Source organism: Ixodes scapularis, unplaced genomic scaffold (genome assembly GCF_016920785.2).
Source record: "Ixodes scapularis isolate PalLabHiFi unplaced genomic scaffold, ASM1692078v2 PGA_scaffold8__174_contigs__length_109621045, whole genome shotgun sequence".
In the NCBI taxonomy this organism is placed as follows: domain Eukaryota; kingdom Metazoa; phylum Arthropoda; class Arachnida; order Ixodida; family Ixodidae; genus Ixodes; species Ixodes scapularis.
Genome location: NW_024609883.1, coordinates 11037386 through 11098270, shown reverse-complemented (window position 1 = coordinate 11098270; position 60885 = coordinate 11037386). Strand labels below are relative to the sequence as shown.

General features: G+C 47.9%; 1 protein-coding gene across 2 annotated transcripts; it reads right to left on the bottom strand.

Moving 5' to 3' along the window:
* Positions 1 to 5187: 5187 nt before the first annotated feature.
* LOC115326317 (nuclear receptor subfamily 2 group C member 2) lies at positions 5188 to 55792 on the bottom strand. 2 transcript variants are annotated; one of them, XM_029987150.3, is made up of 10 exons: positions 55286 to 55744; positions 51861 to 51940; positions 45448 to 45558; positions 39736 to 40110; positions 27660 to 27817; positions 23318 to 23429; positions 17471 to 17666; positions 15547 to 15827; positions 10180 to 10434; positions 5188 to 5368 (listed from the first exon to the last, which is right to left on the bottom strand). In XM_029987150.3, exons 3-10 carry the CDS (start codon positions 45512 to 45514, stop codon positions 5343 to 5345), a joined length of 1470 nt encoding a protein of 489 aa, XP_029843010.2. In that variant the 5' UTR covers positions 45515 to 45558; positions 51861 to 51940; positions 55286 to 55744; the 3' UTR covers positions 5188 to 5342. The 2 variants fall into 2 exon arrangements, with proteins under 2 accessions (XP_029843010.2, XP_029843009.2); XM_029987149.4 differs by lacking the exon at positions 51861 to 51940 and having other exon boundaries at positions 55286 to 55792.
* Positions 55793 to 60885: the final 5093 nt, after the last annotated feature.

Sequence of the window (60885 nt, the reverse complement as noted above, 5' to 3'; positions counted from 1 at the left end):
TGCAGGAAGTTTGCATGCATATGTGCTGCCAGGAGGGGAACACTATGCATAGCGCAGAAATAAGATGGGTGCCGTATCACTGTCAGGGGGCCTATTCATTGAGGTACAGAGCTTGCCAAATTTGCCCAGTACATGCAGACGGTATTTTAAATTATGGGAGCACTATCCTGGTGGCTGCAGAGAAACTACTCTATGACCACGGTGCAAGACACTTTTTAGGTGAGGGTGCAGCATGGTGAACGCTGCGACGCAATCGACCAGTTAAAGTCCTACTGGTGCACGCCCAAGTAGCCTATGCTGACAGCGTCTCCACCAGCCAGACGGCACAATGGAGAAAAGAAATGCTGTCATGGCACTTGGGCGCACAAACTTGGCGCTTGGTGCATCTGTTCCGACCTCGACAAATGCCGAGTTAAACAGCACGCCGGATATTTCTCCGATTCAATGCGTTCAAAAAACCGTTATTGCTGCCGTTGAGGCACGAAACTTGTGTCAATGACGAAGCTGTGTCTAAGCAATATGTTTAGCACCAGTGCCAAGCTTTACACAATGTGCCACGTCCAGAAAACAACTTTAAAAAAGTGAAAGCCGTTTACAACTCCCTGTAACGCCGAATTTGAGCGCAGCTCTTGAGGAGGAGGGAAGGGTACTGGGGGGGGGGGGTCACGTGACGATGCTGATGACGTCATCAGTAATGATGACGATGCGGATGCCGGTGACGTCATCAGTGACGACGACGTCATCGCATTGTCATCAGTGATGATGACGATGATGATGCGGTTGATGGTGACGTCATCAGTGACGATGACGTCATCGGGTGGTCACGTGACCTCGGGGGGGGGGGGGGGGGGGGGGGGGGTCACGTGACCTCGGGGAGTCACGTGACCTTGGGGGTCATGTGACCTTGGTGGTCACGTGACCTTGGTTACGCCGACGGCGACGCCGCTCAAGCCGGGCACACGGGCCCCTAAGAGCTGCGCTCTAAAACAAGCATGTCTCCCATAAAGAAGCGTAAAAAACTGGGCCACCAATGGCCAGCTACCACCAGGCTATCAATAGACAATAGGGAGGGGGGGGGGTAGACGCCCCCCTTCCCCCCCATCCCCTCCCTAAATCCAGCCCTGGCCTAAAAGGTGCAATGGCAGGGAGGACTTGTTTGTCGCAAGATGTTTTGACGCAAAGTTAAGATTGTCTGGTGTGTCGGTTTTCTGTATAGATCGCAAGTCAATCGACTCGACCTCACAGTGCCGACGTCCAGAAATGGCAGACAGCCATCCCACTCAAACATTCAGGTGTTCTATACCACGCAACAGCTATCATCCACACACCGCAAGAACAAAGCAGGTCTCGGGTAGATTGTGTTTGAGCTTTTCTGTCCGTCTGTAAAAATGACCAGTGAAAGAAAAGTAAGTAACGGTTAAACAGAGGTCCAGGAGGCGGCAAATCTCGTCCACTCTAACCAGCGATCAAGGGTACGAGCTGGCCTTGAAACGTTGGGTACTCAGATTTCCGATGGCGAGTTTTTTTTGTCCCATTTTAATAATTCCTAACCAGGTTGTTGTCTATTGAAAGGTTCTTTGAGGTACAATTAAGGCCACAATACAGAAACTTAGATCCATTTGTCTTTTACTATGTAACAGGATATCCTGGAGACACGCAAAAATGGCAAAAAAAAGTATTCCAGACATAGGGAAATCCATTATTTTCCAAAATGGTGGAAGGTGGGAAGGCTGCAGTTCGTGGCAAACGCCATCAGCAGGGCTCGTGTTCCTCTCTGTACGTGTTAGTTCATACACCTTCCTTACCTCACACTCTTCGTCCACTCGCAACTACCGCACCTATGCAGCTAAAAAAAAAAGTGAAAGCCGTTTACAACTCCCTGTAATGCCGAATTAGAGCACAGCTCTTGAGAAGGAGGGAAGGGTGCTGAGGGGGGGGGAGTCGCATGACCTCGGGGAGGGGGGGGTCACCAAAGGCACCCAAGGTCCTCCCAAAGGAACCCGAGGTCCTCAGAGGGGGGGCTTGCAGTTACGTCGACGTCGCTCAAGCCGGAAACGTGCGCCTAAGAGCTGCGCTCTAAAATGTTATCGTCCCCAGCGACCTGCATAGGTACTGGAGGCCAACGATTGCCGGCCACACTTGACAAAAGCCATCCGCCATAATGAACCCAGTTTTGCCGTGAGGGTCCGTCTCAAACGGTCGTCTAAGTACTTTCGATCGTCGTCCAGGGGCTGAACAGGGCCAAATCTGTCTGCGGTCTACACGAAACCACCCTAGTCTGCACGGAACCTGTTGCAACTTAAGAAGAAAACAAGTGCTTACAAGTTCTCTACTGTCCATGATTGTGGTTTCTTCCTCTCCACCCATGTTTTCAGCATTTGCTATGCTAATGTAGAGAGTGCAGGGCTTTGTAAGAACTTATCCCCAAACCACTTTTTGTTACATGTTTTTACATTTAGGCTACCCAGACGGGGTTATGCAGCAGGTTTACTAAAAAGGTCGTTTACAGTTTATTGTAAAAGCCAGGGGTAACTGTCCCCAGCAAATTTATTGATACCTAAGCCCGACAGAGTATTGCAATACAATGATACACGGTAAATGTATTTCACTACCAAGATACAAATACATTGTTCAAATGTATCTCAATGCAGATACAGATACTCCAGAGTATTTCCACGATGTCATTTCTGGTTCGACAATAGCAGCCAGTTTGCGATTATTCCCCGTAAGGCTTGCGACACAGTTTTGGTGGAAATGGGTAGGTTGAGGTGCATGATCACATTCGCAGACCTTGGCAGCTGTAGTTTTATGTCAGGCAGCTTCCTCTTGCTCTATTCTGCTCCATGTTTGCTTATGCTGATGCCATGACACAGTAGGGGGCTGTGTTTTTTTGCAAGACTTTGTTTTTTAGATATTTTTGCACATATTGTAGTGCAAGAACATCGGAAAGGCGTAGTAACAAACTCAAGAACAATACCAATGCTAATAGTGCTGCAAAATGCAAATATCTTGTTTTATGCGCAGCCCGTCTCGTCTCGAGAGCCCGCGTCCGAGATTACCGCGGGGGCTAGGAGTTCTGACAATGGTCCATTTTGTGTGGTTCGTCCCTCCTTGTAGTACGTATGCTACGCAGACAATCTTTTGATACTGTGGCTCTCGATACACCCCAAAAGATACAAATGCACCGGCAAGGTGGGCGCCAATAGTTTGCCCTATTTTGCTCTGCGATAGGTCTTCTATTATGTTGTGTAAATTGAAACATTTGATGTACAACCATAGTTATGCTCATCTATTGCAAAGTTACATTGTCTTTCATAAATCAAGGTTTATCACCAGATAATATACACATTGGTCAAAAATCTGTTCCGCTCCAGCCACCAGCGTTTTAGACCCGTCCAACTACGAATCAATTTCCAAAACAAATTCTCGCAACGAAACTTGTTTGGCAACGTTGACCTTTCAAATTTTCATCCGATAAATTCATGATGTAAAGACGCCTAGGTAGAACACTAGAGACTGATCGTATTGTTGATTAATGTTTTTAATGCTATCCTCGCCCCCCTGATATGTCCTGCTAGGGTCAGTAATCAATTGAATGCTGCTACAGTGGAATATTTTCGGACCACACAATAGACTGCCCTACCATTAAAAACAAATATAACTGGCAGGGTTACTGCAGAAGACTCGCAGGAAAGCAAACAAGGCCACACAAACATAAAAACAACAGCACCAGAGCCAACTCTGGCCATCTAGGCATACACTGCCATGATTGTGGGTGTGACGTTCACCTGCCATCCTGTACAATTTTAGGTAGGAATAGTAACCAATTAACTAGAGAAATTATCGAAGCTGAACATATCGCCAGGAATTATAAAAGCTGTATTAGTACACCATCTTTACATCCGACAGAAAAAGAGAAAAAAATTTTAGGCGTCTAGGGGATCGATGCGCGTGATTCGGGAAATTCGGTAGTGCAAGAGGTAGAAGAGGACGAAGTATATATAAAAATGAGTTGTTAGTCAGCGCGGTTTGTTTGAATTTTGCTTTATTTTTTGTGTGTAAGGAGCGAGTGTTATTTTCTATAGTGCGCTGTAGTGTGTAAAAAGGCCACACACCTGCCTTGTAATTATCGTCGGGCCACAGTCAGAAAATATATTGCGAGAAAAGTCTCTAATGTCCACGCTTGATCCAGTTTCATCGCACCAATCCTTCGCAAGTTTTCGCCAATCCCCGAAAAAAGGGTACGACAGTCGGCGATTTTATACAATCCCCGTTGAAACTCGACACCACCAAAAACTGACTCGCATATCTAGGGACAAAACCAGGTGAAATGCAGATTCCTTGGAAACTAATGCAAGCTGCTCTGCAAGATCAAGGGAGACACGGTTTTAGCCTCAAAATTGCTTTTCCAATTTCTCGGTTTCAAGTGAGCAGGCAAGTTCCACTGGGCACTAGACACAGACCACTGTTCTGTCCCACCGTCATTGCAATGTAGAGCTGCATCGGGTGTCTGTAAAAAAATGTTATAACTGTTTGTTTTCACCACAAAAATAAAACTATGCATAGCCGAATGTTCGGTCTGCGCCAAAAACCTAGCGCTCACGGTCCCGACCAGATGCTGGTTTAAGAACTATCATTATCTGACTAAAAAGTTCTGAGCAATGCCAACAAGTTTTCAAGGAGAAAATGGTGGCCCACAAAGCCCGCCAGCACGTGGAGACGAATGGCGTCTGCTACTAAGAACGAGCTCCCATTTCGTTGTTGAAAATTAGACTATCATTTACAACTTTTGAATTGGATAATGGCAAGCTGTAAAACTTTGGTATCTAATCTGGATCCCTAGCACTACATTAAGGCAGAGCCCGAGCATTCGGTGACACATGGTTTATTTTTGTGGTAAAAAACTTGGCAACCCTTTCTTTCAAACACCCAATATAATCTTAAATCCACCTTAGGCCCTCTACTTGGCACAACATCGTTTTCTGGAGAACACTCGGTGCTGCATCGGAACTGCTTTCATCACCGACTGAGCACAGAGTTCATGCTGTGTCGTGTGCACAGGCAAGAAATGGTGTGATCCCCTGGATCGGAGTGCCGATGCAGCACTGACAGAGCACAAAGTGAGTGCTTCGTCTATAGCGATTAGTTGGCGCTCTGGTGTACGTGTGAACAGGCCTGAGACCGACGGAGAAAGACAATGACAAGCGACTGTTTCCTTTTATTTAAAAGAAAAAATAATGTAGTGCTCTCGGCGTGGTGGGGGGCGACGACAGCCCTCCCCCACATTAAAGCTCGCAAAGGCACCTGTGGCCAACTGGAACGTGCCCGGCAGAAGTTCCTCCTCAGCTGGCTGCCTCTTGCAATGCACCTGCAGGGAGCAACCACCGTCCAGGTCAGAGCCCCTCAAGAAAATGCCACGGTCCTTAGGTTACTGGTCGGGAACCTTTTCCTGTCGCTATGGGCAAGTGTTCTTTAGGGACAAACTAAAGCGCCGAAGGCAGGCTGCCAATGTTAGGAGTCAACCCACCGGATCGCTCCGAGGGCCCGACGGATGCAAGGGGGGGTAAAGGGGAGGGAGGGGCATGCGCCATGAAGCACCGCGCTTAGCGACGCACCTTGACCCCTATCCCCCCCCCCTTGAGGATGCGCAGCAAAACAAACTCGTGGCATTGCTCGCATCTCTGTATTTAGTCTTTTGTTACTATGCCTGTCTCCACCTTCTTTTGTTTCTTCTTGTCGCCATTTTGCAACGGTATATGTGAGGTGTTGCGAGCATGTCGACGAAGCTGACCAGGCTTCCGGCAAAGATGAAATGTCTAGAAGTTCTAACGATGATTAAGTTTTGGGCAACGAGCTGTGATATAGGTGAGAGCGGTGTAAATCAAAATTTGTTTCTTTCGCCCAAACTTTCCTCCGTTTTTTAAAAAAAATATTGAGATCCCTTGCACCTTGTGAAGAGGAAAGTCTAGCAAAGCTGGCGCTGATTTGTTATGTCGGGCTGGGAGCAGCGGAATGGCAGTTTCACGTTGGCGGCGTGCCGATTCTCACTTTTGGGCTGTTTGGCTTCGGAGCGTACAACACGGGTATGACCCATGTGAAGTCTGAAGTCCAACCGATAAGGACGGTGGCGCGATCTTCGGCAGGTGGCCGCCAAAGAGCACGCAACATTGCATAATGTCGGGGAGAGAGACGCTGTGCGTAGGGAAGGCGCACGTGTGCGGCACTGGCGTCTGCAGCATTAACTGCTCTAAAGCAAAAGCCTAAAACAAATGGCATTTGCACACGTGTTCGTCAATGCTTTAGTTTGGTTATTTCCTTCAAATTTTTTATACGGTCAAGGCATGTGCGCGTGGCACCGGCGTCTGCAGCATTAACTGTACAAAATTGTTGGTCTACGCTCGGTCTGACCCCGGAGACGATCTGCCAGAACCTAGCCATAAACAGCTTCGCTGTAAAAACAGGTCGAGCTATATTCGAATTATTTATTTTATTCTCGGCGCGTGTAATATGAAGGCATCGACCTTCATTTGTGGTCGACCTGTATTCGAGCAAATATGGCACATGCCTTTCATCTCGTTTCTATGAACGACTCGCACCATGCAGGACTTTTTTGAGGGGATGGAAGTGTTAACATCACTGAGACACGGCTGTACCCAGTTCGTTTCCAAACTACTGTCTGTAGTCTGGACTGTGGACTTGTACCCTAAAATACCAAGCGTGTGCCCACGTCATAAAAAGTGGCTACCCCACACTTTTCAAATATCCGAGACGCAGGCAAAGGACGCATCAGGCGCCCACCCCAGCAAACTTCTAAGCCTACCGAGCTGACTGAGGTGCTCCTCCACGTCAGATGCTTCTCTGAGAAACAGGTGCAAAGCGGTAAAGCTTGACGTGACAATGCCGAGGCAAAGCGAGCCTGACGAGAGCAACGCGCCCATTTTAAAAATTAAAGGGACCATGAAATGATTTTAAAATCGAGTTTCATCCACCGCACGTCGTAAAAGGTGTGAAAAGAAACACAAAAACACAAAAATAGGGAGCCAAAAAAAATTATTTGCTATAGAACTTTTAAAAGAAAACTGGACTCTTTTGCGCCTTCCTTCCTTCGCCTGTTCACTACGATGCATCCGCGGAAATGGAGCACGTCAGCCAAATCCAGGTCGCCTATTGGGTAAGAGCCTACCTCACCAGCACCGCGATCGTAAACAATAAATAGCCGGCGAATGTTTCCTCAAAGTTTTGTTAAATAATATTCAGATCCACTTTTTGTAGCATAATTAGAGATGTGTGGCGAAAATTGCCAAATTTGATAATGCTGAGAGCCAGGCGCCATCTATCGTGTGGTAAACGAAGCAACTACTGCGCGTGCGCAGTAGGGCAGGGCCGACAGTTACTTGGGTGGCGGCGGCCGACGAACGTTTATTTTCTTTGTTTTCCTTCCTCTCAAAACTCTGACTGACTGAACGTTTATTTTTCTACGTGTTCTTCCCGCGCGTGCCGACTTCAAGCAGCAAGAAAACAGCACTTAAAACAGACCACGACGAACAAGAACGCTGGATCCACCGACTCCGACGAAGCGTATAGGCCTAGCAGGCATTCCGACTCGGCGCTGCGTTGCTTCGTTGCAAGACCGTCTGCCTACGATCGGCTGGCGTGCTAAATGGAATATGCCCGCGCGACCCTTGTGGACCCTTCCAGTATTATAGTTTGATCACTGACCTCAATTCTAGATTAAGAAGTGAGGTCAATCTCTTCCCCTTGTTTTCCGAGGCAGTGTTGACGAACACTCGTCGAAAAGGGACTCTCGTCGATTCTATCTTCTTGTTTTGTGTGATATAGAGCTGAAATAAACGCCATATGGATTACCTTCGTAACACGGTATGTACACTTTGTTATTGGTATGCCATTTTTATTCTGACAGACTGCACGTCACTGTCGAGCTATAACAGTTCGTGGGAGGTATACATACAACCCCGGTCCAACCTTTCTTTGCCGAGTGTCGCGTCAGTATCGAGTTGCAATCGTAAAAGAACGGTCCCGAAGCGCTTACAAACAGCGCGAATACAAGACTTCCATCAAGCGCGCGCGTCCGCTCCGAGTGTAAACAGGTATTTACGTGGCTTTTGCTGAAACTCGTAGTTCAAACGTATCTTTTTTAACGTCGGCTCGCTCCTGCATTTCCGAGGCCGCGAAAAACGCCATCTACGTCGCTTTGCAAACGACTGACACGGGCCGGCCTTTCTGCCAACAATGACGGGGTGGTTGACTTCTGGAGTCTTCACCGGAAGACTCGCTGCACTTCCGAACAGGCATACCGGCGTATGGGACTAGTCCCATGCTGTCGCTGTAGCGCAACATATCTCATTGAATTTCGCTCAGCTGCGATGCGGCGATGAGAGGCGCCGATTCAGGAAATACGTCTGTGACATCAGCGCAGCAAAACCTACCGGCGCACCCCAACTCGTTGCCGCTAACACTCCCATTCTCCTACTGCCGAGAGAACTTCCGGTTCCGGAAACGGCCTACGTCACGGCTTCTTTTGCGGTCAGTTGGAGAGAATGAAAAAGTCAATATTTCAATATTTTTTGTGTAAAAGTTAATAAACCGAGACGAAAACGGATGCCTGTTCGGCATTCAGTGAACATTGACGGTTTAATGTAAAAGTTACCTGGAAAAAGTAAAAAGGTCATTTCATGGTCCCTTTAAGGTCATCTGGCCAGTCCCCTTTCTGTACTGCTCCTATTCCGTTCTGTCGGATCAAACATGGGCCTTTTTTATCATGTGCCCTTTTGCTTTTCTGCTCTCACAGCTAATGAGTGCCCATCCCTCATTTTGTCGTGACTATCTCAAACTTCTGCCTGGTTGCCTGCTTGGTGCCTTACGGTATATTAACGAGGCAGAATTGTAGGACGGATCTATCCCCGAAAATTTGGTCTGTACGTCGGAATGTTTCCACGGTCGTAACATTGTGGCTCCGGGTTCAAAGTTTGCCTGACCAACATTTTCTCTTTCCGTTCGTTCTGCTACACCACACCGCCGTTCGTTTCCCGAGGCCTGCACCTGCAACGAATGACTGGCAACGAGGCAGGTGTAATTGGGGAGGCTAAAGGTTCAATGTGGCTAACTTGTGCCTACAACTTGCGGGAATTCCCTCGCTGCCACCCGTCTTAGAGAATGACACAGCACGCTGGTTCAACAGGAGAGCCGTTGCACGTACGCAGCGATGGTCTGTTATCGGCAGCGGAGTGCCGCTTGCGTGGCCAATGGCACTTGGACCCCTCACGGTGCGATTGGTCATAGATGATCTGGCGTGCGGGCCACCCGGTGCAGCGCTTTGCCCACAAACTAAAATAAAAGATACGCCACGCGTCCTGCGTCGACGGTAAAAAAGTTTGACGCTGCGTGCTGCGATTGCTTTTATGCAAGCTCTATGTTCAAGGAATTTCTAAGCCAGAACGCATGGTAACTATCGAGAACGAGCTGGAAATTTACAAAAAGGCCAACAGCCGGTAAAAAAAAAAAAAGCTAGGCAGGCGAGGTTCAAACCCAGTGCTTCTGCGAGATGGCCGCCTGCGTTGCAGGCTTACTCGCACGTGCAATTTCAACTACTCCGAAACACGGCCGTATCAGCTCTCACTCACAACTCCGACCCAGATGGTATGCCTCAATTTCAGAATGCTTCCAACTGCTCGATTGGGACGACGTGGTTAATGGGCCGAACTTGCGATACAAGCGGGTGAAAGTGCCGTTCATTTGCGAGAGTCTCCAACCTTTGCTAGGCATCTCTGCCAGCCACCTCAATGGCTCTGAAGCCGCAAGCCCCAGGTGGTGGGTTCGAACCTCGTCCAAGGTGCTCGCAATCCAGACGGAGGCCCATTGCCGAGAAGGCACAAAGTAACAGAGATTTCGGTCACATGTCCAAAGATCCCCGAGGGATCGAATTGAATCCTCGGTCCTTTGCCGGGGCCGCCAGATGTCCCTTGTTGGTTTGCCGTGCAAAACCGCCAAATTTTGTTTGATTGCCCCCCCCCCCCACCTGCTGTTCTCCTCGGCACGCGGCAACATGTGCGCGCGCGCGTGCAACCAATCTGCGCTACGGGCATCCGCATTAAATTGCACACGCCTCCCCGTGGTTCGAGCTGCTACCTGCGTTAAATGGGACCTCTCCGGAGCGCTCACCGGGCTCCATCTGGTGGGGCTCCATGCGCAGGATGTAGGGCAGGATGCTGTCGATGCGCACGCTGCCGATGAGGCCCGCAAAGAAGAGCTCCTCGGTGAGGGCCGGCCGCAGGGAGCGCACCGCCGACAGCCGCAGCAGCAGCCGGGGCAGCCGCTGCTCCCAGTCCGGCCCCGAGCGGGCTCTCAGCTCCTGGCACGCCCGCTCCTGGAGCTGCTCCAGCCGGCCGCACCAGCTGCGCTCCACCCCCGGCCGGTCTGCACAACATGGTCGCACTCATCACTGCATTGCTACTTAGTAAGAGAACAACTTTGCTCGGCTACGGTATTGACACATCTTTACTATAGAGAGTCATAGTACTGCGTAGCGATGTAACTACTTCAAAGTGGGAATGATTCTGAAATCATTCCCTACTTCTGCAACCTACAAATGGAATGGCAACAGGGACGGAAGGAATAAAACGGGAATAAAATAAGATACCTTTCGCCCAGAATGAAGTGGGAACGAAAAAGATCAGTTCTTATGCGACCTGCATCGATTTTCAGCTAAGACCTGCAAGATGCGACAAGGCGACTGCTGTGACCATGCACAGTTACAGCATTAGAGCTGGCACCGTAGCAATTGCACTTTGTTGGCGGTTTTCTGTTCTTGTCAGTGTACAAAGGCTTGGAGCAGGTATAAGTGACGTTTCTTCGAATAGTGTACAGCGGTGCTATTGTACAGGTACCTGAAGCAGACAGCAAGATTGCTCCACTTTGGGCCACGCACGAACTAGACATTTCTAAGGTCTTGTTAATAAACAAGCTGGCCATGTATCTCCTATAACAGGAGGGCATGCAAACTACCGTTCATGAAGAGAAGGGGCGTTTTTAATTTTTGCCATATGCTGAGAGCTTTTTTCGCTTGACTGCGCGACTGATGTCTGCGGTGCCACCAGGCGCACCAAGTGTTTTGTGTGACCACTGCTCAGCTTAGTAAAGTCAGTGCTTAAGGAATGCGCCTTGCATATTTTTGCAGACGTCTATGCATTTGACAATGTCAGCTTTACATTGCATTTGCCATTTTTCGAGTTTAGAAATTAAAAGAACAAAAAGGAACCGTTTAGCCATTTCAGGAGTTGGAATGGGCCCAGTGTCTCCGTTCCTAGAAATTGAAATGGATGGATGGATGGATCGATAAATTTGAATGGCTATACCCTTTGTAACGGGCGGTAGCTCGCGCCACCTAACCTAGTCTGAAAAGACAAACATATGATTCCTCCCCCTCTCCCCCTTCTAAGACCAATTTTTTCCTCCTAACTTCACCAGGCAATGTGGGACATCGCCAGGATGACCTTTGGGGGATCGGTCAAAAAAAAAAAACTATAAACATCACCCCCTGCCTCTTCCCCCCGGCGAGGGAGTCGCCAATCTTCCTCTGGTCAAACCTTGTCGGTGTTACCCCAGCACCGGACCCACTGGGGGACAGGGTTGAGACTTTGGGCCGGAGCCACGCAGGAGGGAGTCCCAATTTTTCTCTGTCCCGCCTGTCCCCAGCTGTGCTAGTCAGTTGTGCATCATTCAATTTTTCCTAGATAATTTTGACCTACCTTCTAACCGCCTCTTTGTTACTGTGATCCCCTTCTATCGTCGCCCGCAAAAACAAAAGCTCCGAACAAATTTGTATTCCTTTCAGGGAGGGCAGAGCAAAGTCCCGTGCGCCTCAAAACGAAGTGATCTAGTGTCTCGCTCTCATGGCGGCACACAATGTGTCAGTCTCCTGAAAATCGGCCCTATACGTCCTCGTCCTCAAAACTCCCATTCTGGCCTCGAACAGTAAAGAACTTCCCACTGAATTGTCAAATGCATTTTCCTTCCTTATGTCCTGTTTTTGTGACCTGGACATTGTTAGAGCCGATTGCTCCCACATTCTTCATTTTCCTTTCTGCCTCCTTCACTCCCTTCTCCACTGACGTAGTCTGCTCAGCCTCTTCACTAGTGAGTAGGTATTTAAATGTAAGCTTTCGGGTTCGGTTTGTCCATTCGTGTTTAAACTTTTCACGTATAAATACTTGTACACCTTCCGTGCCCACCGCGTGTCATCCATTTCAGTCAACCTTTGTTCAAATTTCAGCTCACTAATTGCCTCCCTACTCTCAAAAGACGACCAGCCCATGTCCCTCTGTACACCCTCATTTGGTGTCTTTCCATTTTCTCCCAGTGCCAATCTGCCTACGCTTCTTTGCCGAATTTCTAATCCTGACTGAATATCTGATTTCATGCACAGTGCTGCATTGCCAAAAGAGAGTCCTGATACCATCACTCTTTTCCATATACCTCTGTCCACTTCATATCGATTATAGTTCCATAATGCCTTGAGCTTCATAATAGATGAATTTCTTTTCCCTTTTCTGATTATATTCTCCTCGTCTTCCTCTAGATATTTCCTTCCCTCATTGAGCCAGACTCCCAGATATTTGTATTTCCCTACTTGGTCTATTTCAATGTCTTGTATCCTCAGGGGTTCCCTCTTTTCGTCGTTAAACACCATTACTGCAGACATGTCGCAACTAAAGCTCATGCCCAATGTGTCCCCTTCCTCTCCACATATTCCAGCTAGTTCTTGTAATGTATCCCGGTTTTCTGCCATGAGTACTGTGTCATCCGCATACTTCGGTCCTGGTATTACTTGCAATACATTTCTCCCCTCCTTCCATATAACTCGCATCAAAACCTAAGTTGCTCTGCTCCAATTTCTTTTCCACTTCACTGAAATATATCACGAAGAGCAGAGGTGACAGTGGACAGCCCTGCCTGAATCCTCTTTTTATTGCTGCGGGTTGTGTAGTTTCTGCTTCCCATGTTATCACTACCGTATTGTCTGTGTACACCTGCTGAAGAAACCCAACCAAGTTTGCATCTAAGTTATATTTAAGGTTCCGCATTTTCGGTTTTTATTTTTTCAAAATTCAAAGCACTTTTTTCTGTGTTTATTTTAAGATTCAATTTTCTGTTTCTTTCGGTGTATATTTATGTCCACAAAAGTTTACCAGTATTTTTCGTTGAATATGAAAGAAACACCATCGGACACCGGATCAGATGATCCTTGAAACATTGATACTTGTAATCCCTCAAAGAATAACGACACAGATACATGAAAAAAAAAAAAAAAAAGAACATTGACACTTTATTTGGCAAATGTGTACAACTAAAAAAAAACAAGAAAAAAAAAATGCAGAAGTACGAATAAGTCAGTGCCCAAAAACATGGAACTTCACCTTCTGTACATCAGGATTATGTGATCTTATTATGTAAACACACATGTACTTTCCCAGGTTCTTCTTTCCTGTTAATGACCCTGGTCTTCGAGAATACCCTTTCAACATTAACACTGGACACTGGTACGCTGAGGAGATGAAGCGCTGCCTGATCCAAAATCGGCCAATCAACCAAATGTGACCACCAAAAGAGACATGGCGCAACCGTTTTGAAGCACAACATATTTCATGCACTCCCTAAACTCTGGCTGCAGATCTTGCATGAAGCTAAAAACTTTCAACTAGCCAACACCCAAACTTCTTTTTTTTAGGACCAGGAATTTGACACATTAAGCCCGATCACAGAAAGGACACAGATGTCCCGTGAAGGCCAGTCCAAGATCTCTTTTGTTGCATGTTGAACCTTGGGAGAGGGCAATCACAAAGACGTCACACAATGTCAAACCTTGCAAAGCCCTCTCTCCCCCCATCCCCCCCCCCCCCCCCCCCCACCCATCTCGACACGACCCTAAAAAGCTGGCCATATTAGGTTAAAACAGTATTTCAGAGAATGAATTTGGCTGACTTTTATTGCTTTAAACCGAAAACGCCAAACCTAAAAACTGACCTTTTGCGGTTAACACTGAATTTGCGAAAATGGATTCGGCATACTTTTAACGGTTTAAACCGAAAACTCTGAACCCTAGATATAATCCTTCAGCTAACCCCAGAAGTTTTCCTGGCTCACATTATCATATGCTCCCTTGATGTCCAGATAAGTTAACCATAAAGGGGTTTGGTTCTTCATTGCTATTTCTATACACCAACTCATGTTTACAAACAATCCGGAGTGCCCCTAGCGGACGCCACCGGCGCTGTGCATGCGCGATGGGGGTTGTGGGCAAGAAGCTCGCCGTCGCCCATAAACAAACCATTGAAATGCGATGTTGTCGACGTCGGAGAAGTGTCCCCCTGCCCTTTTTCGCACTCGAATTGTTGATTCTACATCTTCCTGGCGATGTCTGACTACTTGAGCGGCGTCAGCGAAATTACCGAGGCTCGTTCCACCGCAAAACTTTGCGTGAATAATGTGACATGTGCCGATTCATTCCGCGTGGACGCCGCAGTATGTACGCTAAAGCCTGATTCGCATGATGCGATTTCGCTCGCAATTTTCAGTCGCGACGCCACTCGGGCTGCAAAAGCGTGAACCGTAGCTGAGATAGTCAACGTCGATACGGAAAATCACAACTAGAATCGGACCAAGTGAATTAGGGATAACAAGTCGGTGATGGTCACTGGCAACAATAATCAACATCTTTTTGTATCTACTGTTTACATCGAGCCTGCTTACCAACCTTCAAACTTAGGTCTTTTGAGGCCTGCCCTTACTTCTTATAACAAGTACCGGGCCAACATTTGGTCTACGGGCCGGCGTCGTCTAACACAGCAGACGACAAGCAGAAACGTTTGAAAGAGCAGACGGCTAGTTCGAACGATCAGGCGACCGTTTGAACTTGAAGACGCACTGAACATAGTCTGCAGGTGGTCGGACAACTTGATGGTTTTCTGGCGTTCATGTTGGAACAAAACAAATAAATCTGATGACCACAAGTATCCGTGAATTCAACCCAAAGTGCTTCCCGCCCAAGCAATCGTTGTCCGGCGGCGTCTGCTTTTACCTTTTCACGGCACATATCCAGATTCTCGGACGAACCAAGCATGTGAAAACCGACCTTCAAACCTTTCTCGACTCTTTTGGTACGGCCCCAGTCCCGGCGTTTTGACGAGAAGGCAGATTTTTGTCTGGTTCCTTTCAAAAGAATGCAGGAATACACGTCTGGCATGGGGACTTCTGACCATAGCCCCAGACCGGAGGTGCGACGGATGCGCCACCGAGTTGAGTTATTGTATACATTGAGTGGTGACAAAAAAACTTATCTTCCAGCCTTGTATCTCTTTGGAATTGAAATTATTTAGTGTTGCGCGAAAATTTGAATAAAAAATTATTCAATATTTGCATTGAGAAGAAAACTGCGATATTAATATTTTTCAGAGTGCACTACAGCACGACGGTCGGAGACGCGCCCTAGGGGTCAAAAACGCAGTGGACTCATTCCGTCCAACCTCTCACCTGGGCAGAAGAGCACCATGACCCTGAGCAGGGCGTACTCTCGGTCGTCCAGGCGTAGCCGCTGCAGCGCCCCGACCAGCCGCTGCAGAGTGGCCACGTGCTCCGCCACCAGGCCGCGCTGGGACGTCCCTGAGCCGCCGTTCTTGGGGGACGCCGTGCGCAGATGGGAGGCCAGGGCGGACAGCAGGGCGGGCAGGGAAAGCTGTTCCGCACACTGCGCCAGCCCCAGGGTGAACAGCTCGCTCCAGGCCGAACGCACCAGCGTCAGCTGCAGGGACATCCTGCGTGCGGCCAGAAGGGAACCTGCTGGACCTCTGCACGTTTCAAACGCGCGAGGTGTGGTGGCCAAGTGCACGCTTGGCGTGCAAACGGCAACTGCTCTCGGAACGGGGACTCTCCTCGGCGTGTGCTCAGAGGCAGCAATGTACAGTGCTCAGCAAACTTATCTGGAACACATGCTAAGCCTACTCTTGGCTTGTTCCATTTTGTTTTATTCTCCGTCTGCGTGCATAGCTGGCGCTAGCCCTAGGCTATTTCTCTTTGTGTCCCACTATGTCCGTAGCATACCTTCAGTTCAGATTAATATGCACAGTTCTCTCATTTTTTTTTTTCTGCATTCAATATTCCACAAGTGTTCCGTATAAGTTTGACGAGCACTGTACACTATGCAAACAGTGGGTGAACCTAGGTGAAGAGAGAGGAGTGAGAGACGCTGCTGCAAAGCATGAGCGGGGGGAAGGGAACACCAGCCACGGGACAACAGCTGCCACTATGCAGGAGGTGACCGACGGTCCCAAGCACCAGCTTACGGACAATCCGCTCGGTGGGACCTGTAATGTGTGCGGGAGTGAGCCAAGGCATTCTAAATGCATGGCATTTAGAATGCGTTTGGAATCTCCCAAAGAGACAGTAAATTTTGCATGTCTTCTGTAGCAGAGGGGAACAAGCTTTTCAACAATGCAACTCCCAAAGTTGAGGGTTCAGAGGCTGAGTGTATTAGAGTCTGTTGTGGGTCCCGAATAGCATGACAAGCTCCTTGAAGTCCTCCACTCTTTCCATTTTACCACAGCGAATGCTGGGGAGGAAACCAGCTCTGGGCATCCAGATCACGGCAAGCAGAGGGGTAGGGGCCTCTCTTCACATTTTCCTTTCAACGTACAATAACACCACAGCCAGTGGTGCGTGTACGGCGAGGGGAAGGTAGTATGCCCCGTGGGATGTCTCGTGTCTCGGCCGTGGGTGAGAAATTCGGCCGGTGCAGTGCCACCGCTAGGCTGGGGTCCTTAAAGTGTGTCACGCAACGGCGATACTTACAACCTCGGGCCAGTATTATGCTCGCGAAAACTAAGACGGGCAAGGTGGGGACTGTACCCAGGATCGCTGGGTCCCGCCGCACGAGCTTTCGCTCGACACACTCCGAGCCGTGGTGCGCATGCTCGGCCATGGGGGTTTTACGCGCCAAATTATTGAAGGGCGTCGGTACGCCCCAGCGGAGGGCTGAGGATTCGTTCAGATGACAAGGGGGGGGGGGTGACTCTCGACGTGCAACCGAAAACGGCGCCTCCGCAAGTTCGTCCTTCTTTTGCGGGGGTTGTGGCGACGTCAGAAAGACGCCGAGCTCCGATTGGCTCTGAATGAAGAATAATGGGTAGACCTCAAGGCAGCTTGCTTCGAGGTCTGCCCACCATCCTTCAATCGGAGCTCGGCATCTTTCTGACATCGCCGCAATTCCTGTGCAAGAAGCAGACGACTTGCCCTCCGCAAGGCTTCCGACGGATCAAAGGCACCTCGACCAGAATTCGAAACTGCCACCCAGAGATCCGTAGGCAGGCGCTTCATGGTCGGAGCCGTTTAAGCGTCCGCGTTTTTACGCCGGAGCTACCACACCTCGTACGACGGGGCAGGGCGGGGTGCGCCTACTCACGGCAGCTCCTCGAAGGCCGGCAGGGAGCGTGCCCAGTGGAGGGAGCGGAAGAGTAGCCGGGAGGCGCTCTCGCACACGTAGTGCACGTTGAGGGCTCCGCCGGGGGGACTCTCGGGGAGGGTCAGCTGGAAGGGGACCAGCTCCTCCGACACCAGGGGGCCCCACGAGTTGGACGGGGGAGGGCTCAGCCGGGATCCTGGAGCAGGAGAACAACGGCACCAGTTCGCACCCGGTTTGCTAAAGCTGCACCCGCACCGCTCGCACATCTAACAAAGGACGTTCGCTGCAGACGCCGATGACAAAGTTATTTGTGGACATGCCTCGAGTATGTTCGAAGCAGGTTTGCTTCACGTATATGTATGCTTCCAACGTGTCCGCACAGAGTTTTAAAGCGGGAAATGCTTTAAAACTGTCTGCAGAAATTGCTCGCCCCGAGCCTAAGCAATTTTTGTATCCTGGCCCGGACGGCCGCCTGTACAAATAGGCCTAGGCCCGAATGCGATGTCACGTCGTGTTAAATTATGCGCGCGGTCTGCAGTACCGGTACGAGCGAGTTAGCAGCGACTTTTGCAATTTTGTCCACGTTTTGCGCGCTCAATATCGGTTCCCGTGGCTTGAGATCGTAACGAGTTTTCGCATTTTTTGTTCACAATCTGCGCACGCTATCGGTTTTCATGGTACGCAAGTTTGTAGTCGGCTTCCGCGTGTTCATCATACTGTGAAACACGACTCAACTGCATCCACAATCTCCAGTATCTTCTTCTGTCACACGGGAGTTTGTAGCAAATTTTCGCGCATTTATCGCGTAGCAAAACGCAAATGTACAGCATCCGCGATATGCTGTATTACCGTATTAACTCCCATAATAAAAGCACTCGCATAATGATTGCACCCCCACAATGGGTACTGTAGGAAGTCGCATACTGCCGCCGATTCGCCATTTCCCACGTGGTCCGTCAACAACCCAAGTCCAGCCCGGTTCTTTCACAACAGCGGGATTCCACTCCCCTTTTAATGACACATAAAACACAACGCTCAAGACACTCAATCTAAACTACAAATACACACGACATTACACAAATATTCACATACGCATAAAGCCAAAGCTAAACACAAAAAGGGCCCCCAGGCCTCGTGTCCCGCATTTACCCCAAATCCCGTCGCACGCACTTGGCTGTCCCAGAGCCCGCCCGGAGTCCTAAGAGACTTTTGCCCCCATTTCCCCGACTATACACCTACTCATGTTTACAAACAAACCGGAGCGCCCCTAGCGGACATCACCGGCGCCGCGCATGCGCGATGGGGGTGTGGGCAAGAAGCTCGCCGTCGCCCATAACCAAACCATTGAAATGCGATGTTGTCGGCGTCGGTCTGAGTCCCCCTGCCCTTTTTCGCATTCGAATTGTTGATTCTACATCTTCCTGGCGATATCTGACTACTTCAGCGGCGTCAGCGAAATTATTGAGGCTCGTCACACCGCAAAACTTCGCGTGAATAATGTGACGTGGCGATTCATTCCGCGTGGACGCCGCAGAATGTACGCTAAAGCCTGATTCGCAGGATGAGATTTCGCTCGCAATTTTCAGTCGCGACGACGCTCGGGCTGTAAAAGCGTGAACCGTAGCTGAGATGGTCGACGTTGATACTGAAAATCTCAAGCAGAATCGGACCAAGTGAATCAGGCATAACAAGTCGGTGATGGCCACTGGTAACAATTATCAATACATCCTTTTATCTACTGTTTACATCGAGCCTGCTTACCAACCTTCAATCTTAGGTCTTTTGAGGCCTGCACTTACTTCTTATCGTTAGTACCGGGCCCACGTTTGGTCTACGGGCCGGTGTCGTCTAAAAGAGCAGACGACAAGCAGAAACATTTGAAAGAGCAGACGACAGTTCGAACAGTCAAGCGGCCCTTTTGAACTTGAAGACGCACTGAACGTAGTCCGCAGGTGGTCCGTACAACTTTGCAGTTTTTCGCCGTTTATGTTAGAACAAAACAAATAAATCTGATAACCAGAAGTATCCGTGAATTCAATCCAAAGTGCTTCCCACCCAAGCAATCGTGGTCCGACGGCGTCTGGTTTTCCCTTTTCACAACACATATTTACCTTCTCGGACGAACCGAACACATGAAAACTGGCCTTCAAACCTTTCTAGACTCTTTTAGTACAGTCCCAGTCGCGGCGTTTTGACGAGAAGGCAGGTTTTTGTCAGGTTCCTTTCAAAACAACGCAGGAATACACGTCTGGCATGGGGACTTCTGCCCACAGCCCCAGACCAAAAGTGCGACCGACGCGCCACCACCGCGCCGTGACGTAACAGAGATGAGTTTGTGTATATCTCGATCGATGGGCGAGGAGGTTTATATTCGCAAGCCGTGGGGTGCCTGCAGCGCCGTACAGTAGCTAGGAGAGAAAGCGGCACGTCGGGAGCCGAATTCGAGATCCCGATCGACCCTGCGGCGACACGACCATGTGATCATGTCCGAGGCGAGGCAACTGCATAGCCGCATCGCGGCAACGATGCCAGAGAGGTTTGAAGTGCGCCCTCGTGAATGCACGGTGCGCCATAGTACCAATATTTTGACTTCTTTTTTTCCCTCGCGTAATGAATGCACCTCCAATTTTCGGCTCTGCAAGTCTCAAACTGCATCCAACTTAGCTATCCACTAAGTCAATTTTCCTTTGCCGCCAAGCAGTCAGGCCAAGTCAAGCCAAGCCAAGCCGCTCTCGTAATGGCTGCAAGTGCATAGTTGTGCAAGTGATGAACCGTGAAAGCGAGTGGCGCCGACACTTGACGATGCCTGGGTCGAGGTATCCCCCAGCCCCGGACATTATTTGCCTATCCGATGCATTGATGTCAACAAACACGCCGTCGTCTGTGGTCTGCTTTCAGACAGTGAAATTGTGAAAGTGGTTAGGCCTAATTTCTAGGGTTGTGCGAATATTCGAAAGCTTCGAATATTGAAGCGAATAATGCCATATTCGATTCGGACTTCGAAGCGAATAGTACTATTCGGAAACTTCGAATATTTTTGAAGTATTTCGAAGTTTGAACACGGTGCAAACCATAACCTTATTCAAAAGAGGTACCCTAGTTACACGAGCGCTCTCGACTGCCGTTGAGTCAACGATAGTTGACTCAATCGCAATCGGCCAGAGTTAAACGGCGGCTCCAACTTTCATCGAGCCGCTAATCAAACCTCAGTTCAACTGAACGGACTTCCCCAACGGAGGTAAAATGGCACCTATTTACGGGACTGCAGCCGCCGACCACGTTTGCGAGGCACTTACTGTTTCCGAGTGCAGGGGGAGGCGCCCAGAAAGAATCGTGGCAGCAAACATTCCAGGAAGGAATAGGTTTAGGCGTCCGAGCTGCCGCTAAAACAATCCCGGCTAGCCGGCGAGCCACCAAGCGAGCGAAGATGACGGAGGGAACTAGTTTCGTTTTAGCTTCAACTGTGTTCTTGAGAGCCGCAAAAGATGACATTCCCGTCAGAAACTGTGTGACCGTGTGCTACGATTGCCAGAGCCTGACTTATTTTTGTCCTCTTGCCTCTGAGTACACTTAAACTAATTTCCCACATGCTGCACACCTAACGCGTATGCCGCTGCTACCGTTACTGAGCTGCCCTGCGTAGAAAATATTGATGGTGATACCGATAGTTTCTCCAATTTGGAAAATATCCTCATTTTGAGAGTTATGATACCTCTCGAATACCGTAATTGTTTTCTTGGAATTAAGTCTGACACGGTTTTGAAATGTCATTCAAAAGTCGAAATCGCGATGCTCTAAGCCAGGGGTCTCCAAACTTTTTGGCTAAGGGGCCGGATGGAGGCTGTCTCGAGGGCCGGAAATATAAATGGGCAGATGTAAATTATAAAAATCTAAATAAATCTAAAATAAAATCTAAATGGTAGCCTAGAAAACATGTTGAAGATGACACGGATAGCTAAGCCATATCAATGTGCAAATTATTCAAGTTCTATTTTGTAAATTGTCTCACTTTTAAATTAGCAAATGTAAATTATTCGCTTCGCTTCGAAATTATTCGCTTCGATTCGAAACTATTCGTTGAAATTAATTATTCACTTCGTATTCGCTTCGAAGTGAAAATTCACTATTCGCATCCCTACTAATTTCATATACTCCGGGTAAATGCGTCTATTTAGTCTGTAACAGAACGGCGCACCGAGGTGCACGCTGCATCGAAGGTTAAGAGCGTCCGGTACCCCTGGTAACAGCAGTTTCCGTGAACGAAACTTGCTTCATGCGAGCGGGCCTCGGTGGTCGGACTTTTTGCGAGTTCTCATATGCATAGTCGCGGTATATAGCTGAGCGCGGCCGGATACCCGCAATATGTATCACCTAAGCACGGTCGCGTTGCTTTCTGTGCTGAGTGAGCTTTGTAGGGCGCTTTTGCTTCAGCAAAAGGCATACCGAAAGCGCCTTGAAAAAGGTTTGCAATTTTTAGAGCATGGTTACAGTGGCGCGCCTCTGACCAGCCGTGGGTGCGCCTCCATCAGTGGAGACATGCCACAGTACACCTTGCCGTGTCATATTGGCACCTGATATGACATTTGCACGAAGTGTGTAAATGCAAAAATTTTACTCCGTGTAATTTGCCCCCGAATATGTGTCAATTTTTCGGGAAAAAAATGTGTTCATTACGTCAGTAAATACAGTAGTTCCCATGTCACATGGTTTGTAGCGGCTACCCCTGTGTTCAACATTAATGTTGTATTAAGTTTTGCCGTCTCATCCCCAAAAAGAGACACCATCTCATCTTTTTCGCCACTTGCCTCTTCATTCTCGGTGGGCGCGCCCTTACGAGATTTTACGGTAGGCACGTCTGTTTGGATCACCCTCACTCCATGCCCCAACCATGTACAGTGCCCCTCAAACTTAACGCCGCCACTAGATCGTCCGGTTTATTCACTTGTTGAGCTATTCCTGAACCTAGTGGTCGAACCACTTGGTAAACATTCGCGTTCGCGATGAGAACCCAACCAGGGGAAGGTATTCGAGCAGCTGCAGCGACCAATTTATCTTTGGGTAGCATGCAATAGATGAATATTTGCGCAACCGAGTGTAACCGAGTGGCGGCGTTAAGTTTGAGGGGCACTGTACATGCCATGCACCGGCCTCCCAAGAAGTGTCGGCTCGGGTCTCTTCAACGGTCCGGGCACGGCGTCTACGAGAAAGTTGTGCCACACTAGCTCTCCGGTAGGAGTGATACACCAAGTTGGGTTCGGGTCCCACCTCGCGAACTGCACACACATTCACCGAGCGTGCGGGTGCACTCTCGCTCGACACCTCCCAGATAAAATGGGCGCGCGCGGGACACGGGTGTTGCGTCGGCGTTCCGCCAGGACTCGTCTTCGATCAGCGAGGACGACAGTTCTGGCCCAATGTCGGTGCGGCACTCGCGTGACGCTCTTTAATTGCGGAAGTGCGTTACTGGGAAGTGGCTACACTCCCTTTCACCTTAAGTACCACTGCAGCCAACGCTACAGTCAGACGGAGCCAATCGAGCGGCGACAGCAGTGCGTCGTCACGGCGTTCCTCGTATTTGTAGGTTGAATATCCACCAGCTGAACCAACCATGCACCAAAAAAATAGGAGGATCGAGGCACATCCACTTGTGATAGCAAACGGACAAAAGCAATGAGCACCGCGACGATACACTTTTGGCACCGCTTCATCAACTCCGCCGGATCGTAGTGTCAGCTGCGGACCGCAGTCTGCCCGAAACAAAGTATAAGAGCCAGTTAAATAGTGCATCCTGCGTATAAGAGCCAGCCACACAGCACATCCTGCATTAGAAAGAGCCTGCATGCTCACTCGAGAGGGCGTCGTCATCGTCGACCGTTCCGTCCTCGTCGTCCCAGGAGGTCCAACCCAGGATGGCAGGATTCGTGCTGTCCTGGCTCCCCGTCAGGAAACCCTTGGACTCCTGCGAGCGTACAAAGTGCCGTGTCACGTGAGAACGCGGCTGCGTGACTTGCAACTTTTTTGCGGCGGCGAGCGTCCAGCCTGCGCAATAAACGGACCGAAAAATGACTGGAAGAGGTTGGGTATGAGTCTAGTGACCTCGAATAGAGAAGGAATACAGTCAAACCTCATTATAACAAACTCGATTACGGTAAACTTTCGTTAATTCAACCTCGACAGGACCTTCAAATTTGGTCAAATTATCCGAATGATCGAATTAAAGAAAGGACAGAAAAACGGTTAAAATTAAACTTCCTTTTATTGTCCAAAGTACTCACGGATGAACTGGTGCCGTCTGCGCTTAAAACGCATGTCCAAAAGCGTGCTCCAGAGAGCAGCGTAACTAGACGTCACGTCACCAAAAAATCGTGCACTACAAAAAAAAAAGGTGACGAGACAACTTTGGTGTTGGGCAGCCAGACCGTTGGCAACAAAAAATAACCCCCAAAAAAAAAAGGAAAAAAGAATTTGCGCTTTTTTATGCGCAAGATGGACCGCACACGATGCTACAGAAAAGTGCCTTGAGAGTGCATGCTGAGAAAGCTTTACGAGCCGACCTTGGCGCCGGGCGGCCAGACCGTCGGCAACAGAAAAAATAACACAAAAAAAGAAAAGAGAACTTGCGCTTTCCGGCGCGCAAGATGGACCACACACGATGATACAGAAAAGCGCTTTGAGAGCGTGCGCTGTCTCCACGCTACTCCATGCCAGATTGGTTGCGCCGGCTCGTGTCATCCGCTACGGTCCATCTCAACGGTGTAGAGGACCAGGCGCATATTTGCGCACATTCGGCTTTGCACAGCAAAGGGCCCCTGTTTCGCTGTACGTTGGTGGTCTTTCTGCCATGGTGCCGTGCAATGTGAGCCCGCGCGCATTCGCTGGGGACGAATTATCCGATGCGGAGTTTTCCCGAGTTCGAACTATCAAACTTTTCATCCCATAGAAATGTATGGGCGCTCGCGGGGACTTTTGAACACGATCGAATTAAACGAAAAGTCAAATTAACCGAGGTTGAACTAACGAGTTTACTGCACGGCAAAATACAGCTCGTATCGAACGCGCAATACTCGCAATGCAATATGCACGCAATATGTATCTCGCATAACGAACTACGCATTCGATGCACCGAATTGCTAGCGTTGGCGACCGCGAGAAAAGCGTGTTGAATACCGGTGCTCGCAACATTAGGCTTCCTCGCATTGCAGATGGAGCGAGAGCAAGGGGGCCCACTAACGTTTGACCCCCTCCTTCTCTTTCGCATTCCGTTTGAACAAGAGGAATGCGGTGAATTAGCCGCTTGGCCCTCGGCAACAACTCGTCTGACCTAGGTTTCGCATCGCCTCCTCCTTGAGCCTATTGCACTGCAGCTCCGTCGGGTGCCGTTGCCACGTCATCGCGTCGCCACCTGCTGGCCTGTTTGCCCGTGTTTGCCTGCCTCCGTCTCTCCCTTCATTATGCTCTCCGTTTGCGGTACCGTGTGGTTGTGCCTGGTTGTGTGCGGTGCACACTGGCTGTTTATCTTGCATAATAATGACAAAGCAGCGGCAAGCTCTGCCACTTTCCGCTTTCCGAGCATGGCGAGAAGTCGAACGTAGCTGTCGCCTACAAAATACCAAGGAGTATGTTGAGTACAATCCTGAAAAACAAAGCTGCTATCGAAGACAAAGCCCACGAACGGCCAAACACGGACGATAAATGCATCTGGAAACCGGCGTACAACGAGGTGGAAAAAGTGCTCTACCAATGGTTCTTGGACATCCGTGTATGCAACCGTCCAGTCTCCGGTTTATTGTTCCAGAGCAAGGCAAGAGATTTTGCGTTCGTCCTCAAGATTGGGGGCTTCAACGAAGGATCGGAGTGGCTGCAGAAGTTTAAAGACCGGTATTCAATTGTAGAAAAAGTCGTAGCTGGGTAGAAGTGTGCAGCGGACAGTGAAGGTGTCAAGAAATGGATAGACGGCAACTGGCCGGGCACCATGGCAAAATACGAATCGCGTGACATACCTATTCAACAGGGATGGGAATGCTTTGTTTTGGCAACTTCTTCTAAGCCAGACCTTAGTACACCGGAATGAGAAGTGCCACGGCAGCAAGACGAACGAGAGTAGTATCACTGTACTGCTGATGACTAACATGGATAGACGGCTCGTTGAAACTTTGCGCGCTTGTCATCGGGAAGTGAACTTTGCCCAGATGTCTACGAGGGTGCAATGACATACACTTCCCTGCTCATGACATACACTTTCAATGATGATTGTTCGGCGCATTACAGTGGCGTCTCACTCAAGAACATCGAGTCATGTTTTCTGCCGCCCAATGCTACGGCAGTGCTCCAACCCCTCGACGAAAAGCGTGTGGTGGGACAGCTGCTCGCCGAGTTGCGTGTAGGCAGAGAGTTGCGGGCCAACCGTTCCAATTGCTTCTGTCAGGTGGGACTTGGCCTGAAAGATGAGGCAGTGACTCCGACAGAAGTCAACAATGACTACAACATTGCTGATCTCTGGGAGGAGCTGGGTCACCTCCCCGACGCGACGCCAGACAGAATCAAGCTCAGCGTTTTTTTGGGGATCGACCATGACATTGCCGCGGTACCCTCGGACAAAGACATCGCTGCCAATGTGACGGCCGCGAGGATGCTCGGGATCCCGAATACGAAGAGCCCCCTTGTCCGACACTTTACAAAGCGCCTTTGGCAGTGGACGTGCTTCGCCACTACTGCTCTGGCATAGGGGGAAGTGGAATTGAAGTCGTGCGGGCAGTTTCTCGAGTAGAGAACGCTACTCTCGTGGACACTGGCAAGGCAAAATCTCAAGCTAAGATAACTGCATACTGTGCACAGCTTTTTGTTTTCAATGAAGTTATTTCGTAGCCAGTGAGTAGCGCGAGTTTTTGTTTACTTTGACGACTGAACTGAATATAACGAACTCATCACGGAACTTAGTTAAACGTATAAAATAGAGCAAAGAAAGACAGGGACATGAAGTAAACGGGACAAACGGAAGTTTGTTGTACACGGTCACTGCTATATCAAATTACTCGATACATCAAACGAATCGTGGCACCCCCTGCCCTTCAGTAGAAACGGGGTTCACTGTACCTGTTTCCTAAATTTACCCAAAAAGTACAAAAAAATAAGGAAAAAGAGAAAAATGGAAAAGCAGCCGGAACATTTCAAACTCGACAACTATGACTACTACGTTTTAAAAAATTGCTCTCGCAACTTGTAATTTTCATTCCTATATGCAAGTCCTATTTCATACCCGTCGTCATTGTATACGTTCCAAATATTATATTTTTGTTAAAAAAATTTTTTTTTTTTTTTTTTTGGTTAAGACAAGAAACTTTGTTCTGCGCTGCACTCACTTCGCTTCTTGGAAGACGCACCTACACGTGCAGAACTTCAAAAGGCGCCGTTCTACCCCACGTCCATTCAAACAAAGATTTAGCGCCAAAAGCATAATGCCTGGACATCCTTTTGCCGCAATCCAACAAGGAGACACGAGAAAGGGTGCCTACTCTGCACGCAACACTACGGTGCATCGGAACGTGTCTGCGACCCACGTGTTTTACCGCGTCATCATTCATGGTCCTTTGATTTCTGCCCGACGATATCGCACTTCTGTCGCACTGTTACCCACCACAATCCTGGGGGTGGCACGGCAGCGGAGGTGGATAATACATGCCCGTCATACCGTGGGTTGCTGCGCAGCACGACAGTTTACGAACACTTCAGCAGCCGGGAATTGGGACCCTGGCACGACGGCAACACTTGTATACAACTGTCGGTGTTTCTTTGCCAGAACTTTTACAACAAACTGCCAGGATTGCAACATCCGACGTCACGACAGGCCAACTCGTGCAACGTACTAATTTGTTGCCGCTTCGGGACCACTTTTGACGTATCGTAGGCGGTACGGGTAGCTAAGTACGCAAGTGTCGCCGCCTTTGCGGCATCCCGATTCGTTTTAGCAGAAGCTTTCGTGAACTCTTGAGCGAGAAAGCGACCCGCAGCAAAACGGGCACCAGCCATATCCACCCGTGTCGCACACGCCACTGCCGGGACTGCGACCGGCGACGCTTCAACATCGTTGTCGGGCAGAAATCGAGAAACCACATTTGAGGACACGGCGAACGCGCCTGCCAGAGGCACGCTCCAAGTACCGCGGCAACACCGACCGAAGGGGTAGACTCACCTGCGGATCCATGAGCATGAGGCCGGTGGACTGGTGCGCTCCCCCACGCTGCACGGGGCCACCGGGGCCGGGCAGGCTGAGGGCGGCCAGCACCAGCCCGGCACCCTTCTCGGCCCGAAGCGACGAGTCCGTGCTGGGCTTCCGCTCCGACTGCACAGCTGCGGCAGTCGGGTGGCCTCAACGTCGAGGCGCACAGACAGATCCAAACCACACGCCCCTACCGTCGCAAGCTCCGAACCAAGCGTACGCTTGGTTCGGAGCTTGCGAGCAAAAACAAAGCGCATGTCACCGAACGCTTGGTTTCCGCCCAAAAGTGGCACCGGCAGTCCGGACCAGATGCCAAAGTTTTGGAAGTAACAACCACCTTATTCAAAAGTTAAAAGCGATTCTTCGAAACTTTAGACGAGAAAAGAGGGCCAGTTTTTGGGTAGATTAAGCCATTTGACCCCACATATTCATAGGCTTTGTCGGCCACCATCTTACCATCGAAAAACACCCGAAAGTCGCTTATAACTTTTAAGTAGGATGACAGTCTGCTCGTCGGCCTGCTGGGGCTAGACTTGGGTGGAAACTGGGCGCTCGACGACGCAGAGTTGTGCTTTTATGATTAAAAAGAAACGCTAGGTTTTTGAGGGAGACACCCTTACGTGACCTCGAAAGGCTGGCTCAAACCCCCGTCGGACGGACCCTACCCGAGCTTCTTTGTAATCGCCGACCAGGATGAGAATGGCAGGACATCTTTCTGATGTAGGGCCTCCAACGTGCCTCGTTGCCCTTCGCGGCCATACTTTGGTTTCATGCGCACGCTCAAAGCCGCCGAGACGCCAAAGTGCCATCGAAGGTACGAAGTTTGTGCTGGAGGAAGAGGGAGAACCGAAGGACCTCGATGCCTTTCTCATTCTGCCCGAGCCTACGATAGAAAGAACCTTCTTCCAAAAGGAGAAGGTTCTTTCTATGGCCGCACGGCCTCTCTGCTAAAATGCCATTTTCTGAAAATTAGCTCCGCAACAGCCCTTTCGCACAATAAGGGATACTGCCGACAGTAGCCACTAAGCACGTTGCTGAAATGGAAGCACTAAACTTAGGTGTAGACAATGTGCCAATTTTTTTTTTTTTAACCACTGATTTCTCGGTGATTTCTAGATTTTTGCAAGTGGGTGATAATTTACTATACTCTCACGGTTAGGTACCTCAGGTATCCAAAGATTTCCACAGTTATTGCCTGAAGTATGGTCCTCACCATTATGATCATCCTGATAAGCTGTTTATTTTGCATGCTCATGAATCGCCTGGATTATGAAGCATAGAAAAAGCATGATCAGGATGATCATGGTTTTCATCCCTGAGGAGATGATGCCCAGGTCATGAAACTAGATAAGATTGCATAATTAACGAAGGTAGTAGCAATAACACTCACGAACAAGAAAGGAAAATAAGCAGGAAGTAACTGGCATAAAATTTTGGCACATTTTTACCTTGTTTAGGCTACACAATAACAACTAGTTAAATATTAGTCGAAGACGAGCTAAACATTGGAATGTCCGAGTTCAATACTGATCATACAGAAGGTGTAAAAACGCTGTATGTTTCAAACGTGTTTAAACATTTTAGAATAATATTTTTTCCTTCAGTTTCGTCTATTGATGGTAAACCCCGAAGCAGTCAATGTCACCGTCAAACCGGATTTTGTCGGCTGTGTGACAGCAGCTCCTTTACCAGAATGGCCTTTAGCGGAAAGGACATTTATTGCAAAAGACCTCTAGGGTATCGTCTGACAGAGCTGTGCCTTAAATAAATTCTCGTAACGTCAGTCACAAACTAGCGAGAAGCTCCTCTCTGACAATAAAATGATTGCATCTGCACAAAAACGACAGCAATGAAGCATGTACCGATTACAGTCTGCAATGGAAGCGATGCGGCAGGAACCATGCATCTTACAAGTACAAAGCCATAACACTGAACGGTCTTAAAAATGAGCCAAACAGTGCCAGAGCCACACACGGGACATACAAGTCTCAATGACTTGTAACTTCCACACTGCTCTGATGACGCTAAAGCAAACATACATGCATGGCAAAAGCACTAACTAATCTAGATTATTCTTCACACAAAGACTAATCCAGGAACTAACCATTCTCTTGCCCATCAGGCTCAGGGTGAGGGCATCCTTTCGTGTACAAGTGCAGCCGTAATGATGCAAGGCTAATGGGAGACAAAATGCTGACAGAGCCCTGGCTAAAGCCACAACCTCGTGCCAAGAAACAATGTTGTTGTGTGCACTCCCTCTCAAAAAATGCAAAGCAATTTGAGCATAAAAGACTATAGGTGCCCTCACCCTGTGGAAAAAAAAATATATGAACATCAGGGCACAATGTGCATGCAACAATCCTTCCACTGAGGGACATTCCCTCCATGGAAAGGTTGCTATTAGAAACAGGGCTGTTACATAGAATTACTTTGTGGTCACTCCTCCATGAAGTAACTCTTCAATGGAAGAGCAATTTTTTTTTATACTTTAGTATAAGGCTTACTCAGTTGAGAGTTTACTCAACATAGAGCTTATGTCCTTGATGGTGCATCTGGCTGGCAGTTCACATGGCTAAAAATTTTTCAATTAAAAGGTCTTTTTTTTTGCTCGGGCAGTTACTGGTTTGTTTAGAGCTAACTAGATTCAGGGCTAACCAGGGTCATAGCTTACTTAGCTGCAAGTTAACTTAGATAAGAATATACTCTTCTTTTAGTGAATTTACCGCACTCGGAGATGACTCGATTAAGAGATTGCCTGGCAAAGAGTATACTCAGTCAAGCGCTTGCTCGGTCAAGACCAGACAGAGTGGAAAGCTTGCTGAGTTACGAGCTTATTCAGTTAAGACGTAACTTAAGACCTGTTTTGGCTAGGTGAGACAAAACAAGCCTAACTCAAGAGCTCGGTTTAGTTAAGTGATTACATGACTAAGGTCTTGCTCTACTAAGAGTGCACTTGGCTGCTTACATATTTTAGAACTGCTTAGCTAGCACCTTGCTTCTTGGGAGTCTGTTCTGTCGCGAGTTCCCTCCGTGAAGAGGTAACTCCAAGTAGGGATTGTGTAGGGAAGCCGCGTCATTCGACAAAGGGGTCGCAATCACTTGGAAGGGTCTGAACGCAGGAACACTGACCTGCCAGACTGCGGTCCGAACACCGAGCGCGCTTGAAAGAGGAGCCTACAGATGCAAACCCAGCACAGCCATGGGATGAGCAGGTGAGAGGGTGAGGGAAAGGGGAGGGAAATTGAGCGAGGCAGCAACCACCACTGTACACACAGACAGCCACAAGCTTCCTGCATCAAGCCACATCTGCTTCCCTGTTCCTCTTTCCTTTGCTTTTAGTGGCACACTGCACTTCCAAAAAAAACTTTCTTAACTGCCTGAATGGGACAGGGATGTCATAAAATGCATTCCCCCAACCAAAAAAATTAAACAATGCAATATTTACGCCACAATACAGACTTTAAGTTTGGAGTGATTTTGTTTGCTCCTAGCTGCCCGACTCAAAATAAAAGTCACTTCCATTTTGAGGACATGGTCAGAGGGACAAAAACGGAACTGATTTTTATAGCTTTCTACCGGCTAAAATGAGCATGGAGCAGGACGGCCAATACGCTGCATCTACGGCTTTATCTAAATTGTGCATTGCAGCATAAACATTGTATTAATTTTTTTTTTCTTTTTGAAGAGAGAGAGGAAGAACAGATTTGGTGACATACTTTGCCTACCCAAACAGTTTAAGAAACTGTTTTCACTGAAAGTGCAATGTCGTTTTAAAATAAAACTAAAGAGGTTCTACAAAAAAAAGAAAAAGGTTTATGCTAAATTTTGACACATTTTTCTCTCGTGAATAACGAGTCATTTGTGCTCGTAATGCTACTTGGCATAAGCAAAAATAAAACATGCAAAGTTTTAGCAACTGTTATTTACAGTACAAAACAATTATGCTAGTCATGATTTTCGAGGCCAAAATAAAAAGAAACAAGATTTCCTTTAAGTATTTGATTTCATCGCAACCATTTTGAGAATGCACTTTCGAATGTCTTTATAACGTCACCAGTTTCTGATGGTGTTAAAAGATAAATTAGTTATTTCAGCCATAACTTATCTTGCAGTCATGTGGCACAAGTAGAAAAGGCAACTACTGCTGCAGATTGGCAAAGCCCCTCTGATCATTCAAGTTTTCAAGTTTTCTCTTACAAACCTACAACCACCTTTTGTAGCGTTCAAGTTTTCTATTGTCAATTTATAGAATTCTTCTTCTTTTTGCTGTATGTTAATTTGTGCATCATTATCAAGGCTTCAAGCTGCTCATGAGCACAAAAAATAAATGAATGAATGAATGAATCATTGCATAAGGCATAAATCAGTAAAAAAAAAAGCATGGATCAAAATGTCAGAATGACATGTCTAAACTAGATCTCTTGTTTCACAAATGTGTCTGTAATTGAGTTTGCACAAACACAAATTCTTTAGGACCATAACACCTGGAGCTCTGAATGCAATGACCATTGTTTTACCTCGTGTAGTATTGAAAAAATGAAAAAAAAAAAAAATGCTTTTGCCACAAAATGGTATTTTGGCATCTAAGGGATGTTCATGGCTGTATTGCAGTTTGAAAAACAATTTAGCTCAAAATCTCACAATTAACTCTTTCCGTACCACGAGGAAACGGGCCGATTTTCGAGGGATGGCCAAAACATTTTATAATTTTAAGGCTTGCGGCACACAGATTGTGTGTCCTGGCTCAGGACAGCCTAAGAAGCTACAACAAAGCTCCGCAACAATTCTATGCCTTGAAGATGAAACGCCGCTGCGGTTGTTATACACGAGAGGGCTCAACGTCTCCCTATAGCCAAATTCAAACTTTGGAAGTGTGCACAGATCATTGATCAGAGGTAATTGATGGCCAATGGGCGTGGTATGGAAGGAGTTAAGAGCTTTCTTTCCTATTTTTAGGAGAATTAGAAGCAAAATGATTACTGCCTCGTCATTAGGAGCATGAGAGTTCTTTTAGAGTCCAAACATTAAGAATCCGAAATTGAAATCTGTCCAACCCTAAAAGAGTTTCGAAACAAATGTGAACTATCACGCAGGATGCCTTGAGTAATACTAATCCGATTGTGTGTAGGAGCTTGTGTCGCAGAAAGTCCGGCGTCGGCATCGGTGGGACCCAAAAATTCCATAATACAACAAGCGCAGCCACGTGTTTCACGTGACGTCACCTATGCGTCTTGCATCATGGAATTTCCTCACCAAATTTAGCAGCAAACTTACCCGCCAAATTTAGCAGCAAACTTTCCCGCAAAATTTAGCACAAAATTTTTCCGACAAGTTCAGCAAAAAACATTCTTGACAAATTTAGTGAAAAATTTTCTCTACCAAATCTAGCGGAAAATTTTCCCGCCAAATTTGGGGGTCGATAGGGTCGTGACGTCACAGCCACGTGTGACGTCTCGTGACACGTGACGCTACTGACTAGACCACACGCTTGCACAACTTGGCAACGAGCACGCGTTTACATAAAAAGGCTTTGCAAACGGGACCCGATTATAGCGTTCCACTCTCAAAGGCAAAGCTTAAACGTCTCAAGGTTGTCTTTTTTTTTTTTTTTTTTTTACATTATTATTGTTTATGCTGTTGACAATGTCTACCTATTTACAATGTTACAAGTGAAACTCTAGTGGTGCTCTATTGCCTGCGGCTAGCTTTTCATCTTGTATTTATTTTTGTACCTAGCTTTCTACGTTGTGCGTATTTTTGCATGAAAATTAAAAGGTATAGCAAACAAATAAATAAAATAAGAAAGAGCTCCAGAGCCGTGACAATATTTCAGCCGTAAACTTTCAGATTCTCATAAAGAAGCATTATGCTTTGTTTCATAATATACCTACAAATATGATGGTTATAGTACTAAAAGAGTCATCCATCATTAGCTACTTTGGTGTGGCTCTACTAAACTAATTGGCACCTTACTAAGACACAAGAAGAGCATCCGTGAAATGGCTGCCAAGAAATCAATGGCCGAAGGGGTTAACAAAGGTCAGGAAGCAAGTGCGCCAAAACCAAATAAAAGCATGCAGGTGCAGGGACGGTACCAGAAGCCAAGCCGACACTCCCTAGCGCAGCTGGAAAGCGGGACGCAAGGCATCTCTCACTTCCAGTTCAACACCTTTTGCACTCTTACGCACGAAAGTGCATAACTATGTGTGCACAGTTAGAGCGTGAAAGGTGATGCAGGGACACAACATCAAAAACAAAGTCGCAGACAAATGCCCTAGAGCAAAACGCAATGAGAAAAATATCTCTGTGCCACCAGGATCACTGGCTGAAACTATTTTCCAGGTTGTGTCTCTGCAGCGTAGACAAATTTTTAGTTCACACGAGTGAAGCACATCGATCAAACTATGCGAGAGAGCTTTTCTACCTTAGTACGTGTCACTCACACCGGACAAAGCAGCCCTATAGGGCGGTTCCATGTGACACACTCCCAGTTCAAAATCTTGCCAGACGCCATGTTGATGAATTTTCGCCCAATGTCCTTCTATGCTCGGAGGCAGTGTTTCCCAGCTCAATTAAGCTTTTCTTTTTGCGTCACGATCGACTGCATCTGCAGAAGTAATCAGCAACACAAAGGAGCATCAACTGGTACTTCATTTTTTATACATACAGGTATTCATTCAAACTCAAGACGAGCCAGAGATTGAAAAGTTGGCTCCTTTGGCAGCCATAAAGGCCCCGCCGCAAGGGTGACTCGAAAAGAAAATAATTTGGAATGAGCATGGATTTGTGCGGCCCAAATATGTCCCCAAACATACAGAAAGTTCCCGAGAAACAAGAACCGTGCTTTTCGGCTCGGGTAAACAAACTAACCATCGAAGAAAGTTTAAAATTCGTGAGAATCTGACGCTAGCAGTCGGGACAAAATGCGAAAGTTTGGGTACATGACGTCACCTGGATCAAAAGATAATTGAGGAAAACAACATTTCTGTCCGAGGCGACGTCCACCTAAGCCTAATGTCATTTAAACAAGAAATGACACTGTGGAAAAAAAAACTCAACAGCAAGAAAGAAAACAAAATCTTCTATCTTCCTGTGAAGCCTTTTTTCTCGATATACAGGGTGTTACAAAAACAAATTTACACATTTTTTTTTACTAGGCATTGCCGGACGCTCATTCACTGCCCAAAGGTAGCTCTAGAGGTCACAACCAGATGCCAAAGTTTCAGCCTGATCTGATAACTTATTCAAAAGTTATAAGTGATTTCCTGAAAATTTCAATGGGAAAATGGCGGCCAACGGGGTTTTCGAATACGTGGGTCTCTATGGGCACCAGAAACCAAAAACGGGCAAAAATTGGCTCCATTTTCCCATTGAAATTTTCAGAAAATCACTTATAACTTTTGAATAAGGTATCAGATCAGGCTGAAACTTTGGCATCTGGTTGTGGCCTCTAGCGCTACCTTTGGGCGGAGAATGAGCGTTCGGCGATGTTTGGTTTATTTTTGTGGTAAAACAAACCGTGTAAATTTTTTTTTGTGACACCCTAAAGATGGTACATGCTCCCAGTGTCATTTCTTGTTTTAATAATTTAGACTTAGGTGGACATCGGCTCAGAGAGAAATTTCTTTTTTTTCAATGCAAAGCACAAATTTGTCCGCTCCTTGCACAGGGGTTGCGGTGATGTCAAAAGGCCGAGCTTTTATTGGCCAACCGAAAAAAATAGTGGGTAAACCTCAAGGAATCTAGCATTGAGGTGTACTCACTATCCTCTCAATCATAGCCAATCAGAGCTCGGCGTCATACTGATGTCACTGATGTCACAAGAAGCAGACGACCGGCTCCCCGCATTATCTTTTGATCAAGGTAAGGTCATGTTCTCAAACTTTCGCGTTCTATCCGAACAGCCAGCATCACATTCTCGCAGAGTTTGAGCTTCCTGAAATGCATAGTTTATTTACCCGGGCTGAAAAATATGCTCCTCGTTCCTCTAAAACTTCCCGTACTTACCGAGTTTTGTCGTTGACGGAGCCACTCGGCCATGCTTCGACGTTTCACCAATGCCAAAAACGACGCCAATAACTAAGCTTCTACGTGCAAAAATAATGGCAAGAGTGGCGAAACTGTTCATCAACATGGCAGAAAGCGGCTTACCGGAAGGGAAGAGGCATTTTCATGGGACTGCGCTATAGGAAGTGCTTACATGTAAGCAACTTATCGTGAGCAACGACTTCGAATTTGGGGAAAGGGTCTAGCAAACGCTCACTGTCAGCACACACTTGACTGCAAAGCACATAGCTTTGGCACCCAATGAATACCCCACCTAAGCTGGTTAATTCGCACAATCAAGATCCAGTCCAAACCAGTCCAAACTCTCGTGAAAATCCATCTTTGCTGAATCATTGCCCTACGAGTTGAACGTCTGGAGGCTGTTGTCCAGCTGACACAAGTTGGATCACTCGTGTAATAATCAACAGCATGAGCCAGAGTAGCTCTCGACAGGAGAGATAATTGAATGGTACTCGATTCTTGTGAACATCGACTGTTCTTGGAAGTCAAGACGAGCAGGCGCTTGAGCAGTCCGAGAACCACCATATCTAAATCTACTCGTACAGTGAATGAACAATGATGTTTGTGCAAACCAATAGGGATCAAAGGCAGAAAAGGGACACAGTGTGACGTTCTTAACACAAAAAAGGAAGGGCCATTTTTGTTTTCTTTTGTTTCTCTTTTAGGATTGAAAAGGCTGTCATCAAAACTACCAATGTGGTGGGAAGTGCTTCTTTGTGGCACCAATCTAAATGGTAAAATTTAGTGCCCGCCGATACCTTTTCAAAGGTGTGAAAAAAGACATTATGTTTGCACAAACAGTATCACACAGTGTATGTCAGCATGGCTACTGCGCATGGCTTTTCAAAAAGGAAAAGTGAAGTTGTGGCGACCCTACTGAGCCAATTCAGGTGACAGTAGTACATGGAAAAAGATGGTTCTATTCGTTAGCATAAAAAACGAAAACACCAAAACTGTCCTGCCATAACCCGCAATAACTCGCATTTACTTGCGGCATGGGGTACTAGCTAGGTCTAAAGCGGGACGCCGAGCCTCACAACCTCGCACGGGCCGCCTAGCGAGGCAAAGAACACTAAAGTCGCAGAGCGTCATTTCTATGGTGCTGTCTGTCAAGGGTCTCGCTTTAGCACTCCATTTCACAAATGTCAACGGTGCAGACAAAGCAGAAGCAGATGAAGTTAGCTCAGCAGAATGCTTTGTTTGTATGAAAACTCCTGCAGAAAAGGCACTTTCCAAAGCCGCCTGCTCGTGCCCTTGTCGGCTTTGCAGGTGTTTGTGAGATGAAGTACAGCTGGTGAAAAGGTGGGAAGCACTAAAAATGTTTTCATGGTTCTAGTTGTAGGAAGGACGTTTCTGTTTTTATCAGACAGATTTTGAATCATGACGTCTAGCTACGATTCAAGCTAGCCCTTGTCCAAAGAGCAGTACACGAAAAGTACACTACTAATTGTACACTTTTGTAAGAAGCCTATGTACTTCAGAAAGTACATAGGCTTAAAGTGCATTGCAAATTTACTAATAGCATATTGAGAATGTACCTCGAGTGCACAGACTGCAGAGCATGTTAATCAAATTGTACAGTTATTTTTAGTCATATCTGTACCAGACAGGTCTACAAACGCAAGATGGTGTGGAGATTCAGCGAAATGTTGCAGGCTTTCGAGGGTTGATGAGTGTGAGATCCCTGTGGGGTATTTACGTGTATAATTTATGCAGGTGGGGCAATACCCTCGAAATTGATTGATTTCACGGCCACCATACTTAGCTTCATACGACGTTTTCTGTAAACCTTAGCAGCTAGATTGGGTCAGTGCACGGTAATTTATTTAATCTACAGCACTCCACTGAAATAAAATAGATGTTAAAGGTAGGCCAAAAGAAAACTTCAGCAAAATGACATTTACTTTATGTCGGGGTTCTCCCCAAGGCATGCAACAGTGAATTTGCTGCCACCAGTCTAGCTGGCCACCCCTCCTCGTTTGATAACTCACCTACCTATGTATTTTTGCCACAGCCAGACCAGACTAACCTGATTTAGTAAATGCACACAAAGTGGCAGGTTGCCATGCTCGGTGGACTTCCATAGTACTGCACGTATATACAAATCACCGTGAATGGAATCGCTAATGAAGGAGCGACCAGGCTGTCCCCAGACACAACTTCTCTTGGTTGTAATGAAATTCCTAAACATTTCTGGGAAGAGCCCCGATTTTAGGCGTATTTTTGCAGGTAGCATGCCAGAGAAACGGCTAAGCTGGCACAAGCTTGACAAGCATGCTGCACGGGGTGTGACTTGGGCCTAATGCAGTTTTTCTCAAAACATTGTCTAGCACCAGAGTACTTTTCTTGGGCGTTTCTATGTCTTTCCTCTGGATCACCACATAATTGCCAAAGTGCTGGACTTGAGCCAAGGATGACGCGTACCAACCGAAGAGCCGCTGCAGCAGTGAAACCTAAAACTGGCACTCGCGTGGCAATTAAGGCCCAAAGATGCCAGATGACGACCAAACTGCCAGTAGCGATGCTTAACTTCGGCACTCGCTTGAAGAACTAGGGCCAAGATACCCACAGTCCCAAAAAAAGAAGGCCCAACAAAAGGTCAAGTTTGGCTCTTCCTCGGCCTTTCTGGGTTTTCAAGGCCCTAGACGAATTCCGAGACAAAAACCGAATTTTGGCCCGAAGAACCACGCTGCCCGGATTCCCGTTTCATAAAAGTGCACAATCGGCATCGGTACACCCATGGCACTCTTTACCTAGGAAGATCTCTAGCCGGTAGACGCGCACGTGAGGGCAACGCGCCTTAGGGCACCGTAGAAGCTTGCGTTGCAAGCTTCTAGACTGCCAACGAGAAGAAACTTGCGTTGCAAGCTTTCGCTCGCTGGCTTCTAGGCTGCACAGACTTCACCCACATATGCATAAACGCAACGAGTTTCAACAGAGGCGTGTTGCTGGAGATCCTGCAAGACGGCACCCTCGAGAAAGGTACGGGCGAGAACTTAAAGGGATGCTGAACCAAAATTAAGATTTCACAAAATAAGCTTGCAGAAGTGTTCAACAGGGCACCACAAACCACGAAACATCACTCATATAGCCATATCTCGAGCGGATGGCCGAATTTCCGAAAAATAAAGGAGGGAATGAGGGAGAATGTTGACGTCATCTTATCGCAGAAGAGTTGAGGAGACGAAATGGCCTCGCTCCCTTTCCTCTCTGCGCCCTCGCGGAGTCAAAACGAAAAGAGGAGGAAATGAGAATCGGGAGGTCACGCGTCTTTTCGGCCTTATGCGAGCGTGCTCTACTTTTACAAAAATAGGACGATCCGTTGGAGATGCCACTTTATGAGCGACGTTCTGGGATTTGTAGAGTCCCGCTTATTGGTTCTGCGCTGTTTTCTGAAACTCGATTTTCCATTCAGCATTCCTTTAATGCGAAATGAGAAGCGTTTACCGCGGCAGTTGCCGACAAAACGAGAATGGCGGTGAGTCTCTTTCCGACGCTCGGCGACCGGCACGCGCTCGTAGCCTTCCACCATGCTCTGGCTGCACGTGCACAATCGAGGCTCAAGAGACGCCAAAGCATCATTGAAGGTAGGAAACACGCCGGAGGTGGGGCAAATGAAGCACCTCTCTACTCGTCCCGTCAATGACTGTAATATGCGCCCCCAGTGAGTAGAGGGATCGCTGGCAGAGTGCAAAGGCGCACCGCAGCTAAGAGCATGGAGCGAAAAGTTGCACCGCAGAACCCAAGAATCCCGGGCTCAATCCCCACCCCCGCCCGTCTCATTCCGGACGAGCGTCGTACCGGAGTGCAGTCGTGTACCGCTACTGCGTGGCGCGTGTTAAAGACCCCGGGTTGGTAGTGGTACCGTGCCAGCTGAACTTCCCATCTACGGCGAAGACACCGTGGCACCCGTCGAGGCCGATCGACTTCCCGCTGTCCAAACGCACGTGCGACCCGATTTCGCCACCTGCGAAGCACTCACAGTCGGCGCGCATGCCCATGGTGAGGCACTTGTGGAGGCGGCAGTACTGGCAGCGGTTGCGGTGGTGCTTGGTCACCTGGCAGTCCCGGCCTCCCCTGCAGCTGTAGGCCAGCTGCTTGCGGATGCTGCGCTTGAAGAAGCCCTTGCAGCCCTCGCAGCTCACTGCCCCGTAGTGCCGCCCCGATGCGCGGTCCCCACACACCACGCACTGTTCGAGGGGCACCGGAGCCGTGGCGGCGGTGGCACCTCGGCGAGGCTCCTGGAGCTCTTGGAGGCACAGCGCCGCCCACTCCGGTGCGCACGGGCCGCCGCCGCCCCCGCCGCCGCTCTCCTGGGTGTCCCCGGACTCGGGACTGCCGGGGCTGCTTCCATTCTCTGCACGGACGCAACGTAGGAAAGCTCGGTCAACGGGACTATGTGGAGACGCCCAATGTGCACCGTGTCTCATTGACTCCGTCATTATTAGTGCACTCTTTCAACGTGCAGTCTCAGACTCGGTCGATGAGACTTAGCATAGGTATGGCGCCTGGAGAGTGTCTCTGACTGGTCTGTGCACCGCGTCCTCAAAAGTGGTCCCTCTATTTCCGCCCCATGACGTCAAGGAAGTTTCGTGCCCAACGCAATCCTGACCGTGGCACAGCAGCAGACGTGCACGCAGCGGATGCCCGTTCTGCTGCAGGTCACTCTTTGGCCAGACAGTAACCACAGCAGACGCGCGATGGGATGCCATCGTTGCGGCATCCCATGACCAATGCCCTCTGACTAGTCGCCATCATTGTGACATCAGATAGCGTGACACTCTGCTCTTGTGATCTCATTTGTTCGCACTTTGGGACTACTTTTGATGCATCGGTGATAGAGGACAGTAAACACACTATTCAGACGCATTCCAGACACCTCGAACGTAAGCAGTCTCACCGACCTGGTCAATGAGACTTAGCACAGTGCTCTAACATACTACATAAAGTGTTAGTGAATCGGTCAATCAGACTTTAAATTTAGCGCAGCCACCTACTGTATTTGGACCTATACTTGTTGTCATCAAGAAAAAAGTAAGTTTTGCGTATTGTTCACACGCCACACGAAGTAGTTCTTACAAAATTTGGTTGTCGGAGGAAGAAGCGATGCTTTTGATGTTTGAAGCTCGTATGTCTTGATAAGATACATACATCTAAAATGCACCTACATATATCTTAATTCTCCACATAAAGAGAGAAATTAGTGGTGCTCCGTGAGAGTCGGACTTTTTGTACTATGGTTCTTGGGGTGAAAACAAGTATAGCACTCTGCCATTACAAGTGTGCCAGACCCAAACCTGCCTTATCCAATGGTCTCTACAATTCATTAGTGTATCTTTCAAACAAATCCATTCAACAATAACAGACCACGGTGCTTGCAGACACTCTTTCCAGGCTGGTTCACACATTTGCTTGCGAGCACTACTGACTGCATCGCGACTGCTCTTAACTACTCGCAACGAGAAAACACGCCGGCACAGTGGCGCCATCTATCGGGTGGCTTTGGAACCCTTCCGATCTGCGTATAATTAGACCGAAGGTTTTGCATACCGTAGGATACCTCGCATCCGACCATTCCACATTAAGCGCCCATTCCCAAATTTGTAAGATCTGGGAAAATACGCACAGTACATTTATATGCAAAATTGATGACCGGACAAGCGCCCATCCCCCATTTTTTTGCCATTATCTCCGTAGTTTGAGTGGGCGCTTGCCCGGTATTTTATGGTACGTGCGACATCAAATCGAGGCCTGTCTATGACATATGGTCGCTTACATCGTTGTCCGAATTCTTTCGAGCCTATGGTGAAAAATTGACGCGTAAAACAGACACAAATCGGAAGTGCCTCAGGGTTACGCGATAAATGGCACCAAGCATTTGCTGCAGTCGGACTTTATATAAAATGGAGTACAAAGAACATTCGTAAGTTTGTTTTCCTGCAGAACGGAAAGAGAGCCAACGACGGCAGACAACCAAAGAATCTCGGTGAGTAACTAAGCTCATAGTACGAATTAGACCAAAAAATGCAATCTGTGGTCGCAGGTGCTTGCTACACAGTCAATCGCACTTAAAGGGGCGGTGTAACAATATTCAGTTGGAATGTTTTTCACTTTACACAAGCCTACTGGCACCAGTGGGACCCAAGCATACTCGCACACAATGCCGGTGGCCAAGGAACATCTTTGTTGCGGCGTAATTTTAAGAATAAAAGCGAGCTTTTTTCCTTCAATCTCTCCTTCGCAAATCTTGACGACGTAATATGGAGGGCGCACTGTCCCCCGGTGACGATGGTTGAATGCGGCTCGTGGATTGGATTCTAGCACTGCGCGAGCACTTGATTTGGGCTCGCGATAATCGATAGCTCGACGAGCATTCGGGTAGTGGCCCGTGCCCAATCGCTTCGATGACAACTCTACTCACAATGTCTGTAACTCAGCGCATTTCCTGTGCTTTGCCAACCCCGGCGCGTGGCTACGATCAACATTGGCGGCATATAATCGGATCCAGATCACGTGGCCGCTTGCTCTGGCTGAGAGTTGACGGGAAAACGGTGATCGTTTTTCTTTCATTTTCTTTCCGACTACCATTGCATGAGGAGAAACACTAACGTTATAAACGTCAGGGGTTCATTCTAAGTGGCATTCACTCAAAATACAAATATCGTAGCATCGTCCCTTGAAACATACATGTGTGAACCAGCCTTGAGTAGAGATGCCCTGCAATTTCTCACTAAATACGCGAGAGATGCTAACGTACGTGTCAACTGCATCGCACACTGAATTGACAGTTTTGGCAGGCGAATGGGAACGGCATTTGGTAGCCGTAACGTCTTTGAGTTCACGTCTTGTGTAACTGCCAATTACTCTCACCAAAAATGTATGCTATGTTACAACCTCCTTTTTCGGAACATTTGATCGAGAAAATTCCCGCCAAAGACATTTTTTGCAAAACACACAACCTAGCCACAACTTTGTATTAATTTACAGCATCCAGTGTTGGGTAAAGTACATCTAAAAGGTACTTCAAGTAAAGTACAAAGTAAATGAGATGCGATGTACTTCAAGTAAAGTAGTAACTACACTGGGTGCAATGTACTTCAAGTAAAGTACTATAAATGCAATGTACTTTCAAAGTAAAGTACAAGTATTTTAACACAATCTTTCATGATGCCCTTTCATTTCCCTATACAGTGATTTTAACCGGTATGCATTGCTCATAGGTAATCAGGGGTGCATGACCGATTTTCAAAAACAGCGAAAAATATTTGATTAAGTGGCCACAGAGCAGTTATGTTCAGAAATGAAGTCAAAATCAGAAGTCCCTCCTCTGAATTTGGAACCGCTTGCACTGGATTGTTGCACCCAAGGGGGTCAAATGTACTTGGAGAGAGCATGACGTCAGCCCCGTAGCTTCCGCTAGGAATCCTCTCATAGAGGAGTGTCCTCTCCTTAAAGAACACACGCAAAGAAAAAAAACTTTTTTTTAAACAGGCTAGATGGAAAATAATTTTATAAAACGAATTTACAACTAAGAAAAAAAATTTAGAGCTATATTTACTACGCAAAACGAATTTGTAGTTGGCGCCCGCGGGAGCCGCCGCTGGTCACGTGGTAGGCCTGTGTGCCGCCGCGCTGCGTAGCCGCCGCCACAAAGTCACGCCGCCGCCGCACGCTGAGCGTTCTGCGACACCGCTTCAACGTGTTTCTCCACGCCGTCATTGCCGCCGCCGCACAAGTTCGTCTGCTTCAGGGCACCGCCGCCGTCATCTCACCGGCGCACAGGTCTATCACGTCTGCTTGCGCTTTTTCAGGAGTTTCCTTTGGGCTCTAAAAGCTATTTATTAATCTTAGTTTTTTGTTACACTTCAAACAAAGATGAATAAGTTACTTTTAGACGCCATACGAAGCTTCCGAAAGAGCGCAAGCACGACGTGACAAATATGTACCAGTCACGTGATAAATAGGGGCCACTTTTCGGCGGCGTCCGTAGGCGCCAACTACAAATTCGTATAGCGCCGTAAATATAGCTCTAAATTTTTTTCTTCATTGTAAAATCGTTTTACGATATCCTTTTTCCAACTAAGCTGTTTAAAAAGAATGTTTTTTTCCTTTGCATGTGTCCTTTAAGGGAAAAAACAGTGAGTGTGCAAGCGAGCTGGTGATAATTAATCATAATATGACACTTGAGATTGGGGTGCGAAAAAATTAAGGAACTTTCATGTCGAAGGAAAAGACAAAAGAGAATGTCTCAAAACATTGGGATATTCTCCTCTGTTGTCTTTTTCTTCGACTTGAAAGCTTAATTTTTCCCCACCACAATCTCAGGTGCTATATTATGATTAATTTTTCTCTCCTAATATTTTAGACCTCCTCGCTTACCGACTGAGAAGTAGCCAAAGTTCAAAAAGCTATGTGAAAGCCGCCCCCAGAAAAAACGGAGCAATGCGTCGTCTGCTCACGTTTCTAATGAGAGTAGAATACCACTCCCAGTATTTCTTCAAAGCTGACGAAGCATAATTTCGTGATACAAACTTACCAAAACCAAATTTGGGAAATGCACTTTGAAGTCGGGAATTGAACTTTCCTCGGTAAGCACCGGACAAAATACTTTAAGTGAAGTACAAGTACATACTCGGAGAATGTACCTCAAGTAAAGAACAAGTTTCCTAAACCTACTTGAAGTAGTACTTTAAGTACAATGTACTTTTAAGTACTTCTCAACACTGACAGCATCATATCCTGCAAAACCCGTGTATGAGACCACTTCTGAATAAACCATTCGCCAAATTACCCCAGCATCAAATAAAATGCTAAGAACTTAGGTACATCTGCTGTGTGCGCTCACCTTCCTTATACAAAACATTCCAAGTAAATAACCAAAATAAAGCATTTGCGGAATGCGCGTGCTAAGTGCCATTTGTTTTAAATTTTTGCTTTCGAACAATTAAAGTTTCAAACGCCAGCATATGCAGCGCGTGTCCCACACTCCCAGCATTCTCTTTGGTGTTTGGGTAATTCGGCAAAAAGGCTATTGGGGGTTTGACCCCTCAGGGCCATTTTGTAAAAGTTATGCACCCCAAACAACCTTTAACTATGATCTGACTAATGGCAACACATGCTCCAAGCAGGCCACAAAAAAGAAGAGATTTCGATAAATGCTATATGGCTATGCTCTTCTTCTGTATGCACGACTGAACATTGTAGATTCATTTTCACAAAATCCATCAGGATTTGAGGAGCAACTAACTAATGCTGAACTTCGACAGCCTTAACAAATACAAATGAGCAAAAAGAGCTCGCAAGAAAAGATTGTGAAGGAGAAACTAAATAAACCCGACAGTTCTGTTGTTTCCTGCATCCACACTCTAGCCAGCCCCTGCCCACTTGCAGTTGCAGTTGACCACATTTGGTCAACTGCAACTCAATTGCCTCAAGCTCGAACCGCGACACGTTTGTTCACTCCCAAGCTTTGCTTCTTGCCTCGCTTCATCAAACCCCAGACCTACACAGGGCTGCCTACATTCCCTTCGTAGACCACTGAAGACATCGCTAGTCGCTACAGCATTTATTTCATGTTTCAGGGTTGTCTACGGTCCATTTGTAGACCCCTGAAGCGGTCTATGATCACTACAGCACTCGTTTCCTATAGCGGGGTCGTCTACATTCTCTTTGTAGACTGCAACCACCCACGTACCTGAGCCTCCGGCGAGGGAGGTGGGGCTCTGGCGCTCCTCCTTGATGTCCTCCTGGGCCGAGGCCATCAGCCTCGTTCGCACACCCTCCTCAGGACCACATGGTTGGGGACCTGCGGGAGAGGCCGTCTGGGGTAAATTGCTTTCAAAACATAGTTTGCTGCTGTTACTTTAAAACAGTTAATTGCATGAAGCGCAAGTAAACCACGTATATTTATGTTGCGACCAAGCAGCGGTGGCTTCTCAATATTGTTATTCGAAAGTATCTTTCGCTCGATGGCAAACACACCCTCTAAACAAGCAGCGCACTGGTGCTGATGGAATGGCTGTATGTTGCACGAACATGTTTGACTGCCGGTTCGTGACTCGTGAGAAACTATGTATTCGTAAGCTGGCATAAAGCAAGCATGACATCAAAATGTCAAACACCATTTGGAAAGTGCAAGGAACGGCTAAATTGTACTCGTGCAATTACATTCTCACCCACAAGAAACTGAGAAGTGACGACAAAAGTAACATTATCACTTTCATCCCTACTTCAGGAAAAGCAATGAAACTAGAGTTACAAGTTACAGTAAAAAAAAGAAGTAACATGTTACAGTTAAAAAGTAAAAAAGTTACAGTACCAGTTACTTGTAACATGTTACAAGTAACTGGTACTGTAACTTTGTTACTTTGTTACCCAAGACCGAAGAAAGCCGAAAGTCATCTCAAGCGCATGTTAAGATTTTATAGGAAAAGTCAGTCACATCACTGATAAAAAAAAGCTTCCAGGTTTTTTTGTATAATGCTCATCATGTCTTGGCATTAATGCAGCCAAGTACGACCACTGGGTATGTGGTGATCGAGTACCACCAGTAGTTGAGACAAACTCCAATGGTAATTGACTCCAACATAGACATTGCTAAACATTCATTTCAATTAATTTTAATACGCTATATTGCAACATGTGTTTGCAGACTTTGAATTACCGCTTTCGAGGGGGTCATCGAAAGAAGTTTAATGAAAATCGAGGACAATTATTTTTTTTTTTAATTACCACACAAAAAGTAATTAGGATGTTTAAAACCCGACACGGTAGTGATACATGACCACACACCAGTACAATACTTGTCCAGAACGAGACGGGTGGGGGTGGGAATTAAATCCACGGTACCCGAGCTCAGCAGCGCGAGTTTTCTCTCCATATGCTCCAAGGCGCAGTGCAGTAATGCACCCCCGTCAATGGTTTTCCCCCCTCCCTTACACCTGAGTACCCTCTGTTGAATCTTCAACTATTAAAAATTGAACGAAAGAAAGTGAGGAAGAAGATGGGAACTATTAGACCCTTGAAAATAGCGAGCGCTCGCATATTTGGACATTCGAGTATCTGGTATCGGCGGCGGAGCGACAGCTCTCAGGGACACACAATGCAACGGACAAAGCTGGTCGTCGGCAGCGCTGCTGTTCTCACCAGGTGGAGAGAATAGCCTGTGAGCACCAGCTGTTCTCTACACCACCCTTGCCCTACAATGCTTCGCCAGCGTATAGCACGAAAAGCGTCCCACTGGGCGAGCACAGCTCATATATTTTTTGCCTTCGCTTATAGGCAACTAATCATCGTACCCTTCCAAGGGAATGAGCATACCCCCAAGTAGGCTGGCATTTTTTTGCGCCTCGATAGCAGCTTCAGTTGTTTGGTAGGAATATTGACGCCTCGGTACCGCATTGTATCGCTTCACTGACCTTCCGAGCAGCTCCTAAGTAGACTTGTAAAACAGCACTGCATCCCTCCTATGTTCTTTTAACTTTCTATCCTCAAGTACCGCCGGCACGATCGCCGTAGCGGCTGCGTCCAGAGCACTAGTGCAAACATTGAAAGTGGAGTGCTGCGAGAGAGTACAGATTAAACTTTTCCAGAGGTGAGCAATGCAGCGAATTTTTCCGAATTGATCGCCGCGCTCAGCACTTTACAAGAATTGGAGCAACAAGTCGCACGCGGAGATGTCGCTTGCATTTCACAAGGGGCGCAAAAATCTGTTTGGCGAGCTTGTTATTTGCCAGCTAGAAGGGGCTACATGTTATTGTGAAAGACGTGGATAAGAAGAAATTGTGCAGCACGTCACTTTTCGTTCCAATCTTCAGCTACTCCGTCTCCATTAAAGGGATACTGAAGCGAAAATTGAAATACACCTATTATGATCAGAAATAGGCTTAATATGATCAATGATATCCGTAAATCATAATCGCGCGTTTGTATTTTGAACGGATGGCTGTATTTTTCACCCTGAGGGGCCCGATTGGGCGCGCGCTCTAAAATCAGCCATCGGAGAGCGCGATGAGTCTTGGGATATTGGGCGCATTCATGACGTCACTTGTACCAGACGGGAAAGGCTACGGCGTGGATGTTGTGGTTACGAGTGTTGCCACTTGGTGGCGCGTCGACGATTTACGACCTGTGACAACGTGGCCGTTTGAGATGTGCAAGGGCTGCACACGCGCTGCACCACGGCAAGCCGGCAACCACGGCACCACTGACAAAACCAGCTCTGAGGCCGGATTCTCAAAGAGAACTTACGACGAAAAAAGTGTGTACGACAAATTTGAGAGAAAACCCGTATTCTCGAAACCAAATTGTCGTAACTTTTGCGCAGGTTACGACAGAATCCTACGACAGCTCCGCAGCTGTCTTATGCACTTTTTACGATCAAATCAGCATGGCCGACAGCGTCGCTCAGTCACTTGATAGCAACGACCAACGGACATTTATTTTTCTACATGCTCTTCTCGTGCGTCCCGACTTTAACCAGCAAGAAAAAAGGAAGGAGTACTTGAAACAGACCACGACGATCAAGAACGCAGGATCCACAAACACCCGAGAAGAGCTACAACGGCCACGATTCTACCGACCAAGCGAGCTCGGCAGAATATAGTAGGCCTAGCAGCAACACCGACTCGGTGCACCGTTGCTCTGGCGGTCCTTGGCCAAGACCGTCTGCCCATGACCGGCTGGCTTGCTGAATGGAATATGCCCGCGTGACCCTTGTGGACCCTTCCCGGATGAATAGTTTGATCCCCGAACTAAATTTCAGAGGTCAATCTTTTCCCCTTGTCATCTCGATCTCCTTGTTTTCCGAGACAGCGGTGACGAACGCTGTCGTCGAAAAGGGACTCTCATTGATGCTATCTCCTTGTTTTGTGTGATATAGAGCTCAAATAAACGCCATACAAATTACCTTTGCAACACGGTATGTACACTTTGTTATTAGTATGCCATTTTTATTCTGACACGACGCTACGTCACTGTCGAGCTACAGCAGTTCGTGGGAGCTATGCGATGTCGGTCCAACCTTTCTTTGCCGAGTGTCATGTCAGTATCGAGTTGCAATCGTAAAAGTTCGGTCCAGAAGCGCTTACCGAAACATGGTCTAACAGAGCGAATCCAGCACTTCGATCAAACGCGCGTGTCCGCTCCGACTGTGAACAGGTATTTGCGTGGCCCTTGCTGACACTCTCGCAGTTCAAACATATCTTTTTTAACGTCGACTCGCAGCTCGCGACTCGCAGCAACTAATACCGGCCATGCCACAAGCATGCTCGGGTCGTGTCGTGCAAAGAGCCGCAACGAGAACGAGCTCACTGTGGCCAACTATGCTTTGGCTTTCTCCGCCAAGGCTTTGCAAACGCGTTCAGGCCTAGGCTAATTCTGCCGGCACGCCGTATTGCCGCAGAACGGCGCTGCTCCTATGCCACAAGTGATGTCACGAGAACTTTCCCACCATCCACCAGATGTGAATTTAAAATTGTTTAATTAGGTTTAAAATTAGTTCTCCTGTGTTTTACAGCGTGATATTGATATTTCTGAGGTGGTGCCTGTCCCTAGCTCATATTTATGCAGAAAGATTGGCGCTAAAATTTTGTTTCCGTACCCCTTTAAAGGAACACTGAAATTAAAATTAAAATATACCTCTCCGAAATGAGTTAAACCTGATTAACAATATTTGCTCATGACAATTGCGCACTTGTATTTTGAACATATGGCAATATTTTGCATTCTAAACGGCCGATTCTGGCAAGCACATGAAGAGCAGCCGTCGGAGATCGGTATGCGTCTCTGGACATTTGGCGCCTCCGGCTGTTTGTGACGTCATTTGTTCCAACACGAAGTCAAATTTGGGGTTTTACGTGCCAAACCAACAGCGGGCATCTGGCACGCCCCAGCGGAGGACTGAGGATTAAATTGGACCACCTGGGGATCTTTTGACGTGCAACCGAAAGCTCGGTTACACGGCGCCTCCTCCGCAGTAAGCCTCCGTCAGATTGCGGGCACCTCGGCCGGGATTCGAACCCGCCACATGGGGATCCGTAGGCCAGCGCTCTCGCCTCGGAGCCACCGAGGCGGCTGTTCCAACACGAGCAAGTCTACAACGAGGCTAGCATGGTATGAGCCTTGCCACTTGGTAACGTCAACGCGTTACAACCTTGCAATTTGAAATGGCCGAGGACTGGTTGGGCAACATGATAGGAGGCGAATTGACTCTCCTCCCCCCTAAACTACACTGACCTCCTCCTCGTCCTCTTGGTCTCACTGCCCTCTGCCTGTCTTCTTTCCTATTCCCTTGATGCAGGAGTTGAATAGACGTGGGAGAGAAGGAAAATCCAGTGCGGTCAAGTTTGACGGGCCGCGCGTGCTCGGAGCTTGGCGCCATATTTCTGACAAGTAACACTGCTTTTACGGGACAACTGATGTAATGACATCCCTAACTAGCTTTGTGACATCCACCAGCTGAAATGTATTAATCATTTTGTTTGTTTTAAATCAAGTTTTAATTTCTTTACAAACAAAAAATATTGTTATTTCTTTGGTGTTGCAACAAAACAGTCAACATTTGGACAATAAAATAGGTGCTACAGAATTTCATTCCAGTACACCGTCAAACCCTCAAGTGCCTTGGACAAGCTGAGCTCCTTGGCTTTCTGGTTAAAAATGCCATGGATGAGCTTAGTTCGTCCGAGTGGTTTGCAGCGCTGATAATAGATGGCAGCACTCGTTTTAGTGTGAGTCTTCTTTCCTTTTGCCGCCATTGGTAAGATAAATGAGAAGATACACTGGCAACAGTCATTTAAAAACGCCGTCGCTAGCCAACAGAGCACGCGGAACTTCATCACGAAAAAGAAAAGAGATTGTTGAAGAAAGCTCGAGTCACTCGGAAGAACTTGAGCTTTGTTTGTCAAGCAAGGCAATGCTGAAAGCAACTCAAGTGAATCCGATGACGACGACGACAACGATTCGGATGGTGGTGGAGATTCCACACAATCTGCAACCTGTACTGTACTTGGTGTTTTAGTGCAAAAGCATCAACAAGACCCCCCTAATTAACTGTAACAAGGTTCATGAGCACACAGAACTACACTGATTTTTGCGTAATAAACTTTTGAAAGACTAACTGTGATACTAGGGACTAAAACACATCAACGAAACAATATGACAATTTAGGTCACTTAAAAAAAGAAAAAGAAAGTGGCATTTAAAATTATCATCAGCGAGGTTTGGTTTCTGTGCTTCCTCCTGGCCATGCACGAGGGCTGGAATATTGCTCACCCTCTATATCCTCCAATTGGAGCCTGGCACCATGACACCACCGTACCCTCTGCACGAGCGGCAGACAAGCTTGCTCGACATATATACTCCTTGGCTCGATGCTCAAGCTCTAGGCCAACAAACATAAAAGTGCAGAATGCTCAAAAGTGGCAAGAGCTTCCCAAAAGATATCTGCAAGATCACGGGCAAATCCCATGGGCAACCTGCAATGCTGTTTGGTTTGGCGCTATCAAGCGAATGAGCAAGAAACATTGGGTATGCCTGGGAGAGGCGGCTGCATTGTTCAAACATGAGCTATCTCTTTTGTGGCACCGCTCAGCCTAGTGTTTGAAGCGAGAAATGCTGGGTAGGCCAGGAAGCTGCGATCGCATAGCACGCCAGTCCGGCAAAAGCTACGACCCTGGCGGGCCAATTGGAACATGACCTTGTATCGCCGGAGCACGCTTTTACAGCGAAGTAGTATCAGACTTTTCGCTGCGTCATGCTCCAATATGTGCATGTTGCGCTCGTATATGTAGCGCACATCAAAGCCATCGGCACGCTATGTGGGGCCTATCGTTCACCATTTGCCAAGTTACAACGAGACAGGGTATAACCATGGGCTCTCACTCTGCTGGCACTGCCTGGCTGTTGCTGGCTGGCTATAGAGGATAACGTAATGTGCTGTTAAAAAAAAAAACGCTACCAGTCCAACCTCAATAGAATTCACGCTTTTTTTAAAGCACCGACAGCCACTGTTGTTGAACACGCAAAACACGGGTGGTGCACAATAGCACCCGATGTCAAAAGCCCCGTGTCAAAAGCCCCGTGGCAAATGCCCCGTGGCAAACGCACCAGTTTCAGATGCCCGTGATGCAAATCCCCCGTGTCAGGTGGCCGGGTCCTCGGCGCAAGGGTGGAGCATTCTGTTTTAACTAAGAGACAGTAAGTGTACACGCGAGATTGTGTAAGGGGATCATGCTGTACTGGGGCTCAAGTAAGGAATAATTGGATAAAGCTTCCCGTTCTTCAGGCGTACACTATACACATTCACATCTTGTGACATTACAAGTGAGAACAAACAGAAAATATGTGTCACTGGCAAAACATTTACAGTTTTTATGAATAAGCATTGAATCAAAACTTTCGTCGGCTCTAGCACGCACATAATCACGGTTTTGACAGTTCTGTCAAAACTGTTAACCTGCAGCTCAAGGCGACATACTTTTTACATGTACAGCACCAAACACCACTTCCATTACGTAATTCTAAAAATATCTATATACATCTAAGTACATAAGTAGACGTCTGAGTATACCTCCATACAGCGGCGTAGACTTTCCATTTTCGGGGGGGAGGGGGGGGGGGGGGTTGCGCGTTATTCTTTTGCTAGAACTGGAGATTGAAGCTAACGAAAGCACGCTGGGATCCCGTTTCCCATGTATTTTGTCAATAAAAGCAACGTGGGCGTTATTTTGTTTACATGCCGCTACTAGAAGCTCGTTACATGGCACGTAAACAGCGTCTCGGTAAGGATCATGGCCCGGGCCCAGGGGGGGCATGAGCCCCGTTGCCCCCCATAGTCTACGCCTATGCCCCCATAACAGCAGGGTGCATCGTTGGTTATGCATATTTATGCAATTGGCCACTTATAGTACATCATTTTAAGTTTCTCTGCGGTTCAAGTTAACCTTAGTTTGTTGTTTCTTTCACTTAAAAGAGCCTTTGTAGACCTTCAACGGATTAGGTTAAGACATAGAGCAATGCTGGTTGAAGCGCGAAGAGGGTGGGACAGGGGCAGTGAGGACGGGGCTTTTGGCACGGGCGGAATACTGAAAGGGGTACTTGAATGCGCGATCTTCGAAACGTGGGGATAATGACGCGGAGCATTTGCAACGGAGATTCTGCACGCGGGGCAATCGTGCTACACCCGCAAAACACGTGCCTCCAGCGAGAACTGCACAGCAATTTGCTTCGAAGGGCCGCTCATTTCAGTGCTTTGCCGCAATTTGCTTCCAGGGTCTGCACGAGGCACTGGCCCTATGCTTTGGCACAAGGGGGATCGGTGGCCGAGTGAGCTAACGCACACCAGACCGGAGCACATAAAGCGAAAGCTCGCGCTGCAGAACCCAGGATCCTGAATTCAATGCCCACCCCTGCCCGTTTCGATCTGAATGTGCATCATACCGGCGTGCGGTTGTGTATCACTACTGCATGATGCACGTTAAGGACTCCAGGGGCCCTTCCCAGGGTAACTAGGGAGAAGGAAGTGACATCAACAATGCAGCAAATGCAGATTGGATGTTGATTGGTGAGAGTCGCTGATGACGAATATCCGCAGAAGAAAACAAAGAAAAAGTGAGCTTTGTTTTCTTCTGCGGAAATTCGTCATCATTGACCCTCACCAATTAACATCCAATCCGTGTTTGCTGCATTGTTGACGTCACTTCCTTCTCCCTAGTCGTCGCGGGGGTCCAAAAAGCACAACACAGGGCCCCAGGTTAGTGGTTGTACTGCACTGGCTAAATTGCTCATCTACAGCTGGGAGACTCGTTGCCCGTTGAGGCAGACCAAGTTCTAGGCTGCATAAACATACACACAACCCCAATTTGCTTTGGCACATTTAATGCTAGTTGCGAGACAAACACATCGAGGGGCTTTGGTCCAACCGACCTCTTCACCTGCAAGCATGGCTGTTTTGACAACTATGTTGGTGCAGCTGTTACGTCGCTACCAACGCAAATGCAAGCGTCTGCCAGGCCGTCAACGAATGAAGCGGTGGCCCTCGACGTCAATGCCAATAAGCGACCAGCTGTGGCTCGAGGGGGTGTCCCCTGGCCACCCCTTCGGCGGCGTCCAGCGCGGAACCCGACGGGCGGGCAGTCAGTCGGTGCTCACGCAACTCGGTCAAGGCCGCAGGAAACTCTGCGCGCAACGTCGCTTCGCGCGTGGAGGCCCCGCCCGCTTTATCGCGGCTTTGCCGGCGGCGGGCGGCCGGCGGCCAGCGCGGACGCTTTCGTTCCTCCAAATAAAGAACGGGGCCGGCCGTGCCCCCCGAGGACCGCGTGCGGCGGCGGCGAGGTCGACCAGTCGCTTGGGTGGCGACGCGGATCCGCCCGCCCGTCCGCGACCTCAAGAAAGAACAAGAAAGATAAAGGGGCACGCACGGCGCCGCTGCTGCTGCTTCTGTCACGGGTCGAAGATCGCGTCGTCCGTGCGCTCGCGTGCATCTACAGTCGGCCACAAAAGCGTTGGATGCACGAAGTGTCGCGGACGCCAGCTAGCAATCGCGGCGGTCCAAGGCAGAGGAATGACTTTGGGCGGTCGACTTGAGAGCGCTTTCCCGAGGGGTTATTGTGCAGGACGTTTTGCTCTTTTGGCACGCGGAAACCAGTCCGGCGGGTTACGATCGCGAACCGCGGTTCGGAAACTCGTTGGATCAGTGCGGTGCGTGCGAGCCGCGCTGGAGCTAGCTACTTTTTTTGGGTGTTTAGAACGCGAGGAAAAAAGTGCTTCGAGAGAGAGAGAGAGAAAAAAAAAAACGAAATGGAAGTTCGCCCCTTGGTTCGCTATTTCGGGCATTTCGCGAAGGCGCCACGGCGTACTGGCGAGTGCAGCGCGGACTTCAACCCGTCTTTCCATAATAATATATATATATAAAAAAAAAAAGAAAAAAAAAAAGGTGGAACGCGAGCATTTTGTTTGTTTTTTCAGTCGGCAGGCGACGACGCTAACGACGCGACGGCGAACATTTTTTTTTTCCGAAAGGGTCAGGTGTCGTCAGGTTGGGCTGCAGCAGCCGGTGCAGCCGTTGCCGTGATATTTGGTCGTGTCTAGGACCCCGGAAGCGAGCGTTCTCGTGATCACGGCTGCTGTCAAAGGGGCCGTGACATTCGCATCGCTGTCAAAAACCGAATAAGAAAAAGGTTTGCTTGTCGTACGCAGCGTGCGTACGACAAGCAAACAGCCGCAGTTTCACGAAAAGCCGGAGTTGGACCCATTTCCTCGCATATATATTTCGAGGCACCGCGCGATCCTGCAGCCAGCAATATGAAGAGACTGGCGTGAATCCGCGACGATAAAGCGGTATCTCGCCTCTCAAATGGCAGAATGGAAAGTTCAAATCGGCGATGGGCGTGCGAGGCCGAGGACACGCCGCGCACGCGATTCGTAGCAAGCTGTCATCGGTGGCCACTGCCCGGAAAGAACTTCGAACCGAAAACGCCCGAACATTTGGTCGAGGAGAGCCGCCGCCGAGATGATAGGGAATGTGAACAGACCTTTTTCACGCCGCTGCCACGGGTGACCGATGCCTCGTCGAAGGCCGAAGGACTCTGACACGCTCGTTTCCGTCCCGATCACGTCACGGGCCGAACTTGACACTTTTTTTCCTCTCTAGCGGCTGGCGGAACGTGCGAAGAGCGGGCCGACGGCGGAGCAACTGACCTTGCGCGCCGAACGTCACAGGCGTGACCTCTCACAACCACGCGAGCTTTGGCGCCGCCGGCCGAGCGTAACAGCCGAGCGCAGCATGGGAACCAGTCGATCGGAAGGTGAAAGTTCATGACCTTTAAAACGCTGCTGCCTACGCAAATATTTAGGAAAACGCCATTGGTCTAGCGTGTCGAGACGTCAGCACGCCCGCGTTCAGACACGAGAGGACCAAAGGCGCCGAAGGGGCCGAAGGCAAAGGCCATGTTCGGATATTTGACTCCCCTCCGACCCCGAGGCCCCCGTTGACGTAATCCTGAGTGACTCTTGTTGACCCTTCCTCCGTGGCTCCCTCGCTTCCTTCCCAGTTCTGTCAGAGTTCTGTCGCGTCCCTCGCGCCCACGCGTGCCGACGATACCCGTCACGTGGCAATATGTAATCATAAAGAGTCGTGACTCTTTAACTCTGGGAGCGAGCGAGATGCATAAACGAACGCGCATTCGGTCATGTCGCACTTCCCATACTGCATCTCTCGCTTCCGTCGTCTGCAACCCGATCGCGGTGCTGGATTTGTAGATTGCTCGCTCCAAACAAGACCGAAACTAACATTTTGCAGTAATACTAGTCATGAAAAAAACTGCCTCGCGCCTTATAGCAACTTTAGCTCACGATTTTAGGACGATCCGAATACGCTACACGCCCGCGTTTTTAGTTGGAGGCTAACGAAACTGTACTGCCTAATCTTCGCTGTCACTTGAGGTACAACAAGTTTTCGTGCGCTGTCATGGGAGTATCAAGGTTTTCAACAGTTCGCGAAGCACTTTGGAATAGGTGTATTTATATAACACATAAAAAAAGTATATAAAGCTGAATTATTAGTGGTGCGGAAAAATTAAGAAACTTTCACGTCGAAGGAAAAGGAGATGGTCTCAAGTTCTTAGACTTAATTTTCTCGCCTTGAACTTGAAAGTTTTTTTTTTTTTTTTTTTTTTTAATTTTTCCTCGTCAGTCTGAGATAAGTTGCATTATGATTAATTATCCCTAGCTCACCTCGAAAGTTTCTTAATTTTTCTGCTCCAGTTTCAGGTGTTACTGCTCCAGTTTCAGGCGTATCAACCGGGGGGGCAAGGGGGGCGCTTGCCCCCCCCCCAGTCCTCGGGGGGGGGGGGGGGGGGGGGGGGCAAGGCATGTGCTTTGCCCCCCCCCCCTGAAACAGCCGCCACTCGGCAGGGCAAACACCGTCCGGCGGCGCCCAAGGGGTACCAAGGGCACCGCCCCCCCCCCCCCCCCCCGCCCTGGGGGGGGGGGGGGGGTCTGGTTTGCCCCCCCCCCCCCCCCCCACTCAAAAACAAGTTGGTACGCCACTGAGTGTGTTACATCATGATTAATGATCACCATTTCGCCTGCACCGCCCCGGCGAAGGAGTCGCCCATCTTCGTCTGGTCGGACCACTGATCTCCCGCTCCGTGAGTGCGGAGCGGGGATCTTGCATGGTAATTTTTTTCGTTATGCTAGCGTTTCGCTGCGGTTTTCCAGCGTGCTATAGACACGTTTTTCTACTCGTTCGTCGTCATTCGCCGAAGAAGTTTTTTTAAGACGTTGTATACTGTTGAAACTTGATTAATTTGCCGTTGGTGAACAAGTGGAAAATTTTACGAAAGCGCAGTGTCGCAGGAAAAAGGCACAACTCGTCAAAGCAAAGTATCACGCAGCACAGATTTGAAAAACGCTGTACGCGGGTAATTTTTAGAACGCCAAGGTGCAAAACCCTTACCCTGGAGTAAGATCGAGTAAATTTCGGAACACGGCCCTTGGAACAGGTTTGAGACTTTGGGCCAGAGCCACGCGGGAGCCTGTCCCGCCTGTCCCCCACCTGTGCTAGTACTTTTCAATTGGTCCTGCCTCTAGAGTCATTAAATATGCCATTTTTTGCCAAGTGATCCATTACGGTGTCAGAAGACTACCCAATCAATATTTTTCTACAGTGTCACGTATATTATGAACAAAAAAAAACAAAAAAAAAACGTAACTGTTAGAAACCGAAACCGAAACTAGACTTGGGAGGAAGAAGAAATACAGAGGAGAAGAAAGATACCGAAAATCGCGTGGCTATGCAGCTGTTTCTTTTTTTTTTAATTTACGAATTAGCAGTTTTTTAGAAGCCACAAAAAAACGGGTACCGTAGCATATTTTGTTCCTAGTACTGAGTGTGTGGTGTACCCCAACGGCACGTGGATACACATTGTCCGCTACGCGCCATATGGCTCCATAGCAACTGCGTCATCGTTGCTAAGCATAAGATACCAGCCGAACAGTTCGTGGTGTGTACCTTCGATGACCCACGACTTTGATTTAAAGGGATTGTCCGGTCAAATTTTGTATTCGAGAAAACAATCAGATATCATTTTTATTGCCTTGAGACTCATCATACGTGCAATATCTGAATTTTATATGCCCCTCTGCATGAGTAATTGAATTTACACAAAGCGAGCATTTTTTTTTTATTTTTTGTCTCGTCGTTTGTCTGTGAGTGCAGACAAACGACGCACAGCAGCCTCAGCGTGCTTCGTTTTTGTTGTTGTGCGACTTGTTTCGTGCGTGGGTGAGATTTTTGTTGCGCGGTTGGGTGCCACAACCACCAGGCAGCACATGCGAGCCAAGACATGACGTTCCACACTTTTCCGCGAGACGTTCATTGACGAGCGAAGTGGATCGTCGCCGTGCGTAGGGACTGGGTTCCCGTCAAGATCGAGATCCCGCTTATGCAGCAATCATCGCACAGAAGAGAGCTAGGAGCTGAGCCCTAAGCGGACAGAAGGTTCGTAAGCTGAGGTGTGATGCTGTGCCACCGATATTAAACTACGTCCCTCCACTTTTCGCCCAAATCGGATCAATCAATTTGATTATGCAGCGAAACCGAAACCAACAGCTCGGCCATCTGGAAACGATACCAGAAGTTGTATTTAGGATGCGTGCAGCCCGATTCTGTTTGACCCTCGTGTGAAAATGGAGCGTGGCTACGATTCACCAACCAAGCTCGTCCAAGTTAAGTGACGACATGCATTTGAACGATTCGCCGTTTGCCTTTGACCCATGGACGTCGCCTCCAAGGGAACGACTCGCAGCCTCATCACCGATCCAGTGGATCCGCCGACAAGTGTACCCAGATGCCGCTTTGTGTACCTAGGTGCCGCTTCTTCGATCGGTGGCCGTCGCTGTTGTGTTTGCGCGAAACGGCATACGTTTGCTCGAAGCTTGTGGCTGTCTGCGAGTAATTTCCTGCTAAAAGGCGTGACTTCGTTTGTACATGCTTGGGAACTGCATTAAAAGAACCGTATTTCAGTAGGGTATTTTAGTAGGTTTTGTGACGTCACGCAGCGCCTATGGATGTCAGCCATTGACACCGGCGAAGGGTGCAGTTTCGTACATATATCGGCTCATGAAAGGTTTAATCAATAACGGGAGATCATATATATCAAAATAAAAATGACTTTTGTCCACATGAAGGCTCCCTCGACGTAACGAGTGCAAGAAATTGAGTATTTCCGGTTTCGACCGGACAATCCCTTTAAACCCTTGGTTTAAACTAGGGGTGTCGCGAACTTTTGTCGAATCGAACTTCCGGGGTTCGACTGGGTCGAACCGGTTCGACGAACCTTCGAACTTTTCACCAGATTCGACCGGTTCGACTTTGTAGACAGTGTGGCCAGACCTTGATACAAGCATATCTAGGTTTGGAGAGTTTTTTTTAAGAAAAGGTTTTTTTTTATTTTATAAACAGTTGCAATTAAAAGAAACTAATTTTAATCATTGAAGAAGTTAACAACTTAATTTTTTTTTGTACTGTATTAAGTGAAATAACCGATCAGCGCTGCCCTTAATTTATCCCTTAGCCATCACCATCCAAACCGAAGCCAACTGGCCAGCCTGTCGCGCATGCGCACACGAGTCGAACCTCAATACAAGGTTCGTCGAATTTTCTACTAAAAGTTTGAAAAAGTCGAACCTGGTCGAACTCGAACCTCGGCCGGTTCGCGACACCCCTAGTTTAAACCATAAAAAACGGCACGTGACCACGGAGAAGAGAGTGAGCGCGACTTAAACCGGTCAGTTCTCGATCGGCGGTTTTCGGGCGGAAAGAAAACGACCAATCGGAAACTGGCCCATTTGAGCCGCGCTCACTCTCTTCTGCGTGGTCACGTGCCGTTTTTTATTGTTTAGACACAACTACCAAAGATAATCAAAGTCGTTGATCATCGAGAGCGCCCACTCAATGCCAAAAACAGGCAAAAATATGATGCCCATTTTTTGCGGCTTAGCTGCAAATACGTCGATTGTTGAAAAAAAAAAAAAAAAAAAAAAAAAAAGTTGCATGGTTACTCGACTTTTGGTAACTTTCTCCTCTACATTTCTTCTTCCCCAGTGCGGCTTCGGTTTCGGTTTCGAGCAGTTGCGGTTTTTTTTTTGTTTTTTTTTTACTTTTATTAAAAATATATGTGGCACTGTAGCAAAGTATTGATTGGGTAGTCCTCTAACACCATAATAAATCGCCTGGCAAAACATTAAAAAAAATAAAAAATAATGTTTTCTTTTAAATTTTATTTATGGTTATATTAATTATTTTAAAATCATGGTGGCCAGTTATATGAAGCTTTTTCTTAAATCACAAGAAACGCTTTTCCGTCCTCCAGAAATGCTAACAGTTTGCGACAGAGCAAAATGATATCACCCGAGTTTCCTGCTAATGCCGCATCTAACGCTGAGAAAGTCAATCAGTAGTTGTGTCTGCTAAGCACCAAGATGACGGCGCCCACTAGCAGATCAGGGAACGGAGTGCCAACACCAACGTTACTAAAACACAAACTCAGCCTTGAAACCCGAAACGCTTGCATCCACTGAGAACACACCAAATGAAACGAAATGTAGGATAGATGATGAAATGGAATATTGACTGATCTCGCACTAAGATACGACACAGCCACGGTGGAAAAAAGCATTTAGGTGATGGCTCTCTGTCCGACGCGGCGACCACATTATGTTCGGTGCACCGATCGCTTCACTTGCACAAGGATAGATGGCGCCCAAGTATCGGGTCCCTCCCCAACCGACCGTTCTGGTTGTTTCTCCCAGCGGTAGTCCCGCATTCCCTCGCTCACCGCTTCTTGTTTCACCCACGGTGGAAGAAACACATTCAGGTGATGGCTCTGTCTGACGCGGCGACCACATTATGTTCGGTCCACCGATCGCTTCACTTGCACAAGGATAGATGGCGCCCAAGTATCGGGTCCCTCCCCAACCGACCGTTCTGGTTGTTTCTCCCAGCGGTAGTCCCGCATTCCCTCGCTCACCGCTTCTTGTTTCACCCACGGTGGAAGAAACACATTCAGGTGATGGCTCTGTCTGACGCGGCGACCATATTATGTTCGGTGCACCGAGCACTTCACTTGCA

What these genes read in the sequence shown, in the direction of transcription:
- LOC115326317 (XM_029987149.4), bottom strand. Translation starts at nt 45,514, where the DNA reads ATGGCCTCGGCCCAGGAGGACATCAAGGAGGAGCGCCAGAGCCCCACC. An exon ending in CATGGGCATGCGCGCCGACT is followed by an intron (nt 27,818 to 39,735) that starts GTGAGTGCTTCG and finishes CGACTGCCGCAG; the next exon opens with CTGTGCAGTCGGAGCGGAAG. An exon ending in CGATGACGACGCCCTCTCGA is followed by an intron (nt 17,667 to 23,317) that starts GTGAGCATGCAG and finishes CTCCTGCTCCAG; the next exon opens with GATCCCGGCTGAGCCCTCCC.